Here is a 72,089-nt window from a genome sequence, read left to right as displayed (position 1 = left end):
TTATTTAGTAAGCATGCACCTGTAGAGAGGAGGAAGCTTTCTACTAGGCGCCCTCTAGCATCACAGCGACGATCTCCCCAAAGGGTGTGGTGTGCATTAAAATCGCCCACGACAATATAAGGCTCGGGCAGTTCACAGAGAAAACTGTGAAATTCTGTTTTTGTCAGGTGGTAGTTTTGGGGGATGTATAAAGAGGTAATTGTGATCATCTTATTAAATAGTACTGTACGGACAGCAACTGCCTCTAGAGGCGTTTTAAGCTGTATTTGCCGGCAAGCAACACCTCTGTCTACTATTATGGCCACACCGCCCGACGAGACAAGGGCGTCGTTGCGGTCTTTTCGGTAAATGGCATACTGCCGGAGAAAGTTCGTGTGGGAAGAATTAAGATGTGTTTCTTGGACACACAGCACCCTTGGATTGTACTTATGTAGGAGTTCCTTAATGTCATCTAGATTGTGGAGTAAACCCCTAACATTCCACTGTACGATCTGTGTATCCATTTTATATGTGTTTTGTGCTGTGTGTCTAAGAGAGGTAAATTAGGCTAGCTCACGAGGCCTTTCCAGGCCCCGTGATGGGGGTTTTCCCTTTCTTGCCGGCGCGCTCGAGGGAGCTGCGCCGTTCTTTGGGCGTCTGAGACGCCGGTGTTTTGTTTGTTGTATCCATCACCTCGTCTGAGGCGGTGGATAGTGCCCGCTCAGCGGGCACGTTTGCACTGGTTTCGGGCCTATCTGCACGGGCAGTGGCCCTGGGTCCCCCAGACCCGCGGGTCTGCTGGCCCTCCTTGGCAGGGGGCGGAACAGCACTGGCTGCTCCAGCCAGGGGGGCTGATGGCGTGACCGCCGTCACACTCCGTGTGACTTGGGCGGCCGCCGAATGATGTGACGTTGCCCCCCGGCGCGCCACATCGGTGTAGGACGGATTAGACTGGTTGTTCGTCGAGAAACGTTTACGTGCCTCTTGGAATGATAGGTTGAATTTGATTTTCAGTTCGATGATTTGCTTTTCTTTTTTCCACGATGGACACGAACGGGAGTACGCTGGGTGATCTCCGTCACAGTTAGCACAGTGGGTGGTGAAAGTGCAGGTATCAGACGAGTGCTCATTGGATGCACATTTTGCACAGGTGGTGCGCCCTCGGCAGCTTTGCGAACCATGCCGGAACCGCTGACACTTAAAGCATCGGCGCGGATTCGGGATGTATGGCCGTACACGGAGTTTGCAGTATCCAGTTTCTATCGAGTCTGGGAGGTTACTCGTTCCAAAGGTTATGATTACATGTTTTGTTGGGATTTGCTTGTCATCGCGCCTGATCGTGATTCTTTGGACCTTTACTACATTCTGATCTTGCCACCCCTCGAGTAGCTCGCTCTCACTAAGATCGATTAGGTCATCTTCAGAGATGACACCGCGGACAGTGTTCAATGATCTGTGTGGGCCCACTGATACAGGGATGTCTCCAAAAGCAATGAGTTTTGATAATTTGCTGTATTGGGTCTTGTCACGAACTTCAAGAAGAAGGTCGCCGCTTCCCATCTTAGTTACTTTGTAGCCTGGACCTAGTGATTCTGTCAAAGATTTTGAGACAACAAAAGGAGATATTTCGTGCTGGTTTCGTGCTGACTGTGGATTACATGATACTTTGGGAAGATTTCTTTTGGCTGCATGAAGAAATTAAATGTTTCATCGGTGCGCCCCCTCTTGAGGGAGCGATCAGGGAGTGAAGGGAAATTGGATTCCATGAAAAGATAGCTATATTCGGCAGGGATGGCCGCCACCCACCATGGAGCCCAACTAGGGGACGACACAGGACAAATGATTCAGTTCTGTGCACGCCAGCGGTGCATCCCCACTATAACCAAATACCTATACCCAAGGCTGGATATAATGCACAAGGTTAACCCTTGCTGCCCATGAAGTCGGAAGTAAAAGGAAAATAAAGAGAGGACAGGAAAGATTGAAAGTGAGAGAAAAAGACGAAGATTGTAGAAAAGGACAGGAAAGGGCAACTACCGATTTCCCCCGGGTGGGTCAGTCCGAGGGTGCCGTCTACGTGAAGCAGAGGCCAAAGGAGTGTGTTGCCTCCACCGGGGGGCCGTAAAGGTCCAAGCACCCGGCATCGGCTCAACCCCCAGGATCCCCCTTTCCCCGGACACGGCTAAGCCGCGCACGGCTACACGCGGGAGGGTCCAACCCTCGTGTGCTCGTGTACGTGGTGGCTGTTCAAGAGACTCACTTGAAGCCCACACATACAAATTTTCTCCGACAATACACCATTTTTCGGAAAGATCGTGACGACGCTAACGCCTCGTCTGGTGGAGTAGCCATCATAGTTGATAAGTGTGTAGCATGTCGCTCCTTTGAACTTCGGACGCCTCTTGAGGCAGTCGCCGCACAAGCACTCTTATTTGACAAATTAGTTACAATCTGCTCGTTATACTTGCCGCCCAATCAACACCTCAAAAAAACAGATTTCTATTGCCTAGTGGACCAGCTTCCTGAACCCTACATGATCGTAGGTGATTTCAATGCCCACAACAGTCTGTGGGGAGATTCTAGGTGTGACGCTAGAGGGCGACTCGTCGAAAATTTTCTTATAGGCACCGGTGCATGCCTTTTTAATAAAAAAGAACCCACATATTTTAACTTCACGCACAACTCATACTCATCCATTGATCTAGCCATTGGCTCTGCTTCACTAATTTCTGACCTGAAATGGGAGGTAATCAAAAATCCACTAGGGAGTGACCATTTTCCTATAATACTCAAACTAGCAGAGCAACATGACCGTCCACCACATACGCCTCGATGGAAGCTTGCAATGGCTGATTGGAAGCAGTTTAATGAATCAACTCATTTAACACGAGATTTTATCAACGATTTTAGCATTGATGATGCAGTACGGTATTTTACAGCTTTTATTATCAACGCAGCAGAAAAGTGCATACCTCAAACAAATGGCCGTTCATGTAAACGACGCGTTCCATGGTGGAATGAGGAGTGCAGACAGGCACGAAAGAAGCAAAATAAGGCATGGAACACACTGCGTCGATCACCAACTGCAGAAAATCTAGTAGAATTTAAACGCATCAAATCACAGGGATGGTGGACAAGGCGACAGGCAAAGAGAACGAGCTGGGAGAGATTCCTCTCGGGCATAAACTCCTACACACAGGAGGCGAAAGTTTGGAATAGGTTTTGGAGACTTAACGGGCAACAGACCCAGCCATTACCCTTAGTCGATGATCAAGGGAATACCTTGGAAGAGCAGGCAGACGCCCTTGGGGAGCACTTCGAGGCCGTCTCTAGCTCAAGTAATTATTCTAGGTCGTTCCTTAAACATAAAGAAATAGCGGAACGTAAAACACTAGATCGGAAATGCCGACCGAATGAATCTTATAACCGTCCTTTCAGCGTTGCCGAGCTGAAGGCCTCATTAAACGCATGTCACAACTCCGCACCCGGAGCTGACAGGATTGTATATGACATGATAAAAAACTTGCACCAAGACACACAAATAACACTTCTTGCACTTTTTAACAACATTTGGGCTTCTGGATACGTGCCTTCAAATTGGAGAGAGGCTATTGTAATTCCGATATTGAAACCAGGTAAAGATCCATTTTCAGTTAAAAGTTACCGCCCGATAGCGCTTACAAGTTGTCTTTGCAAGCTGTTTGAGAAGATGATAAATGGGCGTTTGTTACATTTCCTCGAGTCTAACAAAATGCTTGACCCTTATCAATGTGGTTTCAGAGAAGGTCGCTCTACAACCGACCATCTAGTACGCATCGAGTCGCACATACGTGATGCCTTCATTCATAAGCAGTACTTCTTGTCCATATTTCTCGACATGGAAAAGGCGTACGACACGACGTGGCGCTACGGGATATTGCGAGATTTGTCGGAAATGGGTATTCGCGGAAACATGCTTAACGTTATAGAAAGCTATTTGTCAAACCGCATATTCCGTGTCAAAATTGGAAATGCTCTCTCCAGGCCATTTCTCCAGGAAACCGGGGTGCCACAAGGTGGTGTACTGAGCTGTACTCTTTTTATAGTAAAAATGAATTCTTTGCGTTCATCAATTCCGCCTACCATGTTTTATTCAGTTTACGTTGATGATGTGCAAATAGGTTACAAATCGTGTAATCTCGCAATTTGCGAGCGACAGGTTCAGCTTGGCCTGAACAAGGTATCAAAATGGGCTAATGAAAATGGGTTTAAGCTAAATCCCCAGAAAAGCTCCTGCATCCTTTTTACAAGGAGGAGAGGCCTGGTCCTAGATGTTGATATTGAACTTGATGGACACCGCATACCTCTGCACACAGAGCACAAATTTTTGGGTGTCATACTTGACTCCAAGCTATCCTTCATAGCCCACATTAAATATATTAAGAATAAATGCTTAAAAACAATGAATATTCTTAAAGTTTTGTCACATACAACATGGGGTAGTGATAGGAAGTGTCTAATAAACCTGTATAAGAGCCTCATACTATCCCGTTTGGATTATGGCGCTGTAGTCTATCACTCTGCCACACCCAGCGCATTAAAGATACTGGATGCCGTACACCACTCAGGCCTCCGCCTGGCCACAGGTGCCTTCAGGACAAGTCCTGTACCAAGTCTGTACGTGGAATCTAATGAGTGGTCACTTAACTTGCAAAGGTCATACACTAGTTTCACGTACTTCCTCAAAGTTCTTTCAAACCCAGAACATCCTTGTTATGCAACTGTAAATGACATGACGTGTGCTACACTGTTTCATAATCGCCCAACGTTCAGAGAACCCTTCTCGCTGCGTGTTAGAAGGCTTAGTGAAGAAATGGGTGTCTCGCTTCTAGAACACAGCCTAAAGACCCCAGCAAAGTCCTTACCGCCGTGGCACTGGGAAATCATAGAATGTGACACGTCATTTGTGCGAGTCTGAAAGCACGCTCCACAAGAACACATTCGTATGCACTTTCTAGAACTGCAAGCGAAATACTCCTGCATGGAATTTTACACGGATGCATCAAAGTCGCATGCGGGCGTGTCCTATGCAGCAGTTGGACCATCATTTTCGGAATCAGATGCTCTGCACCCACTAACGAGCATCTTTACGGCTGAGGCTTATGCATTATTGTCGGCTGTAAAGCATATCATGCATATAAATTTAGAGAAGGCAATTATATTCACAGATTCATTAAGCGTAGTTAAGGCTTTAATGTCGCTACAAAAGCACAGAAATCCTGTATTAAATGAACTCTATTCGCTTCTGTGCACTAGTTATGCTGCTGAACAACGCATCATAATATGCTGGGTTCCTGGCCACAGAGGCATTCAGAGAAATGTGCATGCTGATGAACTCGCTACATCTACAGCAACGAAACTTCACAATGCTCCCATGTCTGTCACAGCTATAGATTTGAAACCTTTCATGCGGAGAAAAATAAGAAGCTATTGGCAACGCCTTTGGAATGCTGAAACGTCTAATAAGCTTCACCTAATTAAACCTCAACTAGGGTTTTGGCCAGCAACAACTAAATCACGGGCAGTAGATGCCATCTTAACTAGGTTGAGAATCGGACATACGTACGGCACACACAACCACTTGTTGACCGGCGATGAACCTCCAATCTGTGGGAAATGTAGTGAGAGGTTGACCGTCATTCATGTACTACTGGAGTGTCGGGAAGCAGACGCTGAAAGGAAAAAACACTTTCCTCTTGCGTACAGACAATCTATTCCTCTTCATCCAGCAATGTTTTTTGGTAATGAACCGCTATTTAACATGAAATCAGTACTAGACTTTTTCAATGAAGTCCACCTATTGGATGTTATCAGCCCCAAAAATTCGTAACGCGGCATCTCTTGAGAAGTCGCTGTTGCGACGGTAGTGTTTTGTATAGCGCACGCCTCCAGACCCTTAATCTCGAAGGGCACTGATGAGGCAGTAGTGCTCCTCACAGTCACGTATTTTAGTATATCACTCCTTCATAGCACACCTTTTATTTTCGCCGAACATGCCACTGTACGTTATAAGTATCACTGTCATAATTTTATTTAAGTATACATTTTACGCACTCTACAGCGAAAGATTTTAGGCCTCTATACAGCCGTGTCGCATATACCACCTGAAATTAACCACAATATCGACTACATCATACCATTGTCTGGCGCTCTTTGGCCTTCCGTGGCCCTTGCGCCATAAAACCCCATTAATCATCATCAAAGCATCTAGGATGGCAAGCGGGGATCTCCTCTTGGAACTCCGTGATCTCAAACAATACGAGAAACTGCCCAATCTAGTGTCATTTGGAGATGCCCAATTAACAGTAACCCCACACCGTACTATGAATACCACCCGCGGCGTTGTCTCAGATGATGACCTGTTGCAGCTGAGTGAGGCTGAACTCCTTGAGGGTTTCAGTGATCAGAATGTCATCAATGTTAAACGGATTAAAATGAGGCGAGATGGGAAAGAACTCCTGACCAAGCATCTAATACTTACTTTCAACTCAAGTGTCCTGCCCGAGTCCATCGAGGCCGGGTACATCAAGCTTCGTGTTAGGCCACATGTGCCAAATCCCCTTCGATGTTTCAAATGCCAGAGGTTCGGCCATAGTTCGCAGAACTGCCGAGGCCGCCAAACTTGTGCGAAATGCAGTGCCCACGAACACTCCTCTGAGTCTTGTGAAAGTTCTCTACATTGTGTTAACTGTGATGGGGAGCACGCCGCATACTCGCGGTCGTGCCCATCCTGGAAAAAAGAAAAGGAAATAGTGACAATTAAGGTAAAAGAAAACATAACTTTCAAAGAGGCACGAAGGCGGGTGACCTACCTGTCTAAAACCAGCTTTGCCGATGTGACGCGTCAGGGGGCAGCGTCGCAGCGGCTTCCGGCTGCTGTCCGGCCCACGCGTAGTGAGCCGGCAGTGAAGCCATCTGCCCCCTCGGCGACTGCAGCAGGCGCTGCTCCGCCACCCCAGCAGAAGGGGCCATCCACCTCCGGGCTGGTGGCCTCCAAGGTTTTGTCGCTCGAGACGAGGCCTTCATTGCGAACAAACCGCTCTCAAGAGCGGGTGTCCAGCGCTCCACAAGAGCCGATGGACACATCTTCCAGCCAGACGGCGCAGCCAGCACCAAAGGAGCGGCGAGAATCTCTCGACCGCTCCAAAAAAGAAAAAGCCCGCATCACAGGGCCCGACAAGGGCTCTGTAAGTTAAGTTAGTGTTTTCACACGAGACACACAGCACAAACATTGTCTGCAACATGAACACACAGATACTACAGTGGAACGTCAGAGGATTACTTCGTAACCTCGACGACATCACAGAACTCATACATAAATATAATCCGAAGGTGCTGTGTGTCCAAGAAACACACTTAAGCCTACACAGTCCAACTTTCTGAAGCAATATGCCATTTTCCGTAAAGATCGTGACAACGCTTCTGCCTCGTCCGGAGGTGTAGCCATCGTTGTAAGTAAGTCTGTTGCTTGCCAACAGTTTGCCCTACACACGCCTCTCGAGGCTGTATCTGTGCGAGCAATTTTATTCAACAAGCTTATAACCATTTGCTCCATTTACATACCACCCAACCATCACCTCAGTAAAACGGAATTTTACAGCCTCATCGACCAGCTCCCAGAGCCATACATTATCACTGGTGATTTTAATGCTCATCACACTCTTTGGGGAGACTCGCGATGCGACGCGAGAGGTCGATTCATTGAGAACTTCCTTGTTAACTCCGGTGCGTGCCTCTTCAATAAGAATGAACCAACATATTACAATATCCATCATAATTCTTATTCATCAATAGACCTGTCAATTGGCTCTGCCTCACTTTTCCCTGATTTAGAATGGCATGTAATTAAAAACCCATACGGAAGTGATCATTTTCCAGTAACCCTAAACTTAGTAACCGAACATGACTCCCTTCCGCATGTCCCACGCTGGAAACTAGCCTCAGCTGACTGGGAATGCTTTAGGGAATCCACGTACTTATCACGAGATTTTATAAATAATTTTAGTATAGATCACGCCGTATCATATTTTACTGCTTTTATCATTGACGCCGCTGAGAAGTTCATTCCTCAAACGAGTACTTCATTCAAAAGACGGGTCCCCTGGTGGAATGACGACTGCAGACAGGCACGAAGGCGGCAAAATAAAGCTTGGGGGAAACTACGTGATGTCCTACGACTGAAAATCTAATAGAGTTTAAACATGTTAAATCCCAGGGAAGAAGGACGCGAAGACAGGCTAAGAGGGCAAGCTGGCAGAGGTTTCTCTCTGGTATAAACTCATACACTCAAGAGGCAAAAGTATGGCACGGGCTAAAGAGGTTAAAGGGAAAAGAAATCCATCCTTTGCCGCTAGTGAACGACAAAGCGAACAGCTTGGAAGACGAAGCTGACGCTCTTGGCGAACACTTCGAGTGCATATCTAGTTCAAATCATTATTCAGAGGCGTTCCTAAAGCACAAAGAAATCGCCGAACACAAGGCTATCGATCGTAAATGCAGACAGAACGAACCCTATAACACGCCTTTCAACATCGCCGAGTTGAGAGCCTCCTTGAATACATGTCGGAGCTCAGCACCTGGACCTGACAGGATCATGTACGATATGATTAAACGCATCCACAGCGATACTCAAATAACGCTACTCGCACTCTTTAATGCTATATGGGCTGCCGGGTACCTACCTATTGCATGGAAAGAATCCCTTGTCGTCCCGATTTTGAAACAAGGTAAAGACCCCACATTAGTAACAAGTTACCGCCCAATAGCCCTCACAAGTTGTATTTGCAAACTTTTTGAAAAAATGATAAACCGTCGCCTTTTACACTTCCTTGAGTCAAACAAAATTCTTGATCCATATCAATGCGGCTTCAGAGAAGGACGGTCTACAACCGACCATCTCGTGCGCATCGAAGCAAACATTCGTGATGCCTTCATACATAAACAGTATTTCTTATCCGTGTTTCTAGATATGGAAAAGGCGTATGAAACAACCTGGCGTTATGGAATCTTGCGCGATCTGTCGGCAATTGGCATTCGCGGCAATATGTTAAACATTATTGAAAGCTACCTACACAACCGCACATTTCGGGTTAAAATAGGCAATGCACTGTCGCGTCCATTCGTACAGGAAACTGGTGTACCCCAGGGAGGCGTGCTCAGTTGCACGCTCTTTATCGTCAAAATGAACACGCTTCGTGCTTCGTTGCCACCAGCTATTTTTTATTCCATCTACGTAGACGATATACAAATAGGCTTCAAGTCCTGTAACCTTGCAGTGTGCGAGAGACAGGTACAGCAGGGGTTGAACAAAGTGTCTAAGTGGGCAGACGAAAACGGGTTCAAAGTAAACCCCCACAAAAGCTCTTGTGTTCTTTTCACCAGGAAGAAAGGTCTCATTGCAGATCCCACCATCGAAATGTATGGACAACAAATACCTATGAACAAAGAACACAAGTTTTTAGGCATCATACTTGACTCTAAGCTTACTTTCATCCACCACATAAAACACCTCAAGACGAAATGCCTAAAAACAATGAACTTACTGAAAATTTTATCTCACACATCCTGGGGTAGTGACAGGAAGTGTTTAATGAATCTTTACAAGAGTCTCATTTCATCACGACTGGACTACGGTAGCGCGGTATATCACTCTGCCGCCCCTAGTGCGCTGAAGATGCTGGATCCCGTCCACCATCAAGGTATCCGCCTGGCCACTGGCGCTTTCAGAACAAGTCCCATTGAAAGTTTATACGTCGAATCAAATGAGTGGTCACTCCATCTGCAGAGAACATACACCAGCCTCACATATTTCCTTAAAGTCCGCTCTAATCATCAGCATCCATGTTTTAATACCGTTAACGATATGACGTGTGCTACACTTTTTGGTAATCGTCCCTCTATAAGACAGCCTTTCTCTCTGCGTGTCAGGGAGCTTAGCGAAGAAATGGATATCCCACTCCACGAACATCGCTTAATGCCTTCAGCCAAGCTGTTACCACCTTGGGAGTGGCAGGTGGTAGCATGTGATATGTCCTTTGTAGAGGTTACAAAGCACGCTTCAGAGGTTGAAATCGGACTGTAATTCTAGGAAATGCATTCGAAGTACCCGTGCACAGAATTTTACACAGACGCTTCTAAATCACATGCCGGAGTATCCTATGCAGCCGTCGGCCCGTCCTTCTCGGAATCCGGCGTGCTTCACCAAGAAACAAGTATCTTTACGGCTGAGGCCTACGCAATATTGTCAGCTGTAAAGCATGTAAAGAAATCAAAACTTCAAAAAACTATTATATTTACAGACTCTCAAAGCGTCGTAAAAGCCTTGAAGTCACCCTGTAAACAGAAAAACCCCATTCTCATTGAGCTCTATTCTGTTCTTTGTAGAGCATACGCAACTAACCAACATGTAATTATATGCTGGGTGCCTGGGCATCGAGGCATCGAGGGCAATGTTCTTGCCGACCAAATGGCCACATCAGTCACAACACCCGCTATTAACCCTACAGCTGCTGTTCCTGCAACAGATTTGAAACCTTTCTTGCGAAAGAAACTGCGAAGCCACTGGCAACGCTTGTGGGACGCAGAAACAAGTAATAAGCTTCATTTGATTAAGCCACAGTTAGGTTACTGGCCCTCCGTAACAAAAACACGGCGAACTGATGTCCTATTCTGTCGTCTCAGAATAGGACACACCTACGGCACCCACAATTTTCTATTGAATGGTCATGATCCTCCAACCTGTGGTAGATGTGGCGAGAGGCTTACCGTCCTCCACGTCCTCCTAGAGTGTCGGGAAGCCGAAAGAGAAAGAAAGAAACACTTTCCTTTCGCATATCACTATTGTGTCCCCCTACATCCCGCTATGTTTCTTGGTAAAGAACCACTTTTTAACAGCAAAGCAGTCCTCGCACTCTTGAACGATGTTGTGCTACATGTGATTAGCCCAATAAGTTCGTAGCGCATCCTCTTTCCAGAGGATGTTGCTGTGATAGTTTCTTATAGCACATGCCTCCAGGCCCTTGTGTCTCAAGGGCTCTGTTTAGGCACTTGTGCTTCTGGCCAATTCTTGCATCTGTGATATTTAGTGTCGTATCATTCTCTCGCAAAGCATTGTTCATGTCTACAGTACACATCATTAGTCATTGCCATAATCTTATTACGTATAGATTTTACGCACTTTACAGCGACTGTTTTTAGGCCCCTTTACAGCCATGTCACATCTAATGTTCATATAATTGACTATTCATATACCATTAACAAGCCATTACCATCGTCTTGGCGCTCTTTGGACACATCTGGCCCTTGCGCCAATAAACCACAATAATCAATCAATCAATCAGGAAACACACCTCAAACATACACAAACAAATTTCCTCACACAGTATGCTATTTTTCGCAAAGACCGCGATGACACTGTTGTGTCATCCGGTGGTGTTGCTATTATAGTTGACAGAGGTGTTGCCTGTCGGGAAATAAAACTTCGTACGCCCCTGGAGGCAGTTGCTATACAAGGGGTGCTGTTTGACAAGCTAGTCACTATCAGTTCTATATACATCCCTCCAAGTTATCAAATTAATAAAACCGAATTTCAAAACTACATAGATGAACTTCCGGCTCCATACATAGTTGTCGGAGATTTAAACGCACATAACTCATTGTGGGGAGACTCTCGTTGCGATGCGAAAGGTCGCCTAATCGAAAACTTTCTCTTTTCCTCAGGAGCATGTATACTTAATAAGAAAGAGCCAACATACTACAGTGTGGCGCATAATACATACTCCTCCATAGATTTAACTATAGCATCGAGCACACTAATGCCGTACCTAGAGTAGTCCGTTCTCAAGAACCCTTTTGGGAGCGACCACTTCCCTATTATATTAAACTTAACAAAACAAGATATAAGCTCACCACACATACCCCGATGGAAGGTTGACACAGCTAACTGGGAATGTTTCCGAGAACTTACGTATTTAAGCACGGATGATATTGCCTCCTTTAATATAGAAGACGCTGTGGCGTATATTACAGGCTTTATAATTGACGCTGCCACGAAATGCATCCGTCAAACTAATGGACTAGCGAATAAACGTCGCATCCCGTGGTGGAATGAAGAATGTAAACAAGCACGGAAAAATCAAAACAAAGCTTGGGCACGACTTCGCAACTCCCCGACTGCTGAAAATTTGATTAGTTTCAAACAAATAAAGTCCCAGGGTAGAAGAACACGCCGACGTGCTAAAAGAGAGAATTGGGAGAAGTACATCTCCAGTATAAATTCTTACACGGATGAGACAAAAGTGTGGAATCGAGTAAATAAATTAAAAGGCCGGGAGGTACACCCATTACCGTTAGTCAGTACCCAAGGTGAGAGCCTGGAAGACCAGGCAGATTGTCTGGGCGAACACTTCGAACATGTATCCAGTGCGTCCCACTACACACAAGCATTTCTGAGGTTCAAAGAACGCGAAGAGCGACAGCCCCTTAAACGTAAACGTTCATCGAGTGAGGCCTACAACTATCCATTTACTTTAACTGAACTCAAGGCATCCCTCGCTTGCTGCAATGACTCGGCGCCAGGCGGTGATCGTGTCATATATGAAATGATTAAGTACGTACATCCTGAAGCTCTGAAAACACTCCTGTATCTTTTCAATGCCATGTGGGCGGATGGGTATATCCCGTCCTCGTGGAAGGAAGCTATAGTCATCCCCGTGCTTAAGCAAGGCAAAGACCCATCCCTAGCCAGCAGCTACAGGCCAATAGCGCTAACAAGCTGCCTGTGCAAACTATTTGAAAAAATGATAAACAGGCGCTTAATCTCTTTCCTTGAATATAACAAATTACTAGACCCCTTGCAATGTGGTTTCAGGGAAGGTATGTCCACAACAGACCACCTTGTTCGCATTGAGTCTTATATTAGGGATGCTTTTATACATAAGCAGTTCTGCCTCTCAGTGTTCCTCGACCTAGAAAAAGCTTACGACACGACATGGCGCTACGGTATTCTCAGAGATCTTTCCACGATGGGTGTCCGTGGCAACATGTTAAATACAATCGAAAGTTACCTATCCAATCGCACATTCCGCGTAAGAGTGGGTAACGCTCTGTCTAAGTCATTCACCCAAGAGACCGGTGTACCGCAGGGAGGCGTGCTCAGTTAAACACTATTTATAGTAAAAATGAATTCCCTGCACACAGTCATTCCACGCACAATGTTTTATTCCATTTATGTCGACGATGTGCAAATAGCCTTCAAGTCATGCAATATTGCCATCTGCGAACGACAAGTGCAGCTTGGAATAAACAAATTGTCCGAATGGGCAGACGAAAATGGTTTCAAAGTAAATGCCCAGAAGAGCACGTGCGTACTCTTTACTAACAAGAGAGGCGTAACGCCAGTCCCAAGTATTGCAATCAAAGGAGATGCACTCTCTGTGAGCAGCGAGCACAAGTTTTTAGGAATCATTTTAGATTGTAAACTCACACTTATTCCCCATCTTAAGCATCTGAGGGCAAAATGCCTGAAGACAATGAACCTTTTAAAGCTTCTGTCGCGTACGACTTGGGGTAGTGATCGAAAGTGTTTGCTTAACTTGTATAAAAGTCTTGTCCTCTCACGCCTTGATTACGGGTCAATAATTTACAATTCTGCAACGCCAAGTGCGTTAAAAATCCTAGACCCCGTCCACCACCTGGGTATCCGTCTCGCGACCGGTGCTTTCAGGACAAGTCCAATCCAGAGCCTCTACGTAGAGTCGAATCAGTGGTCACTTCATCTGCAGCGGTCATACAGCAGTTTTACATATTTTCTGAAAATACAAGCAAACATTGAACATCCTTCTTATTCAACCATAAATGACGTGACCGCTGCCACACTCTTCCATAATCGACCTGCAGCGAGAAAGCCGTTCGCTTTGCGTGTGAGGAATCTTAGTGAGGAAATGGGTGTTCCACTGCTTGAGCAATGTCCTATGGCTCCAGCGAAACTGTTGCCGCCGTGGCAGTGGCAGCTCATAGAGTGTGACACATCGTTCGTAGAGGTCACTAAACACGCGCCAGAGGCACACATTAGAATGCATTTCTTAGAACTCCAATCTAAATACTCGTGTACAGAGTTTTACACAGACGCTTCCAAGTCACATGCCGGGGTAACTTATGCAGCCATCGGTCCATCGTTTTCGGTATCCGGTGTGCTGCACCCGGAGACAAGTATCTTCACGGCTGAGGCCTATGCTATACTATCGGCTGTAAAGTATATAATGAAATCAAAACTTAAAAAGACTATCATATTTACAGACTCGCAAAGTGTTGTGAAAGCATTGCAATCACTCTGTAAACACAAAAACCCTGTACTTAATGAGCTCTATTCCATTCTGTGTAAAGCGTATATATCTAACCAGCATGTGATTATATGCTGGGTGCCAGGCCATAGAGGCATTGAAGGTAATGTTCGAGCAGACCAAATGGCCACATCTGTTATATATCAGGCTATTAACCCTACAACTGCTGTTCCTGCAACAGATTTGAAGCCTTTCCTGCGAAAGAAACTGCGAAGCCACTGGCAACGCTTGTGGGACGCTGAAATAAATAATAAGCTTCACTTCATTAAACCACAGTTAGGTTTCTGGCCTCCCGTAACGAAAACACGACGAACTGATGTCCTATTCTGTCGTCTCAGAATAGGACATACATATGGCACCCACAATTTTTTGCTTACTGGTAGTGAACCACCAACCTGTGGTAGATGTGGTGAGAGGCTGACTGTCCTCCATGTCCTCGTGGAGTGCCGGGAAGCCGAAACAGAAAGGAAGAAATATTTTTCACAAGCGTACCGATATCATGTCCCGCTTCACCCCATTATGTTTCTTGGCGAAGAACCGATTTTTAATGCCAAAGCAGTCGTCGATTTTTTGAACGATGTGGTCCTGCATGTTATTAGCCCAACCAGTTCGTAGCGCATCCTCTCTCCAGAGGATGCCGCTGTGATAGTTTCTTATAGCACATGCCTCCAGGCCCTTGTGGTTCAAGGGCTCTGTCTAGGCAGTAGTGCTTCTTAATAATCACTGCATCTTAAAAATTTTAAATATCGTGTCATTCTTTCTCAATGCATTCTTCATTGCATAGTACACCTCATTAGTCATTGCCATGATTTTAGTACATGTATATTTTACGCACTTTACAGCGATTATTTTTAGGCCCCTTTACAGCCCCGTCACATTTACTTCTCAGAATTCATCACTTCACTGCGAACTAACAAACACTGGCATGGCGCTCTTTGGCCATACCTGGCCCTTGCGCCACTAAACCACACACATTCATTCATTTCAAGGACCCCGCATTAGCCAGCAGCTATAGGCCAATATCACTAACAAGCTGTATGTGCAAGTTATATGAAAAAATGGTGAACCGGCGTCTAATCTATTATCTGGAAAGCAACCGTCTACTTGACCCCTTCCAATGTGGTTTCAGGGAAGGTAGGTCAACAATAGACCACCTCGTTCGCATTGAGGGAAACATTAGAGATGCTTATATACACAAACAATTCTTTTTATCTGTATTTCTTGACTTGGAGAAAGCCTATGACACAACATGGCGATTCGGAATCCTTCGAGACCTATCTGCAATGGGTGTACGCGGCAACATGTTAAACATGATAGAAAGTTACTTGTCTAACCGCACATTCCGCGTTAGAGTGGGCAATGCCCTGTCCAGAAGTTTCACTCAAGAGACTGGTGTGCCACAAGGGGGCGTGCTTAGTTGCACCCTCTTCATTGTGAAAATGAATTCCCTTCACAAAGCCATACCATCCTCTATGTTTTTTTACTCAGTATATGTCGATGATGTGCAGATAGGATTTAAGTCTTGTAACCTTGCAATATGCGAGCGTCAGGTTCAGCTTGGACTGAACAAAGTTTCAAAATGGGCAAATGAAAATGGTTTTAAGCTAAACCCCCTCAAAAGCTCCTGTTTACTTTTCTCTAGAAAGAGAGGCTTAATACAAGATCCTGATATTATGCTCCATGGACAACGCATACCAATCAACACTGAACATAAATTCTTAGGCGTTATACTCGACTCAAAACTGACATTCCTTCCTCACATCAAGTATATCAAAACTAAGTGCCTGAAAACAATGAACATCCTGAAAATACTGTCACACACAACATGGGGTAGCGACAGGAAATGCCTCATGAACCTCTACAGGAGCCTTGTACGATCGCGTTTAGACTACGGCGCTGTAGTATATCACTCTGCTGCCCCCAGTGCACTCAAGATGCTGGACCCTGTGCATCATCTTGGTATCCGCCTTGCCACCGGTGCCTTCAGGACAAGCCCTGTTCAAAGCCTCTATGTCGAATCGAACGAATGGTCCCTCGATCTACAACGGTCATATTCTACTTTTAATTACTTTCTGAAAGTACATACTGATAAAGACCACCCTTGTTATTCCATCATCAACGATATCACCTCTGCAACACTTTTTCATAACAAGCCTGCAGCGAGAGAGCCATTCTCGCTCCGTGTGAGGAGGATGAGCGAAGATATGGACGTTCCGCTTCTTGAAATACGCCTAATGGCCCCTGCTAAGCCGTTACCACCGTGGTTTTGGCACATCATTGACTGCGACACGTCATTTGTTGAGGTAACGAAGCACGCTCCAGAGGCCCACATTCATATGCATTTTCTAGAGTTACAATTTAAGTACTCGTGCCCAGAATATTACACAGATGCATCTAAATCGCATGCCGGCGTGTCTTATGCAGCCGTCGGCCCATCCTATTCGGAGTCAGATGTTCTTCACCATCATACAAGCATCTTTACAGCAGAGGCGTATGCACTATGGTGCGCTGCGAAACACATCAAGCAGTTAAAACTACCTAAGGCGGTCATATATACAGACTCCTTAAGCGTTGTTAAAACATTGATGTCATGCTGCAAACATAGAAATCCAGTAATTGCAGATCTTTTCTCTCTCCTATGTACTATTTATGCATCTGGCCAACATGTAACGGTATGCTGGGTGCCTGGACACAGAGGTATTGAAGGTAATGTGCTAGCAGACCGAATGGCAACTTCCTTAGATACAAAATCTTACAACACGTTCATAGCTGTTCCAGTTATAGACCTGAAGCCATATTTGCGGAACAAACTCAGAACCTACTGGCAATGTGAGTGGGACGCTGAAATGCTTAATAGGCTTCACGTGGTTAAGCCACATTTAGGGTACTGGCCATCCCTGACCAACTCAAGACGAAGTGATGTCCTATTATGTCGTCTCAGAATAGGGCACACTTATGGTACACATAGTTTTTTGCTGACTGGCGGTGAACCTCCAATGTGTAGTAGATGTGGGGACACCCTCAGTGTTCAGCATGTCCTCCTGGAATGTCGTGAAACACAAACCGAGAGGAAAAGACACTTCCCTTTGGCATATACGCAGTGTATACCGCTTCACCTGGCACTGTTTCTAGGCAGAGAACCGCTATTCGAAATGAAATCCGTTTTAGCCTTCTTGAATGATGTCCATACCCTCAACGTATTCTGTCCAAGAAATTCGTAGCACGGCCTCCTGCGAGAGGCCGCTGTTGCGATGTGAACCCTTGTTTATAGCACATGCCTCTGGGCCCTTGTACTCAAGGGACCCGGTGAGGCTGTAGTGCTATTTCACTTTTTAAATACATGTTATGCTCTCACAACCTTGTTACACATCTCATACTCATAGCATACCCCACTTCAGTCACTATCACATTTTTAATTCCTATATATTTTAAGCAATTTCTAGCTCTGACTTTTAGGCCTCTATACAGCCACGTCACATGAACCATTAGTCCATTGAGCACTCATCATTACTGCCTTGGCGCTCTTTGGCCACACTTGGCCCTTGCGCCATCAAACGCCACATATCATCAATTTCACAAGTGAGACGAGTGAGGCGCATCCAAAGGGCATGGACACGATGGTACTACCTCGTTGAAAAACCAGCGAGCTTTTGAAAGTCCTCTACATTTCCAAAGTTGTGCGCATGAAAACCACAACGGACACAATGGCGCTTCGCTTGGTTCTCCTATCTCGGATTCTCCACCTGCTCAAACGCGAAGGTGCCTCCTGCTAATGCTCACAAGACATCACGGCGCAGTGGCAGCGCGCTAAGCTTAGGGTTCTTGCAAGGCTCAGAGGAGAAGGCAGCGGTGCATGCGCAGAGTACAAGTCTTGAACGCGCGGTCACTTTATCGATAAAGCGTGCGCTTTGAAAAAGGGGGGTGGGGGTGGGGGGGGGGGGGGACAGGCTCGGCGCGTATCTGCTAGTTTGTAGTGACTTCGGCTGTCCGTGCGCCTGGGGAATACTACATACGCGGGGGTCGCGCGCTTTATTTTGGCGGTAATCTGCGCGCGGTATCTTGAAAGCGATCCGCAGATGGCTAATACCTTTGTACGCGCTGTGTTTTTTCTGCTCAGTTTCCATTGAAGCGATAGGCAGTACGAAGATCACTGCTTGCTGCTGCTGGTGCCGCACTTTCATACGCCAGCGTTTTGACGGTTAGTGTCAGAGGTCATCGAGTCTGCTGTGTTCATGTTTGCATGGGCGCGCTGACAACATGCTTGATAATTCAGTTAGTAAGCAAATGTTTCCAAGTTTATACGGCCGATAAAACTACTATCCTTACTTCATATAGCTGTCTAATAATTTTCTATTGCAATCGATGCTTAGCCGTTCGGGCGACACTGCGCCTCTTTCTTTTTTTCTTCTTTTTACTTTTAGTGCGAGTATAAGCGCTGCTGCGCATGGCGGCTATTGATTCTGATTGCGAGTGAATCCGGTTTAGCCTCACTTCGGTTACTGAGTAAATTATTTTTATTTATGACCGCTGCAGGCATGTGGGGATGTTTCCATTCTTAACAAATGTTGTAAATTACTAGAACAGTTTTTGGTTGGTTTTTTTTTTTCGTGAGTCGTTGGCATTGCCTACTGGAAACAGTAGCAATACTCAGACACACAACATTCATGTGCATTTCACACGCCGCTGGTAAAAGACTGCTGAGCTTGAAGGGGCCACTGAAGGCTGCAGATTTTTCTTTTTCAGGGTAAAAAAAAAGCACGCAAAGCAATTTGAAGAGAGGTGACCATTCTTATTTTGGGGATTTTACGTGCCAAAACCAGTTCTGATTATGAGACGCCGTAGTGGAGGGCTCCAGATTAATTTTGTTCACCTGGAGTTGTTTAACGCGCAGTAAAACGCAAGCACACGGGCGTTTTTGCATTTTGCCTCCATCGAAATATGGCCGCCGCGGCGGGGATTCGATCCCGCGATCTCGTGTTCAGCAGCGCAATGCCTTAGCTGACTGAGCCACCGCGGCGGGTGAGAAGTGAACATCATCATCAGCCTATATTTTATGTCCACTGCAGGATGAAGGCCTCTCCCTGCGATCTCCAATTATCCCTGTATTCCAAGCGTATTCCAACTTGCAGGCGCAAGTAGGAATACGCTAGCACAAGGCAGGGGTAATTGGAGGGGAACATAGAACAACGTATTGATTCTCCAGGCATGACCTATCCTTACAATTAGAAATAATTGTTACTTGGCTAAATCCTTCTGTTTAAAAAATGTAACAAACTTATTCCTGTGTATATATTTAAATATATTGCTACACGCGTGTGGTATTTGGTTGTTTGAACGAGGCGCGCGGGCGCCTAGACGAAGAGGACGAACTGCTCTGGGCTCTCGAGCTATCGGCTGATCTGGCCAGCGCTGCAGCTATCTTTTGTAAATATACTTGTAAATAGTCTCCTGTACTTAATTCTTCGTTCGCGTGACATTTTTGGTGGAGCGTGCCGTTCCCCGTCCTCACCACGGAGCTCCGCAGCGGCCGCACCGTCCAGCTTTCCGCCATGGCTCCCGGCGACAACTCGTCTGCTGCTACTACTGCAACTCCAACCACCACGTACGTCACGGTTGCCACTCCCCGCGATCCTGGCATATTCTCCGGCCAAGATAATGTTGACGTTGATGACTGGCTACGCATGTATGAGCTTGTTAGCCGCAACAACCACTGGGACCCTACCATAATGCTAGCTAATGTCCTCTTCTACTTGGGCGGAACACCTCGTGTCTGGTTCCGGACACACGAGGAGGAGATCTCTAGCTGGGACGCTTTCAAGGAGAAGCTCCGCGACCTCTTTGGAAATCCGACCGGTCGGCAGCAGGCTGCAAGAAAAGAGCTTGCTACACGAGTACAGTCTTCCACTGAATCGTATGTCTCGTACATACAAGACGTGCTAGCTCTTTGCCGGAAAGTCGACGAGAACATGGTCGAAGTTGACAAGGTTGGCCACGTTCTCAAGGGGATCGCGGACGACGCGTTCAACTTGTTGATCTTCAACAATGTGTCTACCATCGACGTCATTGTCAAGGAATGCCGCCGCTTTGAGCTCGCCAAAAACCGCCGCGTCATTCCGCAGTTCTCTCGGCTTCCTAACACGGCTGCGACGTCGTCCTGCGTCGCCCTTACCGCTTCACCCCCCTCCAATGAGACCGTTACGCGTATTGTTCGCCGCGAGCTCGAGGCTGCCAGTCGTGCCACGTTCCTTCCGCGCCCACTTGACCCCACCATTGACCAACCAGCCCCAGCGATCTCCCTCAATCAGGAGGTTGTGCGGCAAGAGTTTGCCAACCTCGGTTTTCCTGCTGCCTGCTCCATCTCCTGAGCTGACGCCCGACTGGTGCCGACAGCTGCGCCTCGCAGCGATCTGTATTCCCGTCCCAGATACCGCAACCCTACAGAGTGGAGAACTCCGGACGACAGGCCCATTTACTTTCGTTGCCACCGCATTGGCCACGTCGCTCGCCACTGCCGCACCTCCTGGACATCGCCGTATTCGAGCTACTTTTCCCCGTCTCCTCGCCCATGTGCCGACCCTCGCCCCTACTCCCCTCGCCGTATGCCTTCTAGCTCTCACGTATCCGTCGATGACAGTCATCCCACTCGCTCGCCGTCACCTCAGCGCCGTCGATCCCCGTCGCCCCAGCCACGCCACTATTCGTCGCCGACCAATTATGGACCCTCCCGGACGGAAAACTAGGCCATGCAGCTCTTGGAGGTAGTGCTGCATCACGTTCGTCCTGTCCAAATCCTCCGTTGACGCTCCTCACGAACACGAACCTAATTGAAGTAGATGTAGATGGTGTCCCGATGACGGCATTGATTGATACTGGAGCCCAAGTGTCCATAATGAGCGCTCCCGCAGGGGCGTCTGCGTGAGCAGGCGTTTGGTGTGTTGCGACACCACGGACCCGAGCACATGGGGGTTGGACCCTCCCACGTTTAACCGTGCGTGGCTTAGCCGTGTCCGGGGAAAAGGGGATCCTGGGGGTTGAGCCGAAGCCGGGTGTTTGGACCTTTAAGGCCCCTCGGCGGAGGCAACACACCCCTTTGGCCTCTGCTTCACGTAGACGGCACCCCCGGACTGCCCCGCCCGGGGGAAACCGGTAGTCGTCTTTTCCTATCTCTCTCTACCATCTTCTTCGTCTTTCCCTTCCACTTTTAATCTGTCCTGTCCTCTCATCTTTTCCATTCACTTCGACTTTTCCTGGCGGCAAGGGTTAACCTGGTGTGGCTGTCCTACCTTGGGTGTACCATATTGGGTTATAGCAATGGCATACTGCTGGCGCTGTGCAGACTTGTCTCTATGTTCTGCCACGTCCCCTTGTTGGGCTCCGCGGTGGGTGGCAGACGCTGTTGCCGAACAAGTAGTTTCTTTCCATGGGATCCCCGAACCCTTTCTCAACTGATCGTGCCTCGAAAAGGGTACGCACCGATGCAACGTCACTATTCTTGCCCAAAAACAACGAACGTTTCCCTAAATTCCACGTCCTCCACTGCGAACAATCATCTACAAAAGCTAGAGCAATTTCCCCATTTCTTGTGGCCAAGTGCCTAAAAGAGACCATTGGAGCTGGGTATAAGGCAACAATGATGGCAACCGGAGATTTGCTACTCGAACTAAAAGACAAGGAACAATACAACAAACTCGCACATCTCGTAGCCTTTGGTAACATCCCTGTTTCTGTAAGCGCACATCGAACAATGAACACAGTAAAAGGTGTAGTATCAGACGAAGACCTAATGACATTGAATGAAGAAGAACTCCTGGATGGATGGAAGGACCAAGGGGTAATCCATGTGCAGCGCATCAAAATCAGACGGAATGACAACGAAATCCCAACAAAGCATTTAATACTCACTTTCAGTTCAACTACTCTACCCGAGACTCTGGAAACCGGCTACGTAAAACTTCATGTTCGACCATACATTCCGAGCCCGCGACGTTGCTTCAAATGTCAAAGATTTGGTCACGCATCCCAGAGCTGGTTACTACCTCGGCACACATAAGCTGCCGAGGGCAGCTTATGTGCGCAAAGTGCGGCACAACTGGTCACTCTTCTGACGATTGCAATAATGACGAGGTACATTGTGCGAACTGCGACGGCAGTCACCCGGCATACTCCAGAGCTTGTCCAGCCTGGAAGAAAGAAAAAGAAATAATTACTGTAAAAGTGAAGGAGAATATCACATTGCGCGAAGCACGTCAACGTATCTCCTCGTTGTTCTTGCTTAAAACATCTTTCGCCGAAGTGGTGCAACGGGGGGCGGCACCACAACGGCCTCTGGCGGTAGCCCGGACCACGTCTAGCGTGCCGAGGCTAACGCCACCCGCCCCTAAGGTGGGAGCAGCCAACGCTGCCCTGCCATCTCTCACAGTGTCCACACCAGTGGCCTCTACAAGCTCCGGCAGCAGCCAGGGCACCGCAGAGGCCACAGGGGTCCTGTCGACCTCCAGCCCGGTGGGGGCGAAGGCTTCATCGCTCGAGATAAAGTCTACGCGACGCACACATCGCTCTCTGGAGCGGGTGTCCAGTGCCTCGCAAGAGGCTATGGACACTAGTCCAAGCCAAACGGCGCTAGTAGCGTCGAAGGAGCGGCGAGGTTCTCTTGACCGCTCCAAAAAAGACAAAACACCAATTACAGGGCCTAGCAAAGGCTCTGTAAAGTAAGTCACCCTTCTCCCTTTTGAGACACACAGCACCTTTTATTTTCCTCCAACATGAACACAATAATGCAGTGGAATGTTAGGGGACTAATCCACAACCTCGACGACATCCAAGAACTTATCAATAAATTTAATCCAAAGGTGCTGTGTGTTCAAGAAACACACCTAAACTCCAGAAACACCAACTTCCTACGTCAGAATATTGTTTTCAGAAGAGACCGCGAGGACTCTGCCGCATCATCTGGTGGTGCGGCCATCATACTCGACAGAAGTGTAGCCTGTCAGCAACTTCTACTCAATACAGCACTTGAGGCGGTAGCCGTTCGTGCTGTACTTCTGGGTAAGCTCATAACCGTTTGCTCGCTCTACATACCCCCACATTATCCTTTACGCAAGCATGAATTTCAGTCATTTATAGATGAATTACCAGAACCTTACCTCGTTCTTGGCGATTTCAATGCACACAGCAGCTTGTGGGGCGACACGCGTATCGATGCACGAGGACGCCTAATCGAACAATTTCTTTTCTCCTCTGGTGCGTGTCTCCTGAATAAGAAGGAACCCACCTACTACAATCTCGCAAACAAAACGTTTTCTTCCATTGATCTCAGTGTAGCTTCCCCGTCTATATTTGCTGAGCTTAAATGGGAAGTTATAAAAAATCCTTACGGCAGTGACCACTTCCCGATACTGCTGAGATCACCACTACAAAACGAACCACCACAGGCACCTCGCTGGAAGTTGGATACGGCAGATTGGGAGAAATTCCAAAGTCTTACAAGTAGTATCTCGTGGTCTGACATATCTTCGCTGGGAATTGATGCTGCTGTCGAGTATCTTACATCTCTTATAATTGATGCCGCCTCTGAATGTATACCTCAAATAAGTGGTGCGACCTGCAAACGCCGTGTCCCATGGTGGAACGACGAATGTCGGAACGCACGTAGGAAACAGAACAAAGCGTGGGGCTTGCTACGGGACTCCCCAACTGCGGAGAATCTTGTCAATTTTAAGAAGATAAAATCGCAGGGCAGAAGAACGCGTCGACAGGCCAGGAGAGAGAGTTGGGAGAAGTTTTTATCAGGCATCAACTCGTATACAGATGAGGGCAGAGTCTGGAAGAAAGTTAATAAGATAAAAGGGCTACAAACTTATTCACTCCCGTTGGTAAACACACAAGGCGACAGTCTGGAAGAACAAGCTAACTGCCTGGGAGCACATTTTGAACATGTGTCCAGCTCATTCCATTATTCGCCAACATTTAAAAGACACAAGGCTACCATAGAAAAACAGAAAATAGAAAGAAAATGCACCGGAGACGAGGCATACAACCGGCCATTTTGCATCGCTGAGCTGTATGCGTCCCTTAGTTGTTGCAACAAGTCTGCCCCAGGCTCTGACCGCATAGTTTATCAAATGCTAAAACACCTTCCCCAAGAAACAAAGAAAACTCTCCTCTGCCTTTACAATGCTATATGGTCCTCCGGCAAGATCCCCTTTGCCTGGAAATAGGCCATTGTCATTCCTATACTGAAGCAGGGCAAGGACCCATCGTCTGCTTCAAGTTACCGGCCTATAGCACTAACAAGCTGTCTCTGCAAACTGTTCGAAAAAATGATAAACCGCAGACTAGTACACTTTCTCGAATCAAACAAATTGCTTAACCCGTACCAATGCGGGTTTCGAGAGGGTCGATCCACCGCCGACCAGCTAATACGTATTGAGACGCAAATTCGTGAAGCTTTTGTCCATAAACAGTTCTTTCTGTCTGTATTCCTTGATATGGAAAAAGCCTACGATACCACGTGGCGGTTTGGAATACTTAGAGACCTCTCACACGTTGGTATACGTGGTAACATGTTAAATGTCATAGAAAGTTATTTATCTAATCGCACTTTCCGTGTTGGTGTGGGAAATTCTGTATCAAGACCATTTGTGCAGGAAACTGGAGTGCCACAGGGCGGGGTGCTGAGTTGCACTCTCTTCATCGTAAAAATGAGTTCTTTGCGTGTGTACATCCCAAGAAACATGTTTTACTCTGCATACGTCGATGATGTACAGATAGGTTTCGCCTCGTGCAATCTTGCTGTCTGTGAGCGGCAGATTCAGCTTGGTCTGAACAAGGTGTCTAAGTGGGCAGACGAGAATGGATTTAGCCTTAACCCACAAAAGACCACCTGCGTCCTGTTCTCCAGGAAGAGGGGTCTGCACCCCGATCCTGACATTGAGTTGCAGGGACAACGTGTGGCCGTAAAAACAGAACATAAATTTTTAGGTGTGATTCTAGATACGAAACTTACATTTGTGGCACACATACAGTATATAAGAAACAAGTGCATGAAAACAATGAATATTCTAAAAGTGTTGTCACGCACCGTTTGGGGTAGTGACACAAAGTGCCTTTTAAATCTGTATAAGAGCCTCATACGCACACGACTAGATTACGGCGCCATAGTGTACCATTCCGCTACGCCAAGCGCCCTAAGGATGCTGGATCCTGTACACCATCTAGGCATCCGCCTAGCCACTGGTGCCTTCAGGACAAGTCCTGTGTCAAGCTTGTACGCAGAAGCGGACGTGTGGTCGCTTGACATGCAACGTTCATACTTAAGCCTTACCTATTTCCTGAAAGTAAATTCGAACTCGGAACATCCGTCCTTCTCAATCATAAATGATATGACCAGTGCCACACTGTTTAATAACCGGCCGACAGTAAGAGAACCCTTTTCACTACGTATAAGAAAAATTAGTGCAGAAATGGATATCCCACTACTTGAAAATAATTTGATGGCCCCAGCAAATCCAGTGCCACCGTGGCAGTGGCAACTCATAGAGTGTGATACTTCGTTTGTAGAGGTCCCAAAAGACGCTCCAGAGGCACATATCCAGATGCATTTTCTAGAAATCCAGTTCAAGTACTCGTCCTGCACTCAGTTTTACACTGACGCTTCCAAGTCACATGCAGGGGTTTCTTATGCAGTAGTCCGCCCATCGTTCTCCGAGTCCGATGTACTGCACCCGGAAACAAGCATTTTTACGGCTGAAGCCTATGCACTTTTATCAGCCGTGAAGAATATAGGCAAGTCAAAACTCAAACGATCAATAATATTTACAGACTCCCTAAGCGTTGTAAAAGCTATCATGACTCTACACAGACACAAAAACCCCGTACTCATTGAACTGTATTCTGCTCTGTGCAAAGCATATATGGCTAACCAGCATATTATTTTGTGCTGAGTGCCTGGCCATAGAGGCATCGAGGGCAATGTTCTGGCTGATCAAATGGCCTCATCAACTACATCGCGAGCCCCTAACCCTACAGCTTCTATCCCTGCCGCAGACCTCAAGCCCTACTTAAGAAATAATCTTCGAAGCCACTGGCAGCGCTTGTGGGATGCCGAAACGAACAATAAGCTCCATTTAGTTAAGCCACAGATAGGTCCCTGGTATCCCGTTACGAAAATACGAAGAACTAATGTCCTATTCTCTCGTTTGAGAATAGGACATACATACGGCACCCACAATTTTCTTTTAACTGGAAATGACCCACCAACCTGTGGTAGATGTGGAGAGAGGCTTACCGTGCTCCACGCCCTCGGGGAGTGCAGGGAAGCCGAAACAGAGAGAAAAAGGCACTTTCCTCTAGCGTACCGGTACTGTCTCCCTCTCCATCCCGCTATGTTTCTGGGTGACAAACCCCTCTTTAACACCAAAGCGGTCCTGGGTTTTCTTAGCGATGTTACATTGCATGTTATTTGCCCAATAGTTTCATAGCGCATCCTCTCTCCAGAGGATGCCGCTGCGATAGTAGTTTTGTATAGCACGCGTCTCCAGGCCCTTGCATTTCAAAGGGCCTGTCAAGGCAGTAGTGCTTTTTGAAAGACTTATCAGTGATAAATTCTCATTTATCATCATTATCTTGCAATTTGTTCTTTCGTTTCATAGTGCACCTCATTAGCCATTGCCATAATTTTATTACATATATATTTTACGCATTTTACAGCGATTGTTTTTAGGCCCTTTTACAGCCACGACACATCTACCTTTCGCAATTCATTGCTCCATTGTCAACTTATTAAAACAGGCCTGGCGCTCTTTGGCCATACCTGGCCCTTGCGCCATTAAACAACAGTAAATCATCATAATGAGCGCTAACCTATGTCGTCGCCTCAAAAAAGTTCTTACGCCTGCCGTCACTCGAGCCGTACGCGTCGCCAATGGCGCCACTGTTGTTGTGGTATGTGCACTGCTCGCGTAGGAATTGCTGGCCGCCAAGTTCCCGTCCTGTTCTCCGTGCTGACCAGTTGCCCTCATGATCTAATCTTCGGGCTCGATTTCTGACGACGCATTCTGCCCTCATCGACTGTTCCACCGGTACGCTGTGCCTCGAGCTTCCTCTTGTTTCCGACGTTCGCCCCGAACAACCGCACACCCTATGCACTACAGCGTTTGTTCGGTTACCTCCGAAAGCCCTAACCTTCGTCGAATTGGCCTCAACGGCAACCGTGCCTGATGGCGACTATGTCGTCGCCCCTATTCGTGATGTCCTCCTGGCGCGCGACATCTCTGTGCCACACTCCGTCGTTACCCTTGCCGCTAATCGGATGTGTCTCCCCGTTGTCAATTTTGGCTTGACGAAGCAAGTGTTACCTGAAGGCATAGCGGTGCCCACGCTCCGGTCAGTGACAGACGACCACGTCACTGCTTTTGCAGCCGACGCGTCTCCAGTTCCTCCTGATTGCCCGCAGGATGCCTTGAACCTCGACGGCCCATTACGTCCCATGGTCGCTCCGGACCTCGCCCCTGGCCAAGCAGCCGCCCTATATCGCCTTTTGCTTTCCTATCGCGACATATTTGACACTGACAATCGCCCACTTGGTCAGACGTCCCTTGTTAAGCATCGGATAAACACTGGTGATGCTGTTCCCATTCATCGCCGACCGTATCGCGTGTCCATGGCAGAGCGGCAAGTTATTCAGTTGGAAGTCAACAAGATGCTCGCCAAAGGCATTGTTGAGCTCACGTCGAGCCCTTGGGCGTCGCCGGTGGTGCTCGTCAAAAAGAAAGATGGCACGTGGCGTTTCTGTGTTGATTACCGCCACCTAAACCGAATCACTAAAAAGGACGTTTACCCGTTACCACGAATTGACGACGCTCTTGATTGTCTTCACGGTGCCAAATACTTTTCGTCTATTGACCTTCGATCTGGTTATTGGCAGATTTCCGTCGATGAGCAAGACCAAGAAAAGACCGCTTTCGTCACTCCAGATGGCCTCTACCAATTTAAGGTTATGCCGTTTGGTTTATGCAATGCCCCCGCCACGTTCGAACGGATGATGGACTCTCTGCTTCAAGGTTTCAAATGGTCAACTTGCCTTTGTTACCTCGACGACGTCCTTGTGTTTTCTCCTACGTTTGAGACGCACCTTGAGCGCGTCGCAGCTATCCTTGACGTCTTCCGCAAGGCTGGGCTCCAATTAAACTCATCGAAGTGCCACTTCGGGCGCCGACAGATTACAGTGCTCGGCCATCTCGTCGATGCTTCCGGAGTACAACCCGACCCGGAGAAGGTTCGAGCAGTAACAGCTTTTCCTGTACCTCAGTCTGTCAAAGACGTCCGGAGTTTTGTGGGGCTCTGCTCTTATTTCAGACGGTTTGTGAAAGATTTCGCAGCAATCGCTCGACCACTCACTGAACTTCTGAAGAAAGACATGCCTTTTACGTGGGGTTCCCCTCAGGCTGCCGCATTTTCACGCCTTATCACGATTCTGACCAATCCACCGATATTGGCCCACTTTGACCGGTCCGCACCTACAGAGGTCCGAACCGATGCCAGTGGTTATGGGATCGGCGCAGTCTTAGCGCAACAACACGGACACGACCGCGTTATAGCCTACGCTAGCCGGCTCCTGACAACTGCAGAGCGCAACTATTCGATTACCGAGCGCGAATGTCTTGCACTCGTCTGGGCTGTTTCAAAGTTGCGCCCATATTTATATGGCAAGCCCTCCTCAGTAATCACAGACCATCATGCGCTGTGTTGGCTTTCGTCGCTCAAGGATCCTACTGGTAGGCTCGGTCGTTGGGCTCTCCGACTACAAGAATATCCCTACGCAGTGACGTACCAGTCGGGACGCCAACACCAGGATGCAGATTGCCTCTCTCGCTACCCAGTCCAAGACCCGACCTCTACGTCTGATACTGACACCGACGCCTGCGTTCTCTCTGTTTTTCCACTAGTCCATGTCGCCGACGAGCAGCGCCGTGACCCGTCCTTGCGTGTCGTCATTCACCGCCTGGAATCGTCACTTGCCGACAGCTCCCTTCGCTTATTCACACTTCAAGATGGCGTACTCTACCGCCACAACGTTCACCCCGACGGCCCAGCATTACTCCTTGTGATCCCTAAACACATTCGCTCGGCTGTTCTCCACGAACTTCACGACCTCTCCCCACTGCCGGTCACCTCGGTGTGTCACGTACCTACGACCGGATCCGCCGACGCTTCTTTTGGCCAGGGCTTGCTCGCTCCGTTCGAAGATACGTAGCTGCGTGTGAGAAATGCCAGCGACGCAAGACACCGTCGACGCTCCCTGCTGGGTACCTTCAACCAATTGACATTCCCGCGGAGCCATTCTTTCGGGTTGGTTTAGATTTACTTGGTCCTTTTCCTCTTTCTACCTCTGGGAACAGGTGGATCGCTGTGGCCACAGATTACGCCACGCGCTACGCCATCACCCGAGCGCTCCCTACAAGCTGCGCCACAGATGCCGATTTTCTTCTACGCGACATGATTTTATTACATGGAGCTCCGCGACAACTTCTCACAGACCGTGGCCGGACATGCTTGTCAAAAGTTAGCGCGGACATCCTGCAGTGCTGTGCCACGAGGCACAAGCTATCCACGTCATACCATCCGCAAACGAATGGCCTCACGGAGCGTCTTAATCGCACTCTCACAGACATGCTCGCGAAGTATGTGTCTTACGACCACACTGAATGGGACCTCGCTCTGCGTTTGTCACCTTTGCGTATAATTCCTCGCGCCACGACACAGCCGGTTATTCGCCATTTTCCCTTCTGTTCGGCCGAGAACCAGCACTGCCCCTCGACACAAGCCTCCCTGTTCGCGCAGCACCCACCAGTGAATATGCACTTGACGCCGTCACCCGCGCTGCCCACGCAAGGGAAATTGCCCGTCGCCGCCTTCTGCACTCCCAAGAGAGTCAACGGCGTTTGTACGACCAGCGACACCGCGACGTGCACTTCCCGCCTGGTTCTTTGGTGCTTCTATGGTCTCCGTCGCGTTAGGTCGCCCTGTCCGAAAAACTGCTGTCTCGTTACACAGGCCCCTACCGAGTGATTCGTGCCGTGACTCCCGTCACCTACGAGATCGCCCCTGACGCCCCATCTGCTTCCCAGTCCAGTGATATCGTGCACGTTACACGACTGAAGCAGTATCACCCTCCCAGTGATGACATTTAGACACTCCGGGACGTCGCTTCTGCCGCCGGGGGATTATGCTACACGCGTGTGGTATTTGATAGTTTGACCGAGGCGCAGGCGCCATCACTCGAGAAAAGAAGAGGAAGAACGAGCTGGTCTCGCGCTGGGGAGGGGCGGGGGGCTCGAGCCCCAGAGCCCCCCCGTAGTCGGCGCCTATGCCGGTGGACCATTAGGGTTACAGAATGGATACCAAGAGAAGGGAAGCGCAGTTGTCTTTCTCTCTCACTTGCAATCTTTCCTGTATTCTCCTTTCTTCCTCTTATTTCCGACTTCGCAGGCAGCAAGGGTTAACCTGGTGTATTCTATCCAACCTAAGATATTTATATTAGGTTATAGTAGCTACGTACAGCTGGCGTCTGCGTCTCCTTCGGGTCTCGTAGCGTCCCCTTGTTGGGCTCGGTGGTGGGCGGCTGGCGTAGCTGCCGAAAACAAAAAGTATTTATGGCTTTAAGTACCTTTCCCCGACTGCCTGATCGCCCTCTTTCGAAAAGAGGGCGTACCGATGAAACTCATTTTTTTTGTCCAACGCAAAGAATCCTTCCCACGCTACCATGTTATACATAGCAAATGCGCCGAAAAGACAGTCAGAACCCTTTCACCTTTCACCGTTGCAAAAGTTCTCACAGACGTGCTGGGTCCCGGATACAAAATCACTAAAATGGCCAGCGGCGACCTACTGCTTGAAGTTCGCGACAAACTACAGCATGAAAAGATTTCAAATCTCCTTGCTTTTGGTGGTGATGAAATCACGGTAACCCCTCATCGCTCAATGAACACATCAAGAGGTGTGGTATCCGATGATGACCTCATGAATCTGAGCGAAGAACTAGTTGAAGGATGGAAGGAACAGGATGTTATCAAAGTACAAAGAATAATGATCAAACGTGACAACAAAGAAATTCGTACAAAACATCTCATTCTCACCTTTGCGACGAGTGTACTGCCAGACTCTCTCGAAACTGGTTACACAGAGACACGAGTAAGACTCTGCTTTCCAAATCCACGCAGATGTTTCAAATGTCAGAGATTTGGCCATGGCTCACAAAGCTGCCGCGGCCGGCTTACTTGCGCAAAATGTGGCAAACAAGAACACGCTTCCGACAACTGTACTGACACGCTCCACTGCGCAAACTGCGACGGTGAGCATGCCTCTTATTCCCGATCATGCCCTACGTGGAAGAAGGAAAAAGACATCATTACCTTGAAAGTGAAAGAGAACATCTCATTTCAAGAAGCGCGGAAACGTGTTTCCTTTCACATACCGCAGGGTATGCTGGTGCAGCGCGAAAGGAGGCAACGCTGCAGCAGACTCTGGCATCAGCCCGGCCCACAAAGACTGTGGCCGCAGCTGTGCCACCAGCCCCCCAGGCGACAGCAGCCAGCGCTGCTGCGCCGTCTTTGAAGGAGGGCCCATCGACTTCTGGGTTGGTGGCCTCCAAGGGCCTGCTTTTCGAGGCAAGGCCTACCCCGAAACTACCCCGCTCGAGTGAGCGGAAGTCCAGTGGCTCCCAGGAGTCGATGGACACAACTCCAAGCCAGACGGTGCAGTCAGCGCCTCGGGAGCGGCGCGATTCTCGCGGACGCTCCAAGACAAACAAACCACGGATTACGGGGCCTGGAAAGGCTTCGTAAGCCAACTTGAACCCTCTTGACACACAGCCCAAAAACACAATCAATATGGATACACAAATATTACACTGGAGTGTGAGAGGTCTTATGCACAACCTCGATGACATTAAAGAACTTCTACACAAATACAATCCAAAGTGCTGTGTGTATAGGAGACACACCTAAAACCAACACAAGGTAACTTCCTCAGCAAATACACCATTTTCCGAAAAGATCGAGATGAAGCACGCGCCTCTTGAGGTGGCGTCGCCATTATAGTGAACAAAGATGTTGCTTGTCAGCAGTTACTTCTCCGAAATCCTCTTGAGGCAGTCGCAGTCCGAGCGGTGCTCTTTCAGAAGTTTGTCACTATAAGTTCCCTTTACATCCCTCCGAATTACCCACTTTCCAGATCAGAGTTTTTAAGCTTCATCGCTGAACTTCTCCAACCATATATCGTTGTTGGAGATCTAAATGCCCATAGCAGCCTGGGGGGTGATTCTCGTTGTGACGCGAGAGGACGCTTAATTGAAAACTTTCTTTTCTCCACAGATGCGTGCTTGCTAAATAAAAAAGAGCCCACATTTTACAGCGTGACACGCAATACATACTCATCTATAGATTTAAGCATAGCATCAAGTACACTCATGCCATATCTGGAGTGGGACGTCATTAAAAACCCTTACGGGAGTGACCACTTCCCGATCGTTTTAACATTAACAAAAAGTGAAGAAAACTCTCCTCATGTTCCCTAGTGGAAGATTGATTCTGCCGACTGGAAGCAATACAGAGAGCTCACCCACCTAACATGGGATGACATCCGTAATCTCAACATAGACGACGCAGTGGCATATTTCACAGCATTTATTGTGAATATAGCTTCCATATTCATCCCAGAAACACAAGGAAAGCATTCGAAACGACCCCCGCAGGGGCGTCTGCGTCAGCAGGCGTTTGGTGTGTTGCGACACCACAGACCCGAGCACATGGGGATTGGCCCCTCCCGCGTGTAGCCGTGCGCGCCTTAGCCGTGTCCGGGGAAAAGAGGATCCTGGGGGTTGAGCCGATGCCGGGTGTTCGGACCTTTATGGGCCCTCGGCGGAGGCAACACGCCTCTTTGGCCTCAGCTTCACGTAGACGGCACCCCCGGACTGACCCACCCGGGGGAAATCGGTGGTCGCCTTTTCCTATCCCCCTCTCCGATCTTTCTCTGCTCTATTTTTCTGTCTTCACTGTCCTGTCATCTCTTCTCTTCTGTTACTTCCTCAATTTCCATAGGCGGCTTGGGTTAACCTTGTGTAGGTGCCCTCCCTTGGGTTTATATATAAGGTTATAGCGGCAATGTACAGCTGGCGCCTGCAGCCTTACACGTTAAGTGCTGCAGCGTCCCCTTGTTGGACTCCGTGGTGGGTGGCTGCCATTGCTGCCGAAGTAGACCAAACTGCTATGGGAACACCCGCTTTTCCCCGACTTCTTGATCGTCTCCCTCAGAAGAGGGGACGCACCGATGAGATTCTGAACTTGTTTACCAGACCAAAAGACATTTTCCCCCGATTCCAAGTAGTACATAGTGAAAGAACCGAAAAACTAGCAAGAACCATATCCCCATTTGTAGTTGCAAAAAGCTTGACCAACACACTAGGCCCTGGCTACAAGGTCACCAAAATGCCACTCGCGGACCTTCTCCTTGAACTACGCGATAAAGAACAATACAATAGACTCGGCAAACTTGTTACTTTTGGTGATGTTCCAGTTACCGTTTCACCGCATCGGTCCATGAACACAGTACGGGGGGTAGTATCTGAAGCGGACCTTATAGACCAGTCTGAAACCGAACTGCTGGAAGGATGGAAGGAGCAAAATGTCACGAATGTGCAGCGTATTGTTATAAGACGGGACAACAAAGAAATTCCCACGAAACACCTGATACTTACCTTTGAACTGAGCGTTTTGCCAGAAAGCATTGAAACAGGCTACACAAAAATAGCCATAAGACCATACATCCCAAATCCCAGGCGATGCTACCAATGCCAAAGATTCGGCCATGGCTCGCAGACCTGCCGTGGTCGACTCACCTGTGCTAAGTGTGGAATACAAGGTCATGCCTCAGACATTTGTGAGGCCACACCCCACTGCGTTAATTGCGATGGTGACCATCCAGCATATTCCCGGTCGTGTCCAAGCTGTAAAAAAGAAAAAGAAATTCTGACACTCAATGTACGTGAAAACATATCGTTCAGGGAAGCACGCAAAAGGTGCTCACCATTCCACACAACCACTTATGATGGTGCGGCGTGTCAAGGGGCAGCGTCGCAGCGGCTACTGCCACCTGCCCGGGGTTGGACCCTCCCACGTGTAGCCGTGCGTGGCTTAGCCGTGTCTGGGGAAAGGGGGATCCTGGAGGTTGAGCCGATGCCGGGTGTTCGGACCTTTAAGGCCCCCCGGCGGAGGCAACACACCTCTTCGGCCTCTGCTTCATATAGACGGCACCTCCAGACTGACCCACCTGGAGGAAATCGGCAGTCGCCTTTTCCTGTCCCCCTCTTCAATCTTTTATCTTTCTCCCTCACTTTTCCATCTTTCCTGTCTTCTAGTCACTTCTTCTCACTTCCGAATTTCTGGGCGGCAAGGGTTAACCTGGTGTAGCTATCCAACCTTGGGTATTTTATATTAGGTTATAGCGGCGATGCATAGCTGGCGTCTACAGGTATTCCAACCTTGTAGCGTCCCCTTGTTGGGCTCGGTGGTGGGTGGCTACCATCGCCGCCGAATTTTCCAGTTTTATATGGCAAACCCTTTTCCCCCGCTGCCTGATCGCTCCCTGAAAAGGGGGCGCACCGACGAAACCTTCAACTTCCGCATGAAACCAATAGAAACATTTCCCAAGTACCATGTGATACATAGCCAAAGTGAAACAAAGACTGTCCGTACGATATCCCCATTTGTGGTCGCAAAATCTCTTACAGAAGCAATTGGCACAGGTTACAAAGTAACTAAGATGGGAAGTGGAGACCTTCTTCTAGAAGTCCGTGACAATCTCCAGTACAACAAGCTGTCAAAACTCGTGGCGTTTGGGGATATTCCTGTCTCCGTGGGCCCACACCGGTCAATGAACACTGTGCGCGGCGTCATCTCTGATGACGACCTGCTTGAACTTAGTGAGAGTGAGTTGTTGGAAGGATGGCAAGAACAAAATGTGGTTAAGGTCCAAAGAATCAAGATAAGGCGCGACAATAAGGAAATCCCAACCAAACATGTTATCATTACCTTTGGTACAAGCAACCTCCCTGAGACGATTGAAACCGGCTACTGTAAACTGCGTGTACGACCGTACATACCAAATCCGCGCCGATGCTTCAAGTGTCAGCGTTTTGGGCATGGGTCGCAAAGTTGCCGAGGGCGATCTACCTGTGCAAAATGTGCATCTAAAGACCATTCCTCAGAAGTGTGCACTTCCACAAACCACTGTGCCAACTGTGACGGAGACCACCCCGCCTACTCACGAACATGCCCGACATGGAAGAAAGAAAAGGACATAATAGAACTCAAAGTGAAACTAAACATCTCCTTTCCAGAAGCGCGCAAGCGTTTTTCTTCTTTCAATCAGTCTAATCCGTCCTACTCTGATGCGGCGCGCCGGGGGGCTGCACCACATCTTTCGGCGGCCGCCCGAGTCACACGGAGTGTGACAACGGTCACGCCATCAGCCCCCCTGGCAGGAGCAGCAAGCGCTGCTCCGCCCCCAACCAAGAAGGGCCAGCAGACTTCCGGGCCTGCAGGTCCCAGGGCCACTGCTCGTGCAGACAGGCCCGAAAAACCCCCCAGTGTGCTCGCCGAGCGGGCGGCATCCAGCGCCTCTGAAGAGGCGATGGAAGCAACCAACACTCCTCCGGTGTCTCAAACGCCGAAGGAACGGCGTAGCTCCACAGAGCCCGCCGGGAAAAAAGAAAAATCACGTATCACGGGGCCTGGAAAGGCCTCGTGAGCCTATTCGGTCTAGCTCTTGACACACAGCAATATACGCCTCCAGTATGGCTACACAAATAATACATTGGAACGTTAGAGGTCTACTCCACAATCTGGACGACATAAAGGAGCTCCTACACAAGTTCAATCCACGGGTTCTCTGTGTGCAAGAGACAAACCTCAATTCTACACACACAAACTTTCTGCGGCAATATGCCATTTACCGCAAAGACCGAAACGACACTCTCACCTCATCTGGCGGTGTCGCCATAATAGTCGATAAGGGTGTACCCTGCCAGCATTTAGAGCTTCAAACGCCTCTTGAGGCAGTTGCAGTCAGAGCAGTGCTTTTTGGTAAGCTGCTTTCAATTACTTCTTTATACATTCCGCCAAGCTATCAACTCTCCAGAACAGAATTTGAAAGCTTTATTGCACAACTTCCGGAACCGTACATTGTCGTTGGAGACCTAAATGCACATAATACGTTGTGGGGCGACTCTCGATGTGATGCCAGAGGGCGCCTGATAGAAAATTTCCTGTTATCTACAGGTGCATGTTTGCTAAATAAGAAACAACCAACCTTTTACAGCGTCGCAAACAAGACATTTTCATGCATAGATTTAAGCATTGCGTCAAGCACAGTCGTGCCCTACTTGGAATGGAAGGTGGTTAACAATCCATACGGGAGTGACCATTTTCCAATTATCTTACGATTAACAAAACAAGACGAATGCTCACCACATGTGCCCCAGTGGAAAGTCGACTCCGCGGACTGGCAGCGATACCGAGACCTTACACATTTGACCTGGGATAACATTCGTATGCAAAGTATTGACGATGCAGTGGCATATTTAACAGCATTTATTGTGAACGCAGCGTCAATATGTATCCCGCAAACAAATGGATCGCCTTCTAAACGACGTGTTCCCTGCTGGAACGATGAATGTAGGGAAGCGCGAAAGAAACAAAATAAGGCTTAGAATAACCTCCGTGACTCGCCGACTACAGAACACCTTATCATCTTCAAGAAAATAAAGTCGGAAGGTAGAAGAACGCGCCGCCGTGCCAAAAGGGAAAGCTGGCAGAAATACATCTGCAGCATTAATTCTTATACAGACGAAAGGAAAGTCTGGAACAGGGTTAAGAAAATAAAAGGCCGCGAAACCCATCCTCTACCTTTAGTAAACACACAAGGAGACACACTTGAGGACCAGGCTGATTGTCTAGGAGCACATTTCGAGCACATTTACAGTACATCCCATTACACAGATACATTTCTAAGATACCAGCGACAAGCAGAGCGACAACCTCTGGGTCGGAAAGGCACAGCCAATGAAGCATACAATCGTCCATTTAGCATGGCAGAATTTCAGGCTTCACTCAATTGTTGTAACAAGTCTGCTCCGGGAAGTGACCGAATACTTTACGAAATGATAAAACACTTACACCCTGAAACCCACAGAACACTACTGTCACTCTTTAACTCCATGTTATCTGCCGGCTACATTCCGTCCGCCTGGAAAGAAGGAATCGTAATTCCTATTCTCAAAGAAGGCAAGGACCCTTCCTCGGCCAGTAACTATAGGCCAATAGCTCTGACAAGTTGTATATGCAAACTCTTTGAAAAAATGATTAACCGGCGCCTCGTCCATTTTCTTGAAAGCAACAAAATACTCGATCCCTTACAATGCGGTTTCAGGGAAGGTAGATCCACAATAGATCACCTCGTCCGCATCGAGACCATATCCGTGATGCCTTTGTACACAAACAGTTTTTCCTATCAGTATTTTTAGACATGGAGAAGGCATACGACACAACTTGGCGTTTTGGAATTCTCCGTGACCTGGCTGGAATGGGAGTCCGAGGCAATTTGTTAAATGTGATTCAGAGCTACCTCTCTGATCGCACGTTCCGTGTTAGAGTTGGTAACGCTCTGTCTCGACAATTCACGCAGGAGGCTGGTGTACCACAAGGTGGTGTGCTGAGCTGTACTTTATTTATTGTCAAAATGAACTCGCTCCAAACTGTCATACCACGTACAATGTTTTATTCTGTATATGTGGATGACATCCAAATGGGTTTCAAATCATGTAATCTTAGTACCTGCGAGCGACAAGTACAGCTTGCCTTAAATAAATTGTCTAAATGGGCGGATGAGAATGGTTTCAAGCTAAACCCGCAAAAAAGTACATGCGTACTCTTCTCCAACAAGAGAGGTGTACCACCAGATCCCGCTATATACCTTCATGGGGAACGTCTATCTGTAAGCTCCGAGCATAAATTCTTAGGTATCATCTTAGACAATAAACTAACCTTTATTTCCCATCTGAAGTACCTTAAAGCGAAGTGCCTCAAGACTATGAACCTGTTGAAGCTGTTGTAACGGACATCCAGGGGAGCCGACAGGAGATGCCTCCTAAGCTTGTATAAAAGTCTAATACGATCACGCCTTGACAACGGAGCCATAGTCTATAATTCTGCTACACCTAGTGCTTTGAAAATGTTAGATACTATCCACCACTTGGGTATCCGCCTTGCTACAGGCGCCTTCAGGACAAGTCCTGTACAGAGCCTGTACGTTGAATGTAATGAATGGTCTCTACACTTCCAAAGGACATATTTAAGCTTCTCCTATGCCTTGAAGGTGAAATCAGATGTAGATCATCCGTGCCATTCAATTGCTCGCGATTTGTCCACGACCAGGCTGTTCCATAACCGCCCAGCCACTAGGCCTCTTCTGTCCCTCCGGTTGAAAGCACTGTCCGAAGAAACAGACGTCCCTCTTCTAGAGAATGTGCTAATGGCTCCTACTCGGCTTCCACCGCCTTGGGAGTGGCAGACTATCGAATGTGACATCTCTTTCGTAGAAATTTCAAAACAAGCACCTGAGGAACATATACACTCACATTTCCTTGAGCTTCAGGAGAAATATTCCAGTGCTGAAATTTACACAGACGCTTCAAAGTCTCTTACCGGTGTTGCTTACGCAGCTGTAGGACCATCGCTTTTAATATCCGGTACACTTAACCCACATACCAGTATTTTTACGGCTGAAGCCTACGCGATCCTCTCTGCAGTAAAACACATAACTGAAACGACTCTCACTAGGGCTGTTGTGTTCACGGACTCTCTGAGTGTAGTCCGAGCCCTAATGAGTTTACGAAAACATAAAAACACTGTCTTTAACGAACTCTATGCATTGCTATGCTCAGCTTATATGGGCAAACAAGTAATCATCATATGCTGGGTACCTGGACACAGTGGTATAAAAGGCAACGAAGATGCTGACGAGAACGCCACCTCGGTAGCTTTTAGCGACACTGACATAAACATACCCATTCCGGCCACAGACATTAAACCATACTTACGGCATAAGCCGAAGAAGCACTGGCAGAAAGAGTGGGATACCCAGGTAGCCAATAAACTGCACTTGATCAAACCTAAATTAGGGCACTGGATATCCGAAAAAACAGCACGATACAAAGAAGTGCTCCTTTGTCGATTAAGAATAGGTCACACCTTCGGCACCCACTCTTACCTATTGACTGGAAGTGATCCTCCATCATGTCGAAGGTGTGGCGACACCCTTACGGTGCTCCATGTCCTAGTCCAGTGCAGAGAATTAGAAGCTGAGCGTAAAAAGTACTTCCGTTCTGCGTATCGCCAGCAAATTCCACTTCACCCAGCATTTTTTCTTAGTAACGAACCGCTTTTTAACCTGGAAACAGTTTTTAGCTTTTTAGATGAAGTGAACGTCTTAGAAATAATTTGGCCGGGTCATATGTAGCAAAGCCTCGCCTTCGAGGCTGTAGCTGCAGTGACATTAGCCTTTATAGAACATGCCTCTGAGCTCTCTACTTCAAGAGCCCTGTGGAGACAGTAGTTATTGTATGTCTTTATTACATCAGTTTATCGTAGTGAAACTTTTATGCACTTTTTATTTTGTTATAAATCATTGTCATTATATTTTACGCAGTTTACAGCGACCCGTTCTTAGGCCTCTTTACAGCCAAACTACATTTACACTTGTAACTCAATTTAATCACTTCATTTATAATACATGAACAATTCATTACCATTTGTCATGGCGCTCTTTGGCCATACTTGGCCCTTGCGCCATTAAGCACCACACATCAATCATTACTGCCACCTGCCCAGCCCGCGTGCAGCGAGCTGTCGCTTGTGGCTCCTGCCCCCAGGGTGGAAGGAGCTCCACCCAACCAGCAAACAGGCCCGGTTACCCGAGGGTTGCCGGCACCACAACAGTCCTCGGTGACGGCCTGCGCTACGCGTAGCGAACCCTCAGGCCCGCCAGAAGCTCCCACGGTGGGTGCAGTCAAGGCTGCCTCACCCTCACTGGCCCCTGCTAGCGCTGGCAACAGCCGGCGCAGCTCAGGCCCAAAGGCAGCCCCATCGACCTCCGGGCTGGTGGACGCAAACGTCTCGTCCTTCGCGGCTAGACTTTCTCGCGAAACTTCTCGCTCGCAAGAGCGCGTGTCCGGCGCCTCACAAGAAAGAGGCAATAGACACTACACCCATCCCGACGGCGCACCAAGCGCCTAAGGAGCGGCGAGGCTCCCTCGACCGCTTCAGAAAGGACAAATCCCGAGTTACGGGGCCTGGAAAGGGCTCTGTAATCTAAAGCAATATTTCCTTTTCTAGTACACTCAGCACCAATTTACTTTCATTATGGATACACAAATCATACAATGGAACGTCAGAGGTCTTCTTAGGAACCTCGACAATGTCCAAGAACTTCTTTACCAACACAATCCAAAAGTGCTGTGTGTACAGGAAACTCACTTAAAATCGGAACACCCCGCAGGGGCGTCTGCGCAAGCAGGCGTTTGGTGAGTTGCGTCACCACGTACCCGAGCACACGAGGGTTGGACCTTCCCACGCTTAACCGTGCGTGGCTTAGCCGTGTCCGGGGAAAAGGGGATCCTGGGGGTTGAGCCAATGCTGAGTGCTTGGACCTTTATGGCCCCTCGGCGGAGGCAACACACCCCTTTGGCCTCGGCTTCACGTAGACGGCACCCCCGGGCTGACCCACCCGGGGGAAATCGGTAGTTGCCTCTTCCTGTCCCCCTCTCCAATCTGCGTCTTTCCCTCTTTCTTTCAATCTTTCCTGTCTTCTCATCTCTTCTATTTACTTCCGACTTTCCAGGCAGCGAGGGTTAACCTTGTGTGGTACAACCAACCTTGGCTGTACATATTTGGTTATAGCGGGAACATACAGCTGGCGTCTGCATGACTTGCTTCCTATATGTCCTGCGGCGTCTTCTTGTTGGGCTCCATGGTGGGCGGCTGGCGTTTCTGCCGAAATTTAGATATACCTATGGATCGTGCTTTCCCCAAACTCCCTGATCACCCCCAGAAACGGCGGCGCACCGCAGATGTCTTCAAGTTTTTTGGCCACCAAATAGAGAATTTCCCGCGCTACCATGTAGTACACAGTGAAAGACCAGAGAAGACTGTGAGGATTATCTCACCGTTCCTCGTTTCCAAATGTATGACAGAAGCTATAGGCCCAGGCTACAAAGCAACTAAGTTGGCCAGCGGTGACCTCCTCTTGGAGCTCCGCGACAAAAAACAATATGAAAAGCTGCCTAAACTAGTCTCTTTCGGACAAATCCCAGTTACGGTCACCCCACACCGTACCATGAACACCATCCGTGGTGTAATCTCAGACGATGACATGATGGAGCTCACTGAGGAAGAACTTTTGGAAGGACTCAAAGAACAGAACGTGGTTAACGTAAAGCGAATTAAGATGAGGCGCGATGGAAAGGAAATTCAAACGAAACATGTTATTCTTACCTTTGGTTCTAGTGTGCTACCCGAGACCATTGAGGCCGGGTATGTCAAGATCAGTGTCAGGCCATACGTGCCTAACCCGCTCCGATGTTTTAAGTGCCAGCGATTCGGGCACAGTTCACAGAACTGCCGAGGCCGTCAGACTTGTGCAAAATGCAGTGCCAATGAACACCTTTCTGAAGCATGTCAAAACACTCTCCACTGCGTGAACTGTAATGGGGAGCACGCCGCATATTCACGGTCCTGCCCATCCTGGAAGAAGGAAAAGGAAATCGTCACCATCAAAGTCAAAGAAAATATTTCGTTCAAAGAGGCACGCAGGCGGGTGTCATACCTGCCAAAGAACACCTTTGCCGAAGTGGCGCGTCAGGGGGCAGCGTCGCAACGGCTTCCGGCGGCTGTCCGGCCCACACACAGTGAGCCGGCAGTGACGCCATCCGCCCCCTCGGCGGCTGCAGCTAACGCTGCTCCGCCAATTCACAAGGGGCCATCGACCTCCGGGCTGGTGGCCTCCAGGGCCTCGTCCCTCGAGGCGAGGCCTTCTCGTCAAACCAACCGCTCGCAAGAGCGCGTGTCCAGCGCCTCACAAGAGGCGATGGACACAACAACCGGCCAGACGGCGCCACCAGCGCCTCAGGAGCGGCGAGAATCTCGCGATCGCTCCAAAAAAGAAAAAGCCCGCATCACAGGGCCCGACAAGGGCTCCGTAGCTTAAGTTAGTCTCCTATACACACAGCACAAAAAACACTTTCAACATGAATACACAAATAATACAGTGGAAGGTCAGAGGACTCCTGCACAACCTCGATGACGTCAAAGAAATCCTACACAAGTTTAATCCGAAGGTGCTGTGTGTTCAGGAGACACACCTTAAACCTACACAATCAAACTTTCTCCGGCAATACGCCATTTTTCGTAAAGACCGCGATGACACAGTCGTGTCTTCCGGTGGTGTGGCTATTGTAGTCGATAGAGGTATTGCCTGCCGGGAATTAAAACTTCGTACGCCCCTAGAGGCAGTTGCTGTCCGAGGGGTGTTGTTTGACAAGCTGATCACTATGAGCTCTATATACATCCCTCCCAATTATCAACTACATAAAACTGAATTTCAAAACTACATAAATGAACTTCCGGAGCCATACATAGTTCTCGGAGATTTCAATGCACATAACACCTTGTGGGGAGACTCGCGTTGTGATGGAAGAGGTCGCCTAATTGAAAACTTCCTTTTTTCCTCGGGAGCATGTTTACTTAATAAGAAAGAGCCAACGTACTACAGCGTGGCGCATAATTCATACTCCTCCATAGATTTGAGTATCGTGTCGAGTACACTAATTCCGTACCTGCAGTGGTCCGTTCTGAAGAACCCCTTTGGGAGCGACCACTTTCCAATTATACTAAGCTTAACAAAACAAGATGGTTGCTCGCCACATGTTCCCCGATGGAAGGTTAACTCTGCTAACTGGCCACTTTTTAAAGAAATAACATATTTAGGCCGGGATGACATTGCCTCTCTTAACATAGACAATGCTGTGGCGTATATAACACGTTTTATCACTGACGCTGCAGAAAGGTGCATACAACAAACTAATGGACTAGCTAATAAGCGTCGCCTGCCTTGGTGGAACGAGGAATGCCAAAAAGCACGTAAAAAGAAAAACTAGGCCTGGGGATTGTTTCGCAACTCCCCAACAGCCGAAAACTTGATTAATTTTAAACAAGCAAAATCGCAGGGCAGGAGAACGCGCAGACGTGCTAAAAGAGAGAGCTGGGAAAAGTACATCTCCAGCATAAACTCGTATACAGATGAAGCGAAAGTCTGGAATAGGGTAAATAAATTAATAGGTCGGGAGTCACATCCCCTACCCTTAGTAAATAGCCAAGGTGATAGCCTGGAAGACCGGGCGGATAGTCTAGGCAAACACTTCGAATATGTATCGAGTGAATCGCACTATACACAATCTTTCCTGAAGTTCAAAGAACGCGAAGAGCGGCAGCCCCTTAATCGCAAAGGTTCATCAAATGAGGCTTACAATCAACCATTTAGCTTAGCCGAACTTAAAGCATCTCTCGCTTGTTGTAACAACTCGGCGCCAGGTGGCGATCGTATCATGTATGAAATGGTTAGATACCTACACCCTGAAACACTGAAAACACTCTTATCTCTGTTTAATGCCATGTGGGCGGCTGGGTGTATCCCGTCCTCATGGAAAGAAGCCATAGTCATCCCTATACTTAAACAAGGCAAAGACCCGTCCTTAGCCAGCAGCTACAGGCCAATAGCTCTAACGAGCTGCCTGTGCAAGCTGTATGAAAAAATGATAAACCGGCGTTTAATCAGTTTCCCAGAAAATAACAAAATACTAGATCCCTTCCAGTGTGGCTTCTGAGAAGGTAGGTCGACAATAGACCACCTTGTTCGCATCGAGGCAAACATCAGAGATGCATTTATTCATAAACATTTTTTACTTTCTGTATTTATAGATTTAGAGAAAGCGTACGACACGACATGGCGCTTCGGAATTCTGCGAGATCTTTCTGGGATGGGGGTCCGCGGAAATATGTTAAACACAGTCGAAAGCTACTTGTCTAACCGCACGTTTCGCGTAAGAGTGGGCAATGTTTTATCTAGAACATTCACCCAGGAGGCTGGCGTGCCGCAAGGGGGTGTACTTAGTTGCACACTCTTCATTGTAAAAATGAACTCCCTGCATACAGTGATTCCACGCAGCATGTTTTATTCTGTGTACGTCGATGATGTGCAGATAGGTTTCAAATCATGTAACATCGCTATCTGTGAACAACAGGTGCAGCTTGGATTAAACAAATTGTCTAAATGGGCGGATGTAAATGGGTTCAAAATAAACGCACAGAAAAGTACATGCATACTCTTCTCAAACAAAAGAGGTGTGACACCGTTACCAAATCTCACGATCAATCGAGAGGAACTATCCGTGAGCAGTGAACACAAATTCCTGGGCATAATTCTGGACTCTAAGCTTACCTTCATCCCCCATCTTAAATATCTGAAGACAAAGTGTCTGAAGACTATGAACCTTTTAAAAATTCTCTCGCACACAACATGGGGTAGTGATTGAAAATGCCTCCTAAACTTGTACAACAGTCTTGTCCGCTCGCGCCTTGATTACGGAGCTATAGTTTATAACTCCGCAACGCCAAGTGCATTAAAAATACTAGACCCCATTCACCATTTGGGTATCTGCCTCGCGACCGGTGCTTTCCGAACAAGCCCGATCCAGAGTCTCTATGTAGAGTCGAACCAGTGGTCACTCCATCTGCAGCGTTCATATAGCAGTTTCGTATATTTTCTGACAGTACAAGCAAACAACGAACATCCTTCTTATTCCACCATAAACGATATGACCGCCGATGCACTCTTCCATAACCGACCTGCAGCGAGGAAACCGTTTTCTTTACGTGTCAGGAATCTTAGTGAGCAAATGGGTGTTCCAGTGCTTGAACATCGTCCTATGGCTCCTGCTAAATTGTTACCGCCGTGGCAGTGGCAGATCATAGAGTGCGACACATCGTTCGTAGAGGTCACGAAAGACGCTCCAGAGGCGCACATTAAAATGCATTTCCTAGAGCTTCAATCCAAGTACTCGTGTACAGAGTTTTACACGGACGCTTCTAGGTCACATGCCGGGGTTTATTATGCAGCCGTCGGCCCATCTTTTTCGGAATCCGGTGTGCTCCACCCGGAAACAAGTATCTTTACGGCTGAGGCCTATGCACTATTGTCAACTGTGAAGCATATAACGAAAACAAAACTTCAAAAAACAGTTATATTTACAGACTCTCTAAGCGTTGTGAAAGCCCTGATGTCACTCGGCAAACACAAAAATCCTGTACTCATTGAGCTCTATTCCACTCTATGCAGAGCGTATATATCCTACCAGCATGTCATTATATGCTGGGTGCCGGGCCATAGAGGCATTGAGGGTAATGTGCGAGCTGATCAAATGGCCACATCAGCTGCATTGCACACTAGTAATCCTACAGTAGCTGTTCCTGCAACAGACTTGAAGCCTTTCTTGCGAAAGAAGCTACGAAGCCACTGGCAACGTTTGTGGGACGCTGAAACAAATAATAAACTTCACATGATTAAACCACAGTTAGGTTTCTGGCCCTCAGCTACGAAAACACGACGAATTGATGTCCTATTCTGTCGTCTCAGAATAGGACACACGTACGGCACCCACAATTTTTTGCTCACTGGTGATGAACCACCAACCTGTGGTAGATGTGGTGAGAGGCTGACCGTCCTCCATGTCCTCGTGGAGTGTCGTGAAGCCGAAGCCGAGAGAAGGAAACATTTTCCTGTAGCATACCGCTACAATATCCCTCTGCATCCCATGCTGTTTATTGGTGAAGAACCGCTTTTTAATGCCAAATCAGTCCTCGATTGTTTTAATGATGTTGTGCTACATGTTATTAGCCCAATAAGTTCGTAGCGCATCCTCTCTCCAGAGGATGTTGCTGTGATAGTTTTTTTATAGCACATGCCTCCAGGCCCTTGTGGTTCAAGGGTTCTGTTTAGGTAGTAGTGCTTCTTGCCAATTACTGTATCTTAAATATTTTAAATGTATAATTCTTCTTTCTGAATGCATTCCTCATTTCATAGTACACATCATTAGTCATTGCCATGATTTTAGTACATGTATATTTTACGCACTTTACAGCGATTATTTTTAGGCCCCTTTACAGCCCCGTCACATCTACTTCTCAGAATTCATCACTTCACTGCGAACTAACAAACACTGGCATGGCGCTCTTTGGCCACACCTGGCCCTTGCGCCACTAAACCACACACATTCATTCATAAAATCGGAACATGCAAACTTTCTCCGACAGTATGTTACGTTTCGTAAAGACCGCGATGATGCTCTTGCATCTTCAGGCGGTGTTGCCGTTATAATTCACAAAAGCATAGCGTGTCAACGTTTAAAGCTGCAAACGCCACTTGAAGCAGTGGCAGTTCGACTTGTTCTCCTAATCAAACTCGTCACCGTTTGCTCGCTTTACATACCCCCACATTACCACCTACACAAACATGAATTTCAGTCCTTTATAGACGAATTGCCAGTACCTTATCTTGTGCTTGGGGATCTGAATGCACACAGTGGTCTGTGGGGTGACTCTCGCATCGATGTGCGAGGCCGTCTAATTGAAGGCTTTCTCTTCTCATCCGGTGCGTGTTTGCTGAACAAAAAAGAACCTACATATCATTGTCTTGCACACAAAACTTTTTCTTCTATAGATCTCAGCATAGCTTCTCCATCCATATTTCCTGAACTTGATTAGGAAGTTATAAAAAACCCTTACGGGAGCGACCGTTTCCTAATACTGCTGAGAACACCAAGACAATACGAATCTCCACCACACGCCTCCCGGTGGAAGGTCGATGCAGCGGACTGGAAGACATTCCAAACACTTAGCAGTACACTCTCGTGGGCTGACATTTCATCGCTCGGAATAGACGGTGCCGTAAAATATTTTACTAATTTCATAATTGATGCAGCTCTTAAGTGTATTCCCCAAACAAGTGAACTTTCTAGCAAACGCCGTGTTCCGTGGTGGAATGAACAATGCCGGAACGCAAGTAGACAGCAGAACAAAGCATGGAGGCAGCTTCGCGATTCTCCTACTGCTGAAAACCTTGATTTCAAGAAAATGAAGCCCCAAGGTAGGAGAACGCGCAGACAAGCCAGGAGAGACAACTGGCAAACATTCTTATCAAGCATCAATTCAGACACGGATAAGGCAAAGGTTTGGAACAGGGTCAATAGAGTAAGAGGACGACAAACACATCCGCCTCCCCTTGTACACACGCAGGGAGACAGCCTGGAGGACCAAGCGAACCATCTGGGTGCACATTTTGAACATGTGTCCAGTTCATCACGCTATTCTCCAGCATTTACAAGATACAAAGCAGCAATAGAAAAAAACTAGACCGAAAGAGCACTGGGAACGAGCCATATAACCTAGCTTTCTCCCTAGCAGAGCTGCATGCATCATTCACCTGTTGCAACCAATCTGCCCCAGGCTCTGACCGCATACTCTACGATATGTTGAAAAACCTGTCCTCTGAAACAAAGAAAACCCTCCTCTGCCTGTACAACTCTATATGGACCTCCGGCGAGATCCCCTCTGCCTGGAAAGAGGCCATAGTAATCCCTATCCTGAAGCACGGCAAAGATCTATCGTCTGTATCCAGCTATCGGCCCATAGCTCTAACAAGCTGCATCTGCAGTCTTCGAGAAGATGATAAACCGCCGTCTGATACATTTCGTAGAATCAAGCAAGCTGCTTGACCCATACCAGTGTGGGTTTCGCGATGGCCGATCCACCACTGACCATCTGATACGCATAGAGGCTCAGATTCGTGAAGCCTTTGTCCACAAGTAATTCTTCCTGTCTGTTTTCCTCGATATGGAAAAGGCATACGACACCACGTGGCGGTTCGGAATACTGAGAGACCTCGAACACTTTGGAATACGTGGCAATATGCTGAATATCATTGAAACTTATCTGTCCAACCGCAGATTCCGTGTTCGTGTGGGCAATGCCCTATCAAGACCATATGTGCAGTAAACTGGAGTACCACAGGGTGGTGTGGTTAGTTGCACCCTCTTTATCATAAAAATGAACTCTCTGCGTCTGTACATCCCATGCAACATATTTTATTCAGTATATGTCGACGATGTACAAATAGGGTTCACCTCATGTAACCTTGCAATCTGTGAGCGGCAGGTTCAGCTTGGGTTGAACAAACTATGTAAGTGGGCAGACGAGAATGGGTTAAGACTTAACCCACAAAAGTCCACATGCGTCCTCTTCTCCAGAAAGAGAGGTCTGCACCCTGATCCCAACATCGAGATGCAGGGTGAGGGTCTACCTGTAAAAACGGAACACAAATTCTTGGGCGTAATTCTAGACACAAAAGCTAACATTTATCCCACATGTAAAGTATCTAAGAAACAAGTGCATGAAAACAATGAACATCTTGAAAGTGTTGTCTCGCACTGCGTGGGGTAGTGACACAAGATGTCTATTGAATCTCATCCAATCCCGTATAGATTATGGTTCCATTATATATCACTCTGCGACGCCGAGTGCCTTAAAGATGTTGAACCCTGTCCACCATCTGGGTATCCGCCTTTCTACGGGTGCGTTCAGAACAAGCCCCGTAAAAGCCTCTACGCTGAATCAAATGAATGGTCGCTCCATCTGCAGAGAACGTACTTATCCTTTGTGTATTTCCTAAAAGTAAACTCAAGCAATGCACACCCTACCCACACAACTATAAACGATCGGTCCAGTGCCCAAACCTTTCTTAACCGCCCTTCCGTGAGAAAGCCCTATGCACTGCGAGTAAGAAGTCTTGCCGAAGAAATGGATGTGTCGCTCCATGAGCACGATGTCATGCCCCCTCCTGTAGAGCTGCCGCCATGGCAGTGGCAGCTGATTGACTGTGATCTGTCCTTCATTGATGTCACAAAGCATGCGCCGGTCACACATATCCGTATGCACTTCCTCGAATTGCAGCACAAATACTCTTGTCCAGAATATTTTACTGACACTTCAAACTCGCACGCTGGCGTGTCTTACGCAGCGATCGGTCCATCCTTTTCGGCTGCCGGAGTTCTCCACCCAAACAACGATCTTTACACCCTAGGCCTACGCCATCCTGGCGGCGGTTAAACACATCAAACAAATACACACATACCCAAAGCAGTCATCTATACTGATTTTTAAGCGTGCTGAAGTGTTTAAAAACTCTAAGTAGGTGCAGAAACCCCGTAATTATAGCTCTCTATTCCATCATTTGCACCGTGTATGCATCCAAGCAGCAAATTGTGCTGTGCTGGGTGCCAGGGCATCGCGAGATCGAAGGGAATGAGTTGGCCGACAAACTAGCCACATCCGTTCATACAGACGTCACTTCGCCCATAGCCGTCCCTGTAATGGACCTAAAGCCCTTTATCAAGAAAAAGGTCAGGGCCTACTGGCAACGTCTGTGGGACAGAGAAACGAGGAACAAACTACATACTATCAAGCCTCATCTCGCTCACTGGCCGCCAGAATCGAAAACACGCCACACACAGGTTACACTCTGCAGACTCAGGATAGGACACACATACAGTACACACGCATACCTATTGTCCGGTGGCGATCCGCCTGTCTGTGACGAATGTGGCGAGCCACTCAGTGTACTTCATGTCCTCTTACAGTGCCCTGAGTTGGAGCCTCAGAGGAAAAAAACATTTTCCATTACCATCACGGCTAAATCTCCCATTACATCCTTTATGTTTTTGGGCAATGAACCTCTTTTTAAATATCAATCACTTCTCGCGTTTTTAAAGGGCATATAATATTTCGTGTTATCTATCCAGGTGACGTGTAGCACGGCCTCTCTGCAGAGGCCAGTGCTGCAGTATTTTATTAAAGAACGCACGTACCTCCTGGTATTTGTCCACAAAGGCCTTCGGTAGGCGTCGTGCAGCTTTTATACCAATAATTTTAGCACCGTGACCATTTCTCATACATTCACGACCCACAGATCATTCCACACCTCACTGCCATAATTTTATTCGATATATGTTTTACGCTTCTATACCGCGATTTGTTCTTAGGCCCCTTTACAGCCACATAGCATCCTATCATCGGAGCTCACTGATCATGGCAAACATATCATTCATTGTCTGGCGCTCTTTGGCCACATTTGGCCCTTGCGCCACAAAACACCAAATATCATCATTCGAAACGATGTGTTCCTTGGTGGAACAATGACTGTAGGGAAGCACGAAGAAAACATAATAAGGCTTGGGGCCGCCTTCGTGACTCTCGAACAACAGAAAATCTCATAAACTTTAAGAAAGTAAAGAGTGAGGGTCGAAGAACGCGCCGACGTGCTAAAAGGGAAAGCTGGCAAAAATACATATCGGGCATAAATTCTTACACAGACGGAAAGAAAGCCTGGAACCGAGTTGACAAATTAAATGGCCGGCAAACTCATCCTCTGCCATTAGTAAACAACCAGGGAAACACTCTTGAAGACCAGGCTCATTTTCTAGGTGCCCACTTCGAGTACATTTCTAGTTCGACCCATTACACAGATACATTTCTACGGTACCAGCGGCAAGCAGAGCGATTGTCACTGGATTGGAAAATAACAAAGAATGAACCTTACAACCGTCCATTCAGCATGGCGGAATTTCAGGCATCACTGAGCTTCTGTAATAAGACAGCGCCAGGAAGAGACAGAATAGCTTATGACATGATCAAACACTTACACCCTGAAGCCCACAAAACACTTCTGTCAATACTTAACTCCATATTCTGTGGTGGGTATATCCCGGCTGCCTGGAAAGGGGCAATAATAATTCCCGTTCTCAAAGAGGGCAAGGACCCGACTTCGGCCAGCAGTTATAGGCCTATAGCCCTAACAAGTTGCCTGTGCAAGTTCTTTGAGAAAATGACTAACCGGCGCCTGATCCATTTTCTTGAAAGTAACAAAATACTAGATCCCTTACAGTGCGGCTTCAGGGAAGGTAGATCCACAACAGACCACCTTGCCCGCATCGAGACAAATATCCGGGATGCCTTCGTGCATAAAGTTTTTCTTGTCCGTGTTCTTAGGCATGGAGACACCACGTGGCGTTTTGGAATCCTTCGTGATCTGGCAGGAATGGGCTTCCGAGGCAACTTGCTGAACGTGATTGAGAGTTATCTTTCGAACCGCAGATTCCGTGTTCGAGTTGGTAACGTCTTATCTCGTATATTCACCCAAGAGACTGGTGTACCACAACGAGGTGTGCTGAGTTGCACTCTGTTGTAAAAATGAATTCTCTCCACAGTGTCATACCACGCACGATGTTTTATTCCGTGTACGTAGATGATGTTCAAATCGGTTACAAATATTGTAATCTTGCTATCTGCGAGCGACAGGTGCAGCTTGGCCTCAACAAGATTTCCAAATGGGCGGACGAGAATGGATTTAGACTAAACCCACAAAAAAGCACGTGCGTCCTCTTCTCGAACAAAATAGGTATGCAACCAGACCCCGTTATTGACCTTAATGGAGAACGGCTATCTGTGACTCATGAATATAAATTTTTAGGCCTCATCTTAGATTCTAAATTAACTTTTGTCCCACACCTGATGTACCTGAAAACAAAGTGCCTGAAGGCTATGAATCTCCTGAAGCTCTTGTCACGCACATCATGGGGAAGCGACAGGAGATGCCTCCTTAGCTTATACAAAAGCGTTGTACGGTCACGCCTTGACTACGGAGTCATAGTTTATAACTCTGCAACACCTAGTGCTTTAAAGATGTTAGACCCCCTTCACCATCTGGGTATTCGGCTTGCTACAGGCGCCTTCAGGACTAGCCCTGTAGAGAGCCTGTATGTTGAGTCGGATGAATGGTCTATTTAAGTCTATGTTACTCCTTGAAGGTATAGGCAGATGTAGAACACCCATGTCACTCCACTATACGTGACATATCCGCTGCCAGGCTGTATCAAAACCGGCCGTCTGTGAGGACTCCTTTGTCCCTTCGTCTAGAAGCGTTGGCTAAAGAAACAGGCATACTACTTGAAGAGAATGTCCTAACGGCTCCCAGTTGGCTACTACCACCTTGGGAGTGGCAGACTATTCAGTGCGATGTCTCTTTTATAGAGATCTCCAAGCGCGCACGCACCTGAGACTCATATACGTTCACACTTCCTAGAGCTTCAGGCGGAGTACTCATGTGCAGAATTTTACACAGACGCTTCCAAATCTCCTGCTGGTGTTGCTTACGCAGCTCAGGGACCCTCTTTTTCAATATCTGGTGCATTAAATCTGCATACAAGTACTTTTACAGCGGAAGCATACGCAATCCTCTTGGCAGTTAAACACATAAAGCTAATGAATGTTACCAAAGCAATTGTGTTCACAGACTCATTGAGCGTCGTTAGAGCTATAATGAGTCTACGGAAACACAAGAATTCAGTTTTTAACAAACTCTACAGCTGGTTATGCTCAGCTTACATGGGTAACCAAGTGGTCATAGTGTGCTCGGTACCTGGCCATAGAGGCATAAAAGGCAATGTAGCTGCAGATGAAAGTGCCACGTCAGTAGTCTTCAAATATACAGATACAAACATAGCTATCCCTGGGAGACCTAAAGCCTTTCTTGCTCCATCAGTTGCGCAGATCTTGGCAAAGGCAGTGGGACAGCGAAGTGTCAAACAAGCTACATATGATCAAACCAAGAATGTATGAAGGTGTATGATGGTGGGCCTCCCTCATTGTGACTGCCATGTGCTGCTGCATCGGGCCGCGAACAGGGAGGGGCCGAGACAGCAGGCGGGGACGTGGACCATGGCAGCAATAGCAAGTCATGACGGCTTCACTCGTTCTGCAAAGTTACCTGAGCACACGGAGGTTGGACCCTTCCACGCGTAGCCGTGCGTGGCTTAGCCGTGTCTGGGGAAAGGGGGATCCTGGAGGTTGAGCTAATGTCGGGTGTTTGGACCTTTAAGGCCCCCTGGCTGAGGCAACACACCTCTTTGGCCTCTGCTTCACATAGACGGCACCCCCGGACTGACCCACCCGGGGAAATCGGCGGTCGCCTTTTCCTGTCCCACTCTCCGATCTTTTTCTTCTCTATTTTTCTTTCCTCACTGTCCTGTCACCTCTTCTCTTCTGTTACTTCCACACTTTTCATAGGCGGCTTGGGTTAACCTTGTGAAGGTGCCCTCTCTTGGGTTTTTATATAAGGTTATAGCGGCAATGTACGGCTGGCGCCTGCAGCCTTACACGTTAAGTGCTGCAGCATCCCCTTGTTGGACTCCAAGGTGGGTGGCTGCCATTGCTGCTGAACAACACTAAACTGTTATGGGAACGCCCGCTTTTCCTCGACATCTTAATCGTCTCCCTCACAAGAGGGGACGCACCGATGAGATATTGAACATGTTCACGCGACCTAAAGATATTTTCCCGCGATTTCAAGTAGTGCATAGTGAAAGAACAGAAAAACTAGCAAGAACCATATCCCCATTTGTAGTTGCAAAGAGCTTGACCAACACGCTAGGCCCTGGCTACAAGGTTACCAAAATGCCAAGCGGGGACCTTCTTGAACTACATGAGAAAGAACAATACAATAGACTCGGCAAACTTGTTACTTTTGGTGATGTCCCAGTTACTGTTTCACCGCATCGGTCCATGAACACAGTACGGGGGGTAGTATCAGAAGCAGACCTCATCGACCTATCTGAAACCGAACTGTTGGAAGGATGGAAGGAGCAAAACGTCACGAATGTGCAGCGCATTGTTATGAGATGGGACAACAAAGAAATCCCCACGAAACATCTGATACTTACCTTTGAATTGAGCGAATTGCCACAAACCATTGAAACAGGCTACACAAAGATAGCCATAAGACCATACATACCAAATCCTAGGCGATGCTACCAATGCCAAAGATTCGGCCATGGCTCGCAGAGCTGCCGTGGTCGACTCACCTGTGCCAAGTGTGGAGTACAAGGCCATGCCTCAGACAATTGCGAGGCCACACCTCACTGTGTTAATTGCGATGGTGACCATCCAGCGTACTCCCGGTCTTGTACAAGCTGGAAAAAAGAAAAAGAAATTCTAACACTGAAAGTCCGTGAAAACATATCGTTCAGGGAAGCACGCAAAAGGTGCTTACCATTCTACACAACCACTTATGCTGGTGCGGCGCGTCCAGGGGCAGCGTCGGAGCGGCTACTGCCACCTGTCCAGCCTGCGCGCAGCGAGCTGTCGCTTGTGGCTCCTGCGCCTAGGGTGGAAGGAGCTAAGTCCACTCTTCCCAACCAGCAAACAGGCCTGGTTACCCTAGGGTTGCCGGCACCACAACAATCCTCGGTGGCAGCCTGCGCTACGCGTAGCGAACCCGCAGGCCCGCCAGCAGCTCCCACGGTGGGTGCAGTCAAGGCTGCCTCACCCTCACCGGCCCCTGCTAGCGCTGGCAACAGTCGGCGCAGCTCAGGCCCAAAGGTAGCCCCATCAACCTCCGGGCTGGTGGGCGCAAATGTCTCGTCCTTCGCGGCGAGACTTTCTCGCGAAACTTCTCGCTCGCAAGAGCGCGTGTCCGGCGCCTCACAAGAGGCAATGGACACAACACCCATCCCGACGGCGCACCAATCGCCTAAGGAGCGGCGAGACTCCCTCGACCGCTTCAGAAAGGACAAATCTCGAGTTACGGGGCCTGGAAAGGGCTCTGTAATCTAAAGCAATATTTCCTTTTTAGTACACACAGCACCAATTTACTTTCATTATGGATACACAAATCATACAATGGAACGTCAGAGGCATTCTTAGGAACCTCGACGATGTCCAAGAACTTCTTTACCAACACAATCCAAAAGTGCTGTGTGTAAAGGAAACACACTTAAAATCGAAACAAACTTTCTCCGACAGTATGTTACGTTTCGTAAAGATCGCGATGATGCTGTCGCATCATCAGGCGGTGTTGCCATTGTAATACACAAAAGCATAGCATGTCAACGTTTGCAGCTACAAACGCCCCTTGAAGCAGTGGCAGTTCGACTTGTTCTTCTAAGCAAACTTATCACCATCTCCTCACTTTACATACCCCACATTACCACTTACATAAACATGAATTTCAGTCCTTTATAGACGAATTGCCAGAACCCTATATTGTTCTTGGCGATTTCAATGCACAAAGCAGTCTGTGGGGCGACTCTCGTATCGATGCGCGAGGTCGTCTTGTTGAACAATTTCTTTTCTCCTCTGGCGCGTGTCTCCTGAACAAGAAGGAACCTACATTTTACTGTCTCGCAAACAGAACCTTTTCTTCTATTGATCTTAGCATAGCTTCCCCGTCCCCGCAGGGGCGTCTGCGTGAGCAAGCGTTTGGTGTGTTGCGACACCACGGACCCGAGCACATGAGGGTTGGACCCTCCCGCGTGTAGCCGTGCGTGGCTTAGCCGTGTCAGGGGAAAGGGGGATCCTGGGGGTTGAGCTGATGCCGGGTGTTCGGACCTTTAAGGCCCCCCGGCGGAGGCAACACACCCCTTCGGCCTCTGCTTCACATAGACGGCACCCCTGGGCTGACCCAACCAGGGGAAATCGGCAGTTGCCTTTTCCTGTCCTCCTCTTAAATCTTCGTCTTTCTCTCTCACTTTCAATCTATCCTCTCTTCTTTTCACTTCCCTTTTACTTCCGTTTTCCCAGGAAGCTAGGGTTAACCTTGTGTGGGTAGCCAGCCTTGGATACTCCATATTTGGTTATAGTAGTGGCGTACAGCTGGCGTTTGCAGGACCTGGCTTTTCCAGTTTCTGCAGCGTCCCCTTGTTGGGCTCCATGGTGGGTGGCTGGCGTCGCCGCCGAAAAATGCACCAATACTTATGGCTGAACCATTCCCCCCACTCCATGATCGCCGTCAGAAAAGAGGGCGCACCGAAGATGTTTTCCAATTTTTTGGACGCCAAACTCATAACTTCCCCCGCTTTCATGTTATTCATTCTCAAAAGTCGGATACATCAGTACGAACAATTTCACCTTTAGTTGTCTCAAAGTCTTTGACGGATATTTTTGGACCAGGCTATAAAGCATCCAGGATGGCAAGCGGGGATCTCCTCTTGGAGCTCCGTAATCTCAAACAGTACGAGAAACTTCCCAACCTAGTATCATTTGGAGATGCTCAAGTAACCGTAACCCAGCACCGTACCATGAATACCACCCATGGTGTTGTATCAGATGATGACCTGTTGCAGCTGAGTGAGGCAGAACTCCTAGAGGGTTTCAGTGAGCAGAATGTAATCAATGTTAAACGAATTAAGATGAGGCGCGACGGCAAGGAAATCCAGACCAGGCACCTGATACTTACCTTTAACTCAAGTGTTCTGCCCGAATCCATCGAGGCCGGATACATCAAGCTACGGGTCAGACCCTATGTACCGAATCCTCTTCGTTGCTTCAAGTGCCAGCGTTTCGGCCACAGTTCTCAGAACTGCCGAGGCCGACAAACATGTGCTAAATGTAGTTCCGGTGACCATGCCTCTGAAACGTGCGAAAACACTCCACACTGTGTCAACTGTGATGGCGAGCATGCCGCATACTCGCGGTCATGCCCTTCTTGGAAGAAAGAGAAAGAAATAGTCACGATCAAAGTAAAAGAAAACATAACTTTCAAGGAGGCACGCAGGCGGGTATCGTACCTGCCAAAAACCAGCTTTGCCGAAGTGGCGCGTCAGGGGGCAGCGCCACATCGGCCCCCGGCGGCTGTCTGGCACAAGCGCAGTGGGCCGGCGGCGACGCCATCCGCTCCCTCGGCGGGTGCAGCTAGCGCTGCTCTGCCAACTCACAAGAAGGGGCCATCGACCTCCGGGCTGGTGGCCTCGAGGGCCTCGTCTCTCGAGGCGAGGCGTTCTCGTCAAACCAACCGCTCGCAAGAGCGCGTGTGCAGCGCCTCGCAAGAGGCTATGGACACAACAACCAGCCAGACGGCGCCACTTGCGCCTAAGGAGCCGCGAGAGTCTCGCGATCGCTCCAAACAAGAAAAACACCGCATCACGGCGCCCGGAAAGGGCTCTGTGAAGTAATTCCTCTTTCTTAACACACAGCACAAAACCCACATTCAACATGGATACACAAATATTACAGTGGAATGTCCGAGGACTCCTCCACAATCTCGATGACATCAAAGAACTCCTACATAAGTATAATCCAAAGGTGCTGTGTGTCCAAGAAACACACCTCAAACACACGCAAACAGATTTTCTCCGACAATACGCCATTTTTCGTAAGGACCGCGATGACACAGTCGTGTCTTCCGGTGGTGTGGGCTATTGTAGTCGACAGAGGTATTGCCTGCCGGGAACTAAAACTTCGTACGCCCCTAGAGGCAGTTGCTGTCCGAGGGGTGTTGTTTGACAAGCTGGTCACTGTCAGCTCTATATACATCCCTCCCAATTATCAACTACATAAAACCGAATTCCAAAACTACATAAATGAACTTCCGGAGCCATACATAGTTGTCGGAGATTTCAACGCACATAACACTCACGTTGCGATGCGAGATGGAGACTCACGTTGCGATGCGAGAGGTCGCCTGATTGAAAATTTTCTGTTTTCTTCAGGCGCATCATTACTTAACAAGAAAGAGCCTACGTATTACAGCATTACACATAACACATATTCATCCATTGACTTAAGTATAGCATCGAGTACACTAATGCCATATCTGAAGTGGTCTGTTCTCAAGAACCCCTTTGGGAGCGACCACTTCCCAATTATGCTAGGCTTAACAGAACATGATAGATGCTCGCCACACGTTCCCCGATGGAAGGTTGACTCGGCTAACTGGGAACTTTTCCGACAAATAACATATTTAAGCCGTGATGGCATTGCCTCTTTTAACGTAGACGATGCTGTGGCATATATAACAGGTTTTATCATTGACGCTGCTGAAAGGTGCATACAACAAACTAATGGACTAGCTAATAAACGTCGCCTGCCTTGGTGGAATGATGAATGCCAGAAAGCACGTAAAAAGCAAAACAAAGCCTGGGGATTGTTTCGCAACTCCCTAACAGCTGAAAACCTGATAAATTTTAAACAAGCAAAGTCACAGGGCAGAAGAACGCGTCGACGTGCAAAGAGAGAGAGTTGGGAAAGGTACATTTCCAGTATAAATTCATACACCGACGAAACAAAAGTCTGGAATAGGGTAAATAAACTAATAGGCCGGGAGTCACATCCTCTACCCTTAGTAAGTAGCCAAGGTGATAGCCTGGAAGACCAGGCGGATTGTCTAGGTGAACACTTTCAATATGTATCAAGTGAATCGCATTATACAGACACTTTCCTGAAGTTCAAAGAACGCGAAGAGCGGCAGCCTCTTAACCACAAAGGTTCTTCGAGTGAGGCTTACAATCAACCGTTTAGCTTAGCCGAACTTAAAGCATCTCTCGCTTGTTGTAACAACTCGGCGCCAGGTGGCGATCGTATCATGTACGAAATGATTAGGTACTTACACCCCGAAACACTGACAACACTCCTGTCTCTTTTTAATGCCATGTGGGCGGCTGGCTGTATTCCGTCCTCATGGAAAGAAGCCATAGTCATACCGGTTCTTAAACAAGGCAAAGACCCGTCCTTAGCCAGCAGCTACAGGCCAATAGCTCTAACAAGCTGCCTGTGCAAGCTGTATGAAAAAATGATAAACCGGCGTTTAATCAGTTTCCTAGAAAATAACAAAATACTAGACCCCTTCCAGTGTGGATTCCGAGAAGGTAGGTCGACAATAGACCACCTTGTTCGCATCGAGGCAAACATCAGAGATGCGTTTATTCATAAACAGTTTTTACTTTCTGTATTTATAGATTTAGAGAAAGCGTACGACACGACATGGCGCTTCGGGATTCTGCGAGATCTCTCTGCGATGGGGGTCCGCGGAAATATGTTAAACACAGTCGAAAGCTACTTGTCTAACCGCACGTTTCGCGTAAGAGTGGGCAATGTTTTATCTAGAACATTCACCCAGGAGGCTGGCGTGCCGCAAGGGGGTGTACTTAGTTGCACACTTTTCATTGTAAAAATGAACTCCCTGCATACAGTCATTCCACACAGCATGTTTTATTCTGTGTATGTCGATGACGTACAGATAGGTTTCAAATCATGTAACATCGCTATCTGTGAACGACAGGTGCAGCTTGGATTACATAAATTGTCTAAATGGGCGGATGTAAATGGGTTCAAAATAAACGCACAGAAAAGTACATGCATACTCTTCTGAAACAAAAGAGGCGTGACACCGGTGAGAAATCTCACGATCAATCGAGAGGAACTATCCATGAGCAGTGAACATAAATTCCTGGGCATAATTCTGGACTCTAAGCTTACCTTCATCCCCCATCTTAAATATCTGAAGACTAAGTGTCTGAAGACTATGAACCTTTTAAAAATTCTCTCGCACACAACATGGGGTAGTGATCGAAAATGCCTCCTAAACTTGTACAACAGTCTTGTCCGCTCACGTCTTGATTACGGAGCTATAATTTATAACTCTGCAACGCCAAGTGCATTAAAAATACTAGACCCCGTTCACCATTTAGGTATCCGCCTCGCAACCGGTGCTTTCCGAACAAGCCCGATCCAGAGCCTCTATGTAGAGTCGAACCAGTGGTCACTCCATCTGCAGCGATCATATAGCAGTTTGACGTATTTTCTGACAGTACAAGCAAACAATGAACACCCTTCTTATTCCACCATAAACGATATGGCCACTGCTACACTCTTCCATAACCGACCTGCAGCGAGAAAGCCGTTCGCTTTGCGTGTGAGGAATCTTAGTGAGGAAATGGGTGTTCCACTGCTTGAGCAATGTCCTATGGCTCCAGCGAAACTGTTACCGCCGTGGCAGTGGCAGATCATAGAGTGTGACACAATGTTCGTAGAGGTCACGAAATACGCTCCAGAGGCACAGATTAAATTGCATTTCCTAGAGCTTCAATCCAAGTACTCGTGTACAGAGTTTTACACTGACGCTTCTAGATCACATGCCGGGGTTTCTTATGCAGCCGTCGGCCCATCTTTCTCGGAATGCGGTGTACTCCACCCACAAACAAGTATCTTTACGGCTGAGGCCTATGCACTATTGTCGGCTGTGAATCATATAACGAAAACAAAACTTCAAAAAACAGTTATATTTACAGACTCTCTAAATGTTGTGAAAGCCCTGATGTCACTCTGCAAGCACAAAAATCCTGTACTCATTGAGCTCTATTCCGCCCTATCCTGAGCGTATGTAGCAAACCAGCATGTAATAATATGCTGGGTGCCGGGCCACAGAGGCATTGAGGGTAATGTGCAAGCAGACCAAATGGCCACATCAGCGACATCACACACTAGTAATCATACAGTAGCTGTTCCTGCAACAGACTTGAAACCTTTCTTGCGAATGAAATTGCGAAGCCACTGGCAACGCTTGTGGGACGCTGAAACAAGTAATAAACTTCACATGATTAAACCACAGTTAGGTTTCCGGCCCTCAGCTACGAAAACACGACGAATTGACGTCATATTCTGCCGTCTCAGAATAGGACACACGTACGGCACCCACACTTTTTTGCTTACTGGTGATGAACCAACAACCTGTGGTAGATGTGGTGAGAGGCTGACCGTCCTCCACGTCCTGCTGGAGTGTCGGGAAGCCGAACCGGAGAGAAGAAAACATTTTCCTGTAGCATACCGCTATCATATCCCTCTTCATCCCATGATGTTTATTGGTGAAGAACCACTTTTTAATGTCAATGCAATCCTTGGCTTTTTGAGCGATGTTGTGCTACATGTTATTAGTCCAATAAGTTCGTAGCGCATCCTCTCTCTAGAGGATGCCGCTGTGATAGTTTTTTATAGCACATGCCTCCAGGCCCTTGTGGTTCGAGGGCTCTGTCTAGGCAGTTGTGCTTCTTGCCAATTACTGCATCTTAAATATTTTAAATATCGTGTCATTCGTTCTCAATGCATTCTTCATTGCATAGTACACCTCATTAGTCATTGCCATGATTTTAGTACATGTATATTTTACGCACTTTACAGCGATTATTTTTAGGCCCCTTTACAGCCACGCCTCATCTATTTCTCAGAATTCATCACTCCACTGCAAACTTACAAACACTGGCATGGCGCTCTTTGGCCTTACTTGGCCCTTGCGCCATTAAACACCATACATCATCATCATCATAGCTTCCCCGTCTCTATTATCTGAACTTAAATGGGAAGTTACCAAAAATCCTTACGGGAGCGATCACTTCCCAATACTACTGCGAACAACCAAAACTGAGCCTTCACCACAAGCCCCTCGATGGAAGATTGATACAGCCGATTTGGAGAAATTTCGAACTCTTACTAGTAGTATTTCCTGGGCCAACATGTGTTCTTTAGGAATTGATGCAGCTGTGGAATATTTTACTTTCTTCATAATTGATGCCGCTTCTAAATGCATATCCGAAATAAGTGGTGCGGCATGCAAACGCCGTGTCCCATGGTGGAACGACGAATGTAGGAACGTTCGTATGAAACAGAACAAAGCGGGGGGATTGCTACGCGATTCTCCTACTGCGGAGAATCTTATCAATTTTAAGAAGATAAAGTCACAAGGCAGGAGAACGCGCCGACAGGCCAGGAGAGAGAGTTGGCAGAAGTTTTTATCAGGTATACACTCGTATACAGATGAGGCCAAAGTCTGGAACAGGGTTAACAAGGTGAGAGGACGACAAACATATTCACTCCCTTTGGTAAACACACATGGCGACAGCTTGGAAGACCAAGCGAACCACCTGGGTGCACATTTTGAACATGTGTCCAGTTCATCGCACTATTCTCCAGAATTAAAAAAATACAAAGCAGCAATAGAAAAACAAAAACTAGACCGAAAGAGCACCGGGATTGAACCTTATAACTTACCTTTCTCTTTAGCAGAGCTTCATGCATCACTCGCCTGTTGCAATCAATCTGACCCAGGCTCTGACCGCATAATTTATGAAATGTTGAAGAACCTGCCCTCTGAAACGAAGAAAACCCTTGTCTGTCTGTATAACTCTATATGGACTTCCGGCGAGATCCCCTCTGCCTGGAAAGCGGCCGTAGTGATCCCTATCCTGAAGCAGGGGAAGGATCCATCGTCTGTATCGAGTTATCGGCTGATAGCGCTAACAAGTTGTCTCTGCAAAGTCTTCGAAAAAACGATAAACCGTCGCCTATTACATTTCCTAGAATCAAACAAACTGCTTGACCCATACCAGTGCGGCTTTCGCGAGAGTCGATCCACCACTGACCATTTGATACGTATTGAGGCGCAGATACGCGAAGCTTTTGTTCACAAACAGTTCTTCCTGTCTGTATTATTAGACATGGAAAAGGCCTATGACACCGCATGGCGGTTTGGCATACTGAGAGACCTCTCCCACTTTGGTATACGTGGTAATATGTTAAATGTGATTGAGAGTTATCTGCTGAATCGCACATTCCGTGTTCGAGTTGGCAATGTTTTATCACGACCTTTTGTGCAGGAAACTGGTGTACCCCAAGGAGGCGTGCTCAGTTGCACACCCTTTATCGTTAAAATGAACACGCTTCGTGCTTCGTTACCACCAGCTATTTTTTATTCCATCTACGTGGACGATGTACAGATAGGCTTCAAGTCCTGTAAACTCGCAGTGTGCGAGAGACAAGTACAGCAGGGGCTGAACAAAGTGTCCAAGTGGGCAGACGAAAACGGGTTCAAAGTAAACCCCCACAAAAGTTCTTGTGTTCTTTTCACCAGGAAGAAAGGTCTCGTTGCAGATACCACTATCAAAATGTATGGACAACAAATACCTATAAACAAAGAACACAAATTCTTAGGCATCAGACTCGAAGCTTACTTTCATTAACCACATAAAACATCTCAAGGCGAAATGCCTAAAAACAATGAACTTACTGAAAATTTTATCTCACACATCGTGGGGCAGCGACAGGAAGTGTTTACTGAATCTTCACAAGAGCCTCATTCGGTCACGTTTGGACTATTGTGCCGTAGTATATCACTCCGCCGCCCCGAGCGCGCTAAACATGCTAGATCCTGTCCATCATCTAGGTATCCGCCTGGCCACTGGCGCATTCAGAACAAGCCCCGTCGAAAGTTTATACGTAGAATCAAATGAGTGGTCACTCCATCTCCAGAGAACATACATCAGCTTTACCTATTTTCTCAAAGTACACTCCGATCGTGAACATCCTTGTTCTACAACCCTTAATGATTTGAAGTGTGCGCTTTTCTATAATCGACCTTCTATGAGGCGGCCTTTCTCACTGCATGTAAGAGAACTTAGCGAAGAGATGGATGTCCCACTTCTAGAACATCGCCTAATGCTTCCAGCTAAGCTGTCACCGCCCTGGGAGTGGCAGGTGATAGATCTGGTCCTTTGTAGAGGTCACAAAGCACGCTCCCGAACTCGAAATTACAATGCATTTCCGCGAACTTCAATCGAAGTACTCGTGCTCGGACTTCTACACCGACGCATCTAAGTCCCATGCTGGCGTATGTTACGCGGCTGTTGGCCCCTGTTTTTCTAAATCAGACGTATTGAACCCCATAACAAGTATCTTCACAGCAGAAGCCTACGCAGTACTGTCTGCGGTGAAACATATAAAGAAATTAAAACTAGAAAAAGCAATAATATTCACAGACTCGTTAAGCCTTGTAAAAGCGCTAACATCTTTACAAAAACATAAGAATCCTGTTTTTATTGAGCTATGCTCACTCTTGTGTAACATTTACCTATCTCATAGACATGTAATAATATGCTGGGTTCCCGGCCATAGAGGAATCGAGGGTAATGTGCTTGCCGACGAAATCGCCAAATCAACAGCATCGCAAGGTATTGATCTTCCCGCTGCTGTCCCTGCTACAGATCTGAAGCCTTTCCTACGAAACAAACTGCGAAGCCACTGGCAACGCTTGTGGGACGCCGAAGCAAATAATAAGCTCCACTTGATTAAGTCACAGGTAGGGTTCTGGCCCTGTACAACTAAAACACGACGAACTGATGTCCTATTCTGTCGTCTCAGAATAGGACACACGGTACTCACAATTTTCTATTGAATGGAAATGATCCTCCAACCTGTGGTAGATGTGGCGAGAGGCTCACCGTCCTCCACGTCCTCCTGGAGTGTAGGGAAGCCGAAAGAGAAAGAAAGAAACATTTCCCGCTAGCATATCGCTATTGTGTCCCTCTCCATCCCGCTATGTTTCTCGGTAAAGAACCACTTTTTAGCACCAACGCAGTCCTTGCTTTCTTGAAAGATGTTGTGCTACATGTTATTTGCCCAATAAGTTCGTAGCGCATCCTGTCTCCAGAGGACGTTGCTGCGATAGTTTTTTATAGTACATGCCTCCAGGCCCTTGTGTTTCAAGGGCTCTGTTTAGGCACTTGTGCTTCTGGCCAATCCTGACATCTTTAATATTTTGCAAGTCGTATCATTCCTTCGCAATGCATTGTTCATGCCCATAGTACACATTAGTCATTGCCATAATCTTATTACGTATAGATTTTACGCACTTTACAGCGACTGTTTTTAGGCCCCTTTACAGCCACGCCACATCTAATGTTCATGTAATTCACTGTTCATGTACCACTAACAAGTCATTACCATCGTCCCCGTAGGGGCGTCTGCGCAAGCACGCGTTTGGTGTGCTGCGACACCACGGACCCGAGCACACGAGGGTTGGACCCTCCCACGTTTAACCGTGCGTGGCTTAGCCGTGTCCGGGGAAAAGGGGATCCTGGGGGTTGAGCCGATGTTGAGTGCTTGGACCTTTATGGCCCCTCGGCGGAGGCAACACACCCCTTTGGCCTCGGCTTCACGTAGACAGCACTCCCGGACTGACCCATCCGGGAGAAATCGGTAGTTGCCTTTTCCTATCCTCCTCTCCAACCTTCGTCTTTCTCTCTTACATTTAATCTTTCCTGTCTTCTCCTCTCTTCTATATTCCTTCCGATCTTCTTGGCAGCGAGGGTTAACCCTGTGTGAGTAGCCTGCCTAGGTTATTTCATATTCGGTTATAGTGGTGACGTATGGCTGGCGTCTGCAGGGCCTATGTTTACAGGCACTGCAGCGTCCCCTAGTAGGACTCCATGGTGGGTGGCTGGCGTTTCTGCCGAAACATGAATATTTTATGGCTAATTCTTTTCCCGCGCTTTCTGATCGCCCCCAAAAAGGGGGCGCACCGAAGAAGTTTTTAAATTTTTTGGCCGACAAGTTGAAAACTTTCCACGCTACCACGTGGTACACAGTGAGAAAACTGAAAAGACCGTGAGAGTGATCTCACCCTTTATCGTTGCAAAGACTCTGACAGAGACTATAGGACCAGGTTACAAGGCGACGAGGATGGCCAGCGGTGACCTCCTCCTGGAACTCCGCGATAACAAACAACATGATAAACTACAGAATCTAGTGTCGTTTGGAGACTTTCCTGTGACTGTGACCCCGCACCGCACAATGAACACCACCCGCGGTGTTATTTCTGATGACGACCTGTTGGAGCTCACCGAAGATGAACTTTTGGAAGGATTCAAAGAGCAAAATGTTTTGACTGTAAAACGAATCAAGATGAGGCGCGATGGCAAGGAGCTAAAGACAAAACATATAATCCTTACTTTTGGTTCTAGTGTTCTACCCGAGACCATTGAAGCCGGATACATTAAATTACGTGTCAGGCCATACGTGCCAAACCCTCTTCGATGCTTCAAATGCCAAAGATTCGGCCACAGTTCGCAGAACTGCCGAGGCCGTCCGACTTGTGCGAAATGCAGTGCCACTGAGCATCTCTCTGAATCATGCGAAAACTCTCTCCACTGTGTGAACTGTGATGGGGAGCACGCCGCATACTCGCGGTCGTGCCCATCCTGGAAAAAAGAAAAAGAAATTGTAACAATTAAAGTAAAGGAAAATCTAGTTCAAGGAGGCACGCAGGCGGGTATCCTACCTGCCAAAGAAAACTTTTGCCGAAGTGGCGCGTCAGGGGGCAGCGGCGCAACGGCTTCCGGCGGCTGTCCGGCCCACACACAGTGAGCCGGCAGTGACGCCATCCGCCCCCCCGGCGGCTGCAGCTCGCGCTGCTCCGCCAACTCACAAGAAGGGGCCATCGACCTCCGGGCTGGTGGCCTCAAGGGCCTCGTCCCTCGAAACGAGACCTTCCCGTCAAAACAACCGCTCGCAAGAGCGCGTGTCCAGCGCCTCGCAAGAGGCGATGGACACAACAACCTGCCAGACAGCGCCGCAAGCGCCAAAGGAGCCGCGAGAATCTCGCGATCGCTCCAAAAAAGAAAAAGCCCGCATCACAGGGCCCGACAAGGGCTCTGTAAGTTAGTCTCTTTTTTAAACACACAGCACAAAAAAACACTTCCAACATGAATACACAAATAATACAATGGAACGTCAGAGGACTCCTACACAACCTCGATGACGTCAAAGAAATCCTACACAGGTTTAAACCTAAGGTGCTGTGTGTTCAAGAGACACACCTTAAACCTACACAATCAAACGTTCTCCGGCAATACGCCATTTTTCGTAAAGACCACGATGACACAGTCGTGTCTTCCGGTGGTGTGGCTATTGTAGTCGATAGAGGTATTGCCTGCCGGGAATTAAAACTTCGTACGCCCCTAGAGGCAGTTGCTGTCCGAGGGGTGTTGTTTGACAAGCTAATCACTATTAGTTCCATATACATCCCTCCCAGCTATCCACTTAATAAAACGGAATTTCAAAACTACATAAATGAGCTTCCAGAGCCATACATAGTTCTCGGAGATTTCAATGCACATAACACCTTGTGGGGAGACACGCGTTGTGATGGAAGAGGTCGCCTAATTGAAAACTTCCTTTTTTCCTCGGGAGCATGTTTACTTAATAAGAAAGAGCCAACGTACTACAGCGTGGCGCATAATTCATACTCCTCCATAGATTTGAGTATCGTGTCGAGTACACTAATTCCGTACCTGCAGCGGTCCGTTCTGAAGAACCCTTTGGGAGCGACCACTTTCCAATTATACTAAGCTTAACAAAACAAGATGGTTGCTCGCCACATGTTCCCCGATGGAAGGTTAACTCTGCTAACTGGCAACGTTTTAAAGAAATAACATATTTAGGCCGGGATGACATTGCGTCTCTTAACATAGACGATGCTGTGGCGTATATATCACGTTTTATCACTGACGCTGCAGAAAGGTGCATACAACAAACTAATGGACTAGCTAATAAGCGTCGCCTGCCTTGGTGGAACGAGGAATGCCAAAAAGCACGTAAAAAGCAAAACAAGGCCTGGGGATTGTTTCGCAACTCCCCAACAGCCGAAAACTTGATTAATTTCAAACAAGCAAAATCGCAGGGCAGGAGAACGCGCAGACGTGCTAAAAGAGAGAGCTGGGAAAAGTACATCTCCAGCATAAACTCGTATACAGATGAAACGAAAGTCTGAAATAGGGTGAATAAATTATTAGGTCGGGAGTCACATCCCCTACCCTTAGTAAATAGCCAAGGTGATAGCCTGGAAGACCAGGCGGATACTCTAGGCAAACACTTCGAATATGTATCGAGTGAATCGCACTATACACAATCTTTCCTGAAGTTCAAAGAACGCGAAGAGCGGCAGCCCCTTAATCGCAAAGGTTCATCAAATGAGGCTTACAACCGACCATTCAGCTTAGCCGAACTTAAAGCATCTCTCGCTTGTTGCAACAACTCAGCGCCAGGTGGCGACCGTATCATCTACGAAATGATTAGGTACTTACACCCCGAAACACTGACAACACTCCTCTCTCTCTTTAATGCCATGTGGGCGGCTGGATATATTCCTTCCTTGTGGAAAGAAGCCATAGTCATCCCGATTCTTAAACAAGGCAAGGACCCGTCTTTAGCTAGCAGCTACAGGCCAATAGCGCTAACAAGCTGCCTGTGCAAGTTGTATGAAAAAATGATAAACCGGCGCCTAATCTGTTTCCTAGAAAATGACAAAATACTAGACCCCTTCCAGTGTGGCTTCCGAGAAGGTAGGTCAACAATAGACCACCTTGTTCGCATCGAGGCAAACATCAGAGATGCGTTTATACATAAACAGTTTTTACTTTCGGTCTTTCTAGATCTAGAGAAAGCGTACGACACGACATGGCGCTTCGGGATTCTGCGAGATCTTTCCGCGATGGGGGTCCGTGGAAATATGTTAAACACAGTCGAAAGCTACTTGTCTAACCGGACGTTTCGCGTAAAAGTGGGCAATGTTTTATCTAGAACATTCGCCCAGGAGGCTGGTGTGCCACAAGGGGGTGTGCTGAGTTGCACGCTCTTTATTGTAAAAATGAACTCCCTGTATACAGTTATTCCACGCAGCATGTTTTATTCTGTGTATGTCGATGATGTACAGATAGGTTTCAAATCATGCAACATTGCTATCTGCGAACGACAGGTACAGCTTGGATTAAACAAACTGTCTAAATGGGCTGATGTAAATGGATTTAAAATAAATGCAAAGAAAAGTACGTGCATACTTTTCTCAAACAAAAGAGGCATGACACCAGTGCCAAATCTCACGATTAATCAAGAGGAACTATCCGTGAGCAGTGAACATAAATTCCTGGGAATAATTCTAGACTCAAAGCTCACCTTTATCCCCCACCTTAAATATTTGAAGGCAAGGTGTCTGAAGACGATGAACCTTTTAAAAATTTTGTCGCGCGCAACATGGGGTAGTGACCGAAAATGCCTACTGAACTTGTACAACAGTCTTGTCCGATCACGCCTTGATTACGGGGCTATAATTTATAATTCCGCAACGCCAAGTGCATTAAAAATTCTAGACCCCGTTCACCATCTGGGCATCCGCCTCGCGACCGGTGCTTTCCGAACAAGTCCGATCCACAACCTCTACGTAGAGTCGAATCAGTGGTCACTTCATCTGCAGCGTTCATACAATAGTTTTACATATTTTCTTAGAGTACACGCGAACATTGAACATCCCTCTTATTCAACCATAAACGACATGACCACTGCCACACTCTTTCAAAATCGACCGGCATCGAGAAAACCGTTCTCTTTGCGTGTGCGGAATCTTAGTGAGGAAATGGGTGTTCCGTTGCTTGAACACTGTCTTATGGCTCCAGCGAAACTGTTACCGCCGTGGCAGTGGCAGCTCATAGAGTGTGACACATCATTCGTGGAGGTCACTAAGCACGCACCAGAGGCACATATAAAATGCATTTCCTTGAACTCCAGTCCAAGTACACATGCACAGAGTTTTATACAGACGCTTCTAAGTCACGTGACGGGGTGTCGTATGCAGCCGTCGGCCCATCCTTCTCGGAATCTGGTGTACTCCACCCGGAAGCAAGTATCTTTACGGCTGAGGCCTATGCTTTATTGTCAGCTGTGAGGCATATAAGGAAATCTAAACTTCAAAAATCAATCATAGTTTACAGACTCTCTAAGTGTCGTAAACGCTCTAAAGTCACCCTGTAAACAGAAAAATCCTACACTCATTGAGCTCTATTCCGTACTGTGTAGAGCATATGTATCTAACCAGCATATCATTATATGCTGGGTGCCTGGCCATAGAAGCATTGAGGGTAATGTGCTAGCTGACCGAATGGCTACGTCAATAACATCGCACGCTACTAATCCTACAGCTGCTGTTTCTGCAACAGATTTGAAACATTTCTTCCGTAAGAAATTGCGAAGCCATTGGCAACGTCTGTGGGATGCACAAACAAATAATAAGCTTCACTTGATTAAGCCACAGTTAGGTTTCTGGCCCCCCGTAACGAAAACACGACGAACTGATGTCCTATTCTGTCGTCTCAGAATAGGTCATACATTTGGCACCCATAGTTTTTTGTTAACCGGGGATGAACCACCAACCTGTGGTAGATGTGGTAAGAGGCTAACCGTCCTCCACGTTCTCCTGGAGTGTCGGGATGCCGAAGCAGATAGAAAAAAACATTTCCCTTTAGCTTACCGCTATCATGTCCCTCTGCATCCCAGTATGTTTCTTGGTGAGGAACCACTGTTTAGCACTAAAGCAGTCCTCGCTTTCTTAAATGACGTGGTACTGCATGTTGTAAGCCCAACAAATTCATAGCGCATCCTCTCTCCAGAGGATGCCGCTGTGATGGTAGTTTTGTATAAGCACATGCCTCCAGGCCCTTGTGATTCAAGGGCTCTGTTTAGGCAGTAGTGCTTCTTTCCAACTACTACGTCTTAAATATTTTAAATATCGTGTCATTCTTTGTCAGTGCATTCTTCATTTCATAGTACACCTCATTAGTCATTGCCATGATTTTAGTGCATGTATATTTTACGCATTTTACAGCGATTATTTTTAGGCCCCTTTACAGCCACACTTCATCTACTTCTCAGAATTAATCGCTCCACTGCACACTCACAAACACTGGCATGGCGCTCTTTGGCCATAACTGGCCCTTGCGCCATAAAACACCACACATCATCAAGTCATTACCATCGTCTTGGCGCTCTTTGGCCACATCTGGCCCTTGCGCCAATAAACCACAATAATCATCATCGTTCTGCAAAGTCGCTCAAATGTACTCCACAAACACTTAGAATTAAGGCAGTAGAGGCCGCCGCTGCGTCGGCCGTCTGACACGATGCTGAACCACCCGTCTACCGCATAGCTTTATGTGGTAACGAGAAAAAAAAAAACAATCCAGTTCGTTTGAATGAAGTTATTCGCTTCGACCGAATTTTTCCGGTCCGCGAAAAAGGGCGATGCTCGTATGAACAAAGCGCTCTCTGGTCCCCCGAGATTTCGGTTATTCCGCCCGCAAAATATTGGGTCCATCTGGACAAAATAAGCTTTCTATTTCGAACGAGGTTTCTCCGCTCGGGCGAGTATAGTAAAACTAGCGAATCCGTTTGCACCCGCTAAATGTCACGGCATAGTCGTCTTCGAACTTGCCACCGGCAGCTCCGCAAAGCCTTAAGCCTAATCGCGTCCATGACAGATACCAATGCCACAAAAGACCCATAAAGGGTTCCAATGGGCCGCCGCGAGGAGATGCAGGCCTAGCTAAGTGGTCCCCGCTCGCTGCTCAACCCGCAGCTTCCGAGCAGACTCCTGGGACTGCGCCACGCTGACGTCCTAGCCAGCGTTTCCGGCGCCCGGCTCCCAGAGCCAAAGATACAGAAAGGAGGTTATTTACATATGTACAGGGGAAAATCGACCACCGCGCCGGCTGCTGCACTCACTCGCTTCGGGCGTACTCTTAAAAGAAAACTTGCTGCAAATCTCAGCGTCTACACGAGTTCGGCGACACTGGCGCAGCGTTAACTCGCCCTCAAGAAAGCACACACAGATCTAGCTAGCATCCCGCAGGGGCGTCTGCGTAAGCAGGCGTTTGGTGTGTTGCGACACCACGGACCCGAGCACACGAGGGTTGGACCCTCTTGCGTGTACCCGTGCGCGGCTTAGCCGTGTCTGGGGAAAGGGGGATCCTGGGGGTTGAGCCGATGCCGGGTGTTTGGACCTTTAAGGCCCCCCGGCGGAGGCAACACA

Source organism: Dermacentor silvarum, chromosome 4 (genome assembly GCF_013339745.2).
Source record: "Dermacentor silvarum isolate Dsil-2018 chromosome 4, BIME_Dsil_1.4, whole genome shotgun sequence".
NCBI classification, from domain to species: Eukaryota; Metazoa; Arthropoda; class Arachnida; order Ixodida; family Ixodidae; genus Dermacentor; species Dermacentor silvarum.
This window is presented reverse-complemented; position numbering follows the sequence as displayed.